This window comes from Seriola lalandi, unplaced genomic scaffold (genome assembly GCF_002814215.2).
Source record: "Seriola lalandi dorsalis isolate HSWRI2012SDOR001 ecotype SW California unplaced genomic scaffold, Sedor1 jcf7180002054664, whole genome shotgun sequence".
Taxonomy (NCBI): domain Eukaryota; kingdom Metazoa; phylum Chordata; class Actinopteri; order Carangiformes; family Carangidae; genus Seriola; species Seriola lalandi.
The window spans coordinates 203,943-275,419 of record NW_019525217.1 but is presented as its reverse complement, the minus strand read 5'-3'; the positions used below and the strand labels follow the sequence as shown (position 1 = coordinate 275,419).

Genomic DNA, 71,477 nt, shown 5'->3' with positions numbered 1-71,477 from the left:
TCATGCAACTAATCTAACTGGTATCACCTTGTCATTTCCCCATCAAAAGAAGCCTGTCGCCATTAGTGTGAACCAGGTATGAAAACTGAAATACCATCAAAACAAGCCCTGCTTGATGGATTCATTTTACAACAAATTAAAGACGAGAGACTAACAATTTCAGAACCTGTCAAGTGCTTTGTTCAATTACAACACAGTATGTACCTTTACAACAGAGCACAGCGAAGCAGCAGTAACATTAGCATGCACTTCTAAACAGATACTTTTGTCACACAAATAGCAGAGAGAGAGCGGCGTGTACGAAGGTTAGCAGGAAAGGCTAATAAGCACTGGCACAACTGATTACGTGCAGAGACCTGGATCTTCTCTGGAGAGCTGTGACACTAAAAGCAATTAGATGGGCCTATCCATGACTCATATGAATTATCCTAACAGCATTTTTATCCCTTCGATTCGGTGTCAAACGACAGAACACAGGGCAAACTGTTGATTCACACAGTAAATGGCATCAAGGACATTTAGAGTCAAACAGCATCGCTATTATAATCATTATCATGTCCATCTGCTCTTATTGTTTCAGGTTCCATTCTCACAGAGTAGATTTGTGTGTGTGTGTGTGTGTGTGTGTGTGTGTGTGTGTAGTCATTTCTCTCTCGGTTTTCTGCTCGTTGTTGGTGTGCATCCATGTGTGTCTCTGGATGTCTGCATGTAGGTGTGTATTTGATTGTGTCTTTGTGACCACAACTCACAGGGTTTCAGGTTCCTCTCCTGCAGCACAGACAGCCACTTGGCCCCGGTACCAAAGATAGTGATTCTGGAAGAAGAAGAAAAAAATAGAGAGTGACGAGAAGAAATAGGCGAGAATTAATCATTTAAGTATAATATAAAGGATCAGTGAAGCATTCGTTTCCAACATTCAAAACAAACATAATTAAATCTCTCAGAAGTGGAAGGTGTCGTCCATTATTTTGGGAAAAAAAATGAATTTGCGTCAGTGTTGCCCACAATGACAGCCATTGGAGAAGTCCTCCTACATACACGTCCTGTATTCTGTACTGTGACAGCACAAACGTTAAACAACAGAACCAAATTAGCAAACATTACTAATCATCCTCTGGGGTGGTATGATTACTGTTGCCAAATTTTCTTGCTCGAGACCAAAGTGTTGGCCAGATGGGTGGACGCACATACAGGCTGACATCATGACCCTTTACCATCATTTGCTCTGGATCTTCTAGATCGCCTCAATTAAAAATCAAACAAGCAGCACAATTCCTCTCCAACATACCGTGTGTTTTACTACCCAAATGGTTTAGACCATCTTCATCAGGATGGTGATGAATATTACTGTATGTTGGAGGGAGGTTGGTTGACTTTGATGACTCACACAAGTCTGCATCTTTCAGTGTGTATGTTTAAAAAAATTTTATTCGGGCTATATCTTGATATCTTTGTTAGCAACATGAGAACAACAAAATGCTTCTTCTGCAAAAAAAACTGAATGTAAATACAGTGGTAGCATTTTTGAAGTCGCAAGAATGCCGCACCTTTGCTACAGTCCACTGCCCACGTGACCGTATAATGTGATATGATATAATGTCATCAGGGGACTCAGTTTACACACAGCTTTGCAGTAAACTGACTTCTACACTGTGCCTTCTTCTTACAATGAGACTGCGCAGTGCAGTACTGCTGCTGATGTAGATGTAGATCAGAGTCATCATGTACTAAGGAGAATTTAGTACCACACTGAGGTGCAGGTGAAGAAATATGGAAGGTGATTGCAAGCAAAATGCCAGCTTCAATTTTATTGTTTACACCCCTGACAAAAAAGCTGATGCGACCTATCAAATGTTCAAATCAAACATGAACAACAAGTTAGAACTGCCTGATTATATTTGGTACAATCACTGCAGTCATCTAGGAGCTTGTCTCTAACTTAAGAGAAACTAAACTTAAGAATTTAAATTTCTTCAACTTGAGTGTTTAAGTCTGCAGGATTTTGACAAATATCTTTTATTCTTAAGTTTGCAACTGGGAGAAAAAGTAAAGAATTTGGCCCTGGAAAACAAACCTCCCTTAATAAACACACATAAGCATTAGATCACAGTTCAGTCAACAATACAAAAAGGTTGTTGACATTTGGAGAAGGTTGTGTGATGGACGGAGATGCAGCAGCAATTGGTCTACATTGGTAGAGTAAGAGTCTGAGAAGTCAGTGTTATGGATATGATTGTTGATGTTTTTATTCAGCCGTAATCAAAGCAGCTGATGAATGAGGCACTGATGGCGAAGCATGAATGGAGGAGCTGATGCAAGTGTGACTTCAGTCTGAACAGCTCCATTTGTTGCTCTGAATCTATTATTTGAATGTCTCTGAGCTCAATGTAAAAATATAAAAGAGGACAACAGTTACTGAACAGCCTTTGCCCTTAATCCCATCTGCTCCAGTGGAGCTGCTCAGTATCCTGCTTGTACGAGGAGGAAGTTCCCAGGAGAGGAGAGTGTATCACTGTGTAAATGTAAAGCAACGTGATGCTGAAACTGAGCCGGTGTGCTCAGTCAACCCTTTATGGACAGATAAGAAAAAATGGAGAAAATATCTGATTGGAAATTGACTTTCAACTGAACAAACAAAACACAATAATTGTGGGTCCAGCTTGAGAGGACAAAATGTCTCCTTTGTAAATCTTCCTCAAGGAAATAGTTCAAAGGAGAATGAAGTGACAACATGCACACAACAACCCTGAGATTAAATGATTTCGGAAGGTGCTTTCTTCTGTGAATGGAAGTATCCTTGACAGGTGACAACAGTTGGACAATATGTGGATGGCAAGAAGTGACAAAACGTCACTTCTGTGTTCCCCTGCAGTTTTAATTTTAAAACAAAGGGCCTTTTTAAGTCTGCCTCTGTGAATGGTTGTTTTTGTCTCAATCTGTTTCTTCCCGTCTTTTCAAGTTATTTTTGCTGACATTAAATCAATCAAATTGCCTCCTATCACTATGGTAACCGTGTCTGTCAATCAAAAATAAAAAAAGAATCTGTCTCTGATACAAAACAACTGTCTGATGCTTGATTGGTCAGTAACCAGGAATTAGCTTGCGGTGAAAGATGTGATTTGCTCTTCGAGGGTCGAATCGATCAGCGGTGATGCAGGTTGTTCATAGGGTGAATGAAGGGGTGAGATTAGGTGAAAGGCCAAAGGTCCCAAGAAGTAATATCTCACATGGAATGGAGCGAATGATGCACGTACCTCTTGTCCGTGCTGCCTCTGCATGCCTCACACCTGCCCTTCCTGCTCGCTAAAGTGTCTTATCTTGAAATCTTATGTCAAAGAATATGTTGTTTTAAAATCTATTGAGAAACTCTTTATGGACACTGTGAATTAAGCAGACTTGAATGTCTGTTTTAATGTTAATCCAGCAAGAAGATATGTGATAAATCAAGGTATTTTATCAAATTGACGCAAAAAAAATCCTTAAAATACAATTTGTATCATTAAACTGTCCTGCTCATTGATGTGCAACATTGCCCACAATGGCCTTATACACATTTATACACACCACTATGAACCGTATGGCAGAATCTTTGGTTGACATATTGCGAGACTAAAAAACAAGCAGACAGGTCGTTTGTGCAGCAGCTTATTATGACAAATAATTACGTTTTGTTGTTAGGCGGCATCTAGCGGTCGTAGTAATTATGACAGAAGCGAAGGGAAAAGTGCGGTGACATAGTGTAAAGAGGAAGATGTTGGGGTGGATGGATGGTTCAACAAAACACAGGAATACAACACAAGAGATTGGAGTTCGATTCCAATGTGAAACCAGTAGTTTATATTGTTCCTATTATCCATCGCTGTTTGTTGTTATTATTGTAACCATGACAACAAAGATCGTCTGATGTTGAGGAAGTACTTATTTTAACCCAAACCATGATCTTTTCCTAACCAAGTAGTTTTTGTGCCTTCCATTTCTAAAACTGTATTTACTGCTAGCTTCCAATTTTGAAAATGATCCAATTTCTTTATTTTTAACAAACGAAATATCACAAATAATAACTGTAAAAAGATAAATCAGGTTGTATTTAATTTATGTAATTAGGGGTTGTATATACGTAGATGCTGTGTGTATTATGTATGGATGGGCAGGGATGGTCGATATCTGTTCTCCACATTCAGTTACAGCCACCTGGTACTGCAGATGACACACACAAACTCAAACACAAAGACCCCATTTGTCATCTGCACACTCACACAGTGAGTCTCCATCCTATCCATCATTTCTGACCCCCCATCCATATCTGGATTTGTTCGCTGCTGGCTACCATGGAAACGGTCACTCTACTCTGATTGGAGGCAAATGGCCAGGTGTGGCTGCTAATTGGGTGTTTAGGATGGAGGGTGGAGGCGAAGCTGTGAGTCTGTTTGTGAGACCGAGCGCCCGCGTGGTTCATGAGCGCCCGCGTATCTGTTTCAGGGGAGGCATGTAACTGGGGGCTACTAAGTCGATACGAGACACTCGAACCCAATCAGATGCGAGAGCGCCTCCGAGCAGTTATTACGTTAATGTGTCTCTATGCATGTTGTGATGCTTTCTCAACTGCTCCTCGCACTTGTCCTCCACCCCGGGAAGAATAGTAATTGCTCTCTTCTCAGGTGTCGCAGGCTACAAGGAACAGTTTGAAACTACTGTTTGATGGCGTAATTGTTTACAGATTTGCAACTATTAAAAGTATGAAGCACGACATCATTTTCGGAAATCGATGGATGCGAAATGTATCAGGGTAGCTGCCGTGCTCAGTGTGATAGACTGCCTCCATCTCACTCAAGCTTTATTTTTAGCATTATTGCTTCTAAAATTAAACTCATTTTCCATGAACCCTGTTGCTTCCTCTCACAAACACCTCTCCGACATGCATTTATTATCTCCACTGTGCTTCTCAAATGACAGACATGTTAGAAATGATTTTCTTTCGTTCTGTCTGTCACATTTTATTGTGAAGCTCCTGTTTTTTTTAATCTTCCTTTTGTGCGAGAATCGAACCCGTTGGCAGACAATTAAAAAGACAACAGGGGCCAATGTCTCAAAATGAATGTGGTAATGTTCTTTTTTATAATACAATAAATTGATATGCTGCGTTCAGCACTTTAAATAAGTGTGGATGTTGTTTAGTTTGTGAACAAAGGATTTGATGAAGACACGAGTCTCCAGCTTGAAAACGAGGATGTTTTAAATTGTTATGCCCATGTGTCTCAAACTGTAACTGAGCTGGCAAGATGCAATCTACTAAACTGTATCTGTACTTATCTCCTCCAAAGAGGATAACTGAGAATTTCGCTTGCTTGGCATTAGCAAAAGACGAGATTTCCAAACAGTAGATGGTACAAGAGTATAGGAGGAATCTTTTCTGTCATATCAGCCCAGCACATAATGGACAAAAAGATGGAGAAGAAGACAAGAGGATCCTCCGAGAAAACAGAGGAGCCTCTAAAGTCCCATACATACATGGAACCTGTCACAAGTATAAATGCGGTAACCTTTTTCTTGCTTCACCCGGGGATACTGCGGATTTTGTTTCCACTACGGGCCTGGTAGAGAGTCTCAGTAAATCTCCTTTTCCTACATGGCACAGGTAGGGAAAGTTGTCAGAGCATTTAGAGGTTAGAGTGCATGGAATAGTAGAGGACAATACAGTATATGAAGATTGCAGTCTCTATAATATTTTTACTGATATTGGCACACCTTACTGTAATACAGTTTGTGACTGATTTTCTTCTTAGATGGGTATCAGCTCTGTTTTATTCACTTAAAGACAAAAGATGTGGGGCGACCCAATAGCTGAGTGGTGAGGGCACATACCACGTGGAGGAAATTAATCCCTGGTTCAACTTCCAGCTGGCCAGACTTTTTGCTGCATGTCATTCCCCTTCTCTCTGTCCCTGCATTTCCTGTCTCTCTACACAGTCCTATCAAATAAAGGCCTAAAATGCCCCAAAAATTAAGACAAAAGGTACTTTCTATTCAAATATGTTTGGTTGGTACAAGACACAAGACTCTGTGTCAGCTCTTGAATTTTAAATACACACATCTACTGTGCATTATTTCATCTACTAACTGCCGCATTTTAGTTGCATGTGAAGAACCTCAACCGTGGCTCACATTTGTTAGATTGTCTCACTCAGGCAGATTCTCCATATGTCGTGCAGCACAGAGAACTACTGGATAATTACACATAAACACAATCCTCAGAGACTATACCCATGCTTCAGACCCCCTCCCCTTTACCGTTTTCCTCTTATCAAAGCTGAAAATCTGCAATAATCCATTACAGTAAATATGTTTTCTAAATGGCCAGTCCTTTCCCATTATTGAAAATGCCATCTTTCAAAAAAAAAAAAAAAAATCTATAAAGAGATTCAAAACTGTAAATGTCAATTGTTCAGTGCGATGATGCAGTCAAACTCTACAGCAAAGTACTATTACAATCCCACGACCAACACAGTTCAAGGCAACAGGGGAAGCCTCAATTTAAGTTTAAGGCTCTCCACAGCTCTGGCAGATTTAGTGCCATTTAAAATGTCTAACCTTAATTCAGAAGATGAGAGCGTAAAAAAAAAAAAAAAAAAAAGAAATTCATGTCAGCCTCTCCCACAGGGGGTTTTCCACATAGTGCTGGGATCTGGGAAAGAGACTGAGGTGGCAACATCAGCTTTTAATTGGTTCAAAAGTCTTCTCAACATTTAAAAGGTTCCATCCGTCTTTCTGTCAAGTTGGCAGCCCTTTACTACATTCATTTTGCTAACAGTATTCTAGCCTTGGTCATGCCATTTCTCTCTTCTTTGATGGGGGGGGTGAAAAACGAGAACATTTATCTCATCAAACAGCTACTACAAACCTAAAGCTTCAGAAGCTGCTATAATCCCTATTCTACCAGTTATTTTTACCAAGGGTCCAATCATCACTTCAAGATCCTAATATAGTTGATAATTCAAATGTCTAGTAAAATTGTGGAAGAAGGTCATTAGGTTTGGGATCTGCTCAGAGTTTCTGCTGTAGAGGTACTTTTTCTTGGCACTTATGTTCCATGGTTTTCCACTGTTCCCCATCTGTGTCAGATTTTTCTCCCCATTACTCAGTTCCTTGCTGAAGGCGATATGCCATTTCTACCGCAGTGAATATGCATCTGTGGTATAACTGTCTTAAAAGGGTCTTACTTTTGCTGACCACACTGCATCTTTTTCCCATAATTTAACCAAAAATTGACTGAATGTACTCAATAATGCTCATTCACAGCACGGAGATGCTATTCAAAGAGTACTATTCAAACTGCTGGCATATTATATTTTGGAGGTAAAAATCCACCATACTTTACAGTCCAACACAACCAACTAGCCTGCAGCCAAAACTGAATACCTGAATACCCTTTGAGAAATGTAAATACAAGTACTCAATGAGGAAAATAATATCTGCTCACCGTGTTTCCTATTAAATTGAACCAATTACCTGCCACCGCCACACAGTTGTGTCCTTGACCGTTTCAGCTTTTCTCTTGCCGTCTTCAAAAGACAACAGGGGATCAATGCTGGGTTTAACATCTACTCTACTACTGATGATGGTGACGGTGGGAGGAGATGGGGTATCAGGACCAAACTCTCCTCAAAATCTTCTGTCGACATTCATCAAACTCGAGCAATAACAGCACCTATTGTGACTGGATTTAAAGTGAGCCGCTGTGGGCAAATGGGAAAATGTTTTTCAAATATGAAATCAGATGACACATGATCCCTCATCTTCACATGTGATGTCCACACTGAGCCGTGATACAGCGTGAACAAACCTTAGGGTTCAGCAGTCCTGGCTGTCTTGTGGTTTGACCTGGGTTTTTGGATCCATCCAAATTTACAGCGTCCCCATCAATCTCAATAACAGCAGGCTTTAAGGGATGGCTTGCCCTGCTGACTTAAAAACACCCTGTTCAGCTGAGTAGAATACATGACCGCACTCTCGAAATGATAGCGAGGCAGCTCGTTTGTGGTAATCAGTAAGTCAGTTTGGGATGCCTCTTGTCCATCTGACTTATGAGACTGATTTCTTTTAAAACTTAAATGTTTTCTCCAAATCCAAAGGCATTCACTACACACAGTAAAACTCATACAGCCGCTGCCTGGTGGCTTGACATGACACATTTTGGCACTGTTTTTTTAAACTATACACCAATAGTCTAACTAATCTATGGCATATAAAATGAGGCAAAATTATTATCTCCATTACCCATTTTATACCCCATTACCCCGTCTTTCTTTTAAATTTTTCCTTTCCTTTCTTTCGAATCAATCCATCTTTATCAACTCTTCTCTGATTTTTAATCAGCGTTAATAAATTAGCGAGCAAGCAAAAAATGTTTATTGTATGATCAGTTGCCGAGGGTCTCTGTTGTTAATGCATGTTCTAACTAGCAGAAATCTTTATTCATGCATCTGCTCTTGTGTGCATGTGTGTGTAAGTTGTCAATTAGGTAAACACATTATCAATTCTGTGGTTAAAAAACAACATCTCCCAGGAATACCCTTCTACCCTCCTACCAAGCCTTTGCTCCTGCTCTCTTTTTGACTCCGTCTGTATGCATCTCTCTCCTTTTCCTTTCATGGTCGGATTTTTCATCTATATTTTCTGTTTGTCTGTTTCTAAAACACCACATATTAAAGAAAAAAAAAAAACACACTTCTTCTTATAGCCATCCAATACGAGCTGAATCTCTTATTGAAAATGCAGCACGTCTTGGGCTTCACTGAACTCTATTAAAGCTGCAACAGATATTGAGAGTATAGTATAGAGACTTTCTGAAGAGAAATTGGATGGTTTTGTTTTGTTTTGAAATTTGTTTTGAACATCAGGGGGGGAAAAAAATTATTTTTGTTTGTCTTTGCATAAACACCAAACACCAAAAGTTGATGATTACTGTTAATGATTCTTAGAGCTCAACCTTCTTCCGTCAGGAAAGCTAATTGTAGCTTCGCAGGAGATATGCTGATGTCAAGTCTCACTTTAATAGCACATCTTTGTTGATAAAAATAAGTCACGATTCCATGAACCACCTTGCAATTTTGTGGAAGATCCAGAACCGTAAGACTGAGAGTGAATGTATTGGCAACGAAGTACTGAAGATTGTTTGTGTTTTTTGTCAGACATTGTACAGACAATCATTAATACCTCAATATTAACATAAATGGTGACAAAAAAACCCCTTCATAAGAAGAGTATGTTTTCAAAGGTTCTTTTTAGGATTTAAAATAAAATCGTCTTTCAACAGAAAGCATTAAACAGCAGAGCAATTCAGATATTGTCAGCCGCTTTGTGCAGCTTTTCTCCTTTGTTTGTTTGTGTGTGTGTGTGTGTGTGTGTGTGTGTGTGTGTGTGTGTGTGTATGTGTGTGAGTGTGTGGTGTGTGAGTGTGTGTGTGTGTGTGTAGGTGTGTGTGTGTGTGTGAGTGTGAGTGTGTGAGTGTGTTTGTGCGTGTGTGTGTGTGAGTGTGTGCTCATTTGTGCATGTGTGTGTGGCTAACTCACCCCAGCTGGTCTGTCAGGTTCCACAGTACATCGGGTGTGGGCATTAGTGGTGAACCGTCATATAAAACCACTGAGGCTCCCACTGCCAAAGCAGACACCAGCCAGTTCCACATCATCCAGCCAGTCTATGAACAGCACAGATAAACAGAGTGGTCAGTTTATCTGCTGTAAACAATCGTGTCTCATCAACATGGATAAAATGGGTAAAAAAACGGACGACCCCTGCAGACTGTGAATTATGTGTCTGCGGTTCACGTGATTGTTTGTTGCTCCATGCTGAGCTACGGCTTTGGCACCATCCCCCAGAAATAATGATGGTATTGTTTCTACTGCATGAAAATTGTCCACAGTGCTGAGCTTTTATCTAATTTTAAGCCACATTTTTTAAGATACGCTTTTTATGCCTTGGTCATTTTCAACTATGTATTTTAACCTGATGAAGATTTTCATCGTCATCAGACGTCTGGATCTTAAGTTATCAGAGAAAAAAGCCTAGTAAATGTCAGGCAGCTCGGCTCCCAACCCCTCCCTGACTGACCCGTCTTCGCTGAACTGCTTCAGTCAATCACTGATTTTTAAAGTGAAACTGCTTTCTTCGGGGTGTCTCCCGGTTTTAATCCCCTGGTCCGTTAGTTCTGGACAAAAAGACAATTCTGTGGATAATCCGGCTGCCGTTAAAAACCTCCTGAACGTCTGGATCAAAGCTATCAGAGAAACAATCATAAAAAATAGAAATTATACACAGCTCTGACCTTCAGCACTAAATGCTGCTCCTTAGACAAGACCTGCTTGTGTGTGTGTGTTTGTGTCCAGCCTCTTGATTTATAACACCCCACAATATTAAATATTATACCGCTGCAGATAGCTAAGGTGAGGCAGTAGGTGGGCAGTGGAAAGAGCATCAGGATTCAGAACTTTTCAGTACGATGAGTGTTTCCTTCTTTCTTTATTTCTTTCTTTCCTTCTTTCTTTTGTGAAAAGCTTGTGGACCTACCGTAGTGTAATAAATGATGACATCACTGCTGGTCATATTGCTATGGAGAATGTGCTCCTTCAAGTGTTGGATAAGTGTGCCCTAAAGAGACAGAGGGAGGGAGGGAGAGAGAGAGAGAGAGAGAGACTGTTAATTTTTGGTTTTTTATTTCATATTTCTGACCGTGACATTTACATTTATTGATTTTAGTCTACTATAGTTCTTTTATTCTGACAGGGAATGAGACAGACAGACGGATACACTTGTAACTCATCCTGACAAATACAGAATCTTTATTTAATAAAGTTTTTTCAAAAATATTTTTATACTCCTTCGTTAAGCTGCACAGAACACAAGGCTTCTACACACAGAAGCACTCCTCTTAACAAAAAGGGCAATTGGGGTTAAGTGTGAATTCTCCCACAGTCACCGACCCATCACAGTTGGATTGGTAATTATTGCTGGTGCAGAGTACGAACTGCGTGACTGCGTGTGCTTTTGATTTGAGCCTATGTGTACTTTTGCTGTTCACACAAACAGGTGGTCCATATATGTGTGTGTGTGTGTGTGTGTGTGTGTGTGTGTATATGTGTGTGTGTGCATATAATCTTTGGCAGGACTCAGCTGCCGTGCCCATCCCTCGGTTCATGCCATCTTGCTGCTGACAGCATGTTAACAGAGCCGTAACAAAGCATAAAGCATAACAGTGCCGGGGCTAATTGGTAGAGGCCAGTGAGGACTGCCAGCGTCACAATACAAAATGTTTTCACCAACGCATTACTGTCCAATTATCGGCGGCATGGGGAGAAGGATGGGGCACAAAAGAACGAGATTGGGGACAGAAAGGAAGACAACAAGGGGAAGAAATAAAAGGGTGCTAGAGGAGAGAGGAAATAAAGTAGAGGAATAAACCTAATGAGAGTCCGAAAAGGAGAACTAAGTGGGAGAAAAGGGAGAATATTCATGCAGGTTAAGGACAGAAAAACCAATTTGAAAGAATGATGGGAGGGTAAAAGACTGAAAAAGAGAAGAAAGAATAAAAATAGGTGTCGGAGAGGGAGAACGACTTGTTACGTGAAGCTGCGTGAATACATTTGTGTGTGTTAATCCATTTTGAATGTGGAGTGTTTCAGTCTTCAAAGTGCACTGGCACTCTTGAAATCACACATTCGTCTACCGCTGTCCCTCGCTCTGATGTGGTATGTAGCAGGGAAAAAAAATGTCATTCATTCTCCCCTTTCGAGAACAAATAATCTTTTAGCTGATGGAGGTCTGCTGCCATCGTGTGGTGAAAAGTGTAACAGAAACCCAACTGACGAGTGGATGGCTGACCACTGCTGCTGTGATGGGAACAGCTTGGTATAATCTCATCTATTCACCTTCAGCAGTGGCTTTGCTCTTAATGTGTCAGATGTGTGTACCATGTCTAGATTTCTCTCTGACAGCTGTGATATTGAGGAAGTGGGAGCTTTTATTTAGGTGGCTCAGGGGGTGAAGCAGGTCGTCCACCAATCAGAAGGTCAGTGGTTCGATCCCTAGCTCCTCCACTTCGTGTGTCCTTGGGCAAGATGCTGAACCCCAAATTGCCCCTGGGAGCTGTTCCATCAGCGTGTGCGCGGTACGATGGGTATTGTAACGTGCTTCAAGCGGTAATAAAGACTAGAAAAAGCACTATATAAGTACAGTCCATTTACCGGAATCTGGATCATATTGTGAATGATATCACATGTCTCCACAACAGCTACTAAATGGACCATGTGGAGAGACTGCTTTCTCATCTGCTGGGTCCAAGGTCAATAAGTGACTTCAGCCCTCGAACCAGCACGAATGGGAAATTCTTAAAGTGTAAAGAATAATGGAAATTTCGCCATCGACAACTTAGCAAACTCTATCTGCTGATGAAGACCATGTGATATGTCTGAAAGCTCCAGAACAGCTTCAGAATGGACCACGTGGTGAGATTATTTTCTCCATTTTAGAATTTACACTCAAAATCATTTCTTCTTCTCATGAAAACATGACTCTGGCCTTTATGAGAGCATCAACATCTTTACACATTGTTCATGTGTGTATTGATATAAATGCTGTGCACTGAAAATCAAACCGTAGTTCAACCCAGGAGAGTTCTGCAAATATATGTGACCAGCATGTGTTTACAGCTGTGGTCTGTTGAGCAGTAAGAAACACAATAGCTAAAAAAAAAAAAAAGAAAAAAGGGCCAGCTAGTGTTTGTTTTTACGGATGCAAGCAGCACTATTCCTACATTTATTCTATAAAATGACCCACAGTTTGTGTGAGATATTGTGCTTGTACAAGCTCAACAAACTAACCGAAGCAGAGCCATCCATAGTTTGTAATTGCGGGCTAATAGAAGCCAGCGTGTTTCTTACCCCGGCAGAGTGGACCATGCATTTAGGAGCTCCTGTGGTTCCCGAGGAGTACATGATGAACAGAGGATGACTGAACGGAAGCTGCTCAAACTCCAGCTGAGGAAACTGGTCAGCCTCCCCGCGCCCGGACGCCAAGAAATCGTCTATAAATGTACTGGGAAGATGGAGAAGACAATATATCGCTGACCTGCTCTGTGTCGTATATAAAAATATCTATTAACATTTCTTAGTTTTATCATTTCAGTGCGGTTGAAGCCACAGACACACACCTGTTGGGGATCTTGGAGAGGTCAGTCTCGTGTTTGGAGCGAGCGTAGGGAATCACAACTACTTTCTTTAGGTCAGGCAGACCTAGATTTCAGAGAGAGAAAGAGAAGCTGATGCCTTTGTGTTCTCTTCACTCTAAAGCCTTATGGAAAGACAAGAGGGTTCCCAGAGGAATCCCAGTGTTATTTTCATAAAAATGTAACACATTTTGCTTCTTAGTTGAAGTCACTAGAAATGAATTTTAGTAAGGAGCGATGATGCTGAGTAATTCCCTGGGCGCTCCTGTGCTAACACATTAAGATCCGTCTTCATACTGTACATCTATCCTGCACCTGTTCTGCATTATTTCTTCAATTTTGAACACTTGTAAAAACCCAGTAGACCTACTTTATTTTAATCTACTGATCTTGCTCTATACTGTCTCATTCCACTGGTTGGCAGAAATTCTTTCTAGGTTTTACTGGCTATATAAGAGACCAAAAACATCTTGAACAATATCAGACGAAGGCCTCGAATGATAATCTTAGAAGAAAGAAAAATGTAGAAATACGAATGGTCAGACACGTCAGTCCATAAGTAAATGTGATTGCCAACCTTTGACAACACTGGTCAGCTTTTCCATGTGGTCATGTGTTTTGCCGTTATAAACCACAGCGGCAACAGAGAAGATCAGTTTGGGCTGGATTTGAGAAAATCTGTCAAGGACACCCTGCAATGAAAAGAGAGAGAGAGAGAGAGGAAGGTAAAACTGATGAAAAGCAAATAATCACAACAGCAGAAAACCTTCAGTTCTACAAATACCTTCCAGGAAATGAGAGATAAAATGAATTTAACTAGCATGCAAAAACCTGGAGTGGTCATGGTTGAAAGATTTACATCAGGGCAGTAAGAGTAGTTCTCTAATCTGCCAGAAGGGGCAGTAGCACGTCAGAAAAAACAAAAAGCAGAGACCAAGATGACAGAAGGAGCATTGATGAAGAAGCTGCTGCAGGATGAAGTTAATTACACTCACGCTCATTCACTCACACACGACATCTTGCTTCACGGACTTCATTCCCTTTCTACTCAATGTATATTGTTATGTGTATGTGTGTCGTGAATCCCCTATAAGAACTGATACAAGACAGCTCAGTAGAAGGAGAAGGGCTGTGCGAAAATTAGAGATAAAAATTGCCACTGTGACAGTAGTACTCAAATACGCACTCTACTGGTGCTGATAGGTGCTTTGTCTAAACCAGCACATTAATTACTGAGAAAATTAAATAGAGAAATAATAAACAAATACAAGCCACAAACAGTTTAAAACAGAATCCTTACGTTGACCCCAAAGTCGACAGACGTGGAGCTCCAAATGGCCCCGATGCTGGCGGCTGCTAACATGGCCTCCACTGCATGGATACCATTAGGTAGGTAGCCTGGAGGGGGAGAGAGGGGAGGAGGAAGAGGAAGAAAAACATTAGGTTTAAGTGCAAATCCATTAGAGTCTTTCTTATAAAAGAAAAAAATATACTATAAACATATGTGCACAGACGTAGGGTGTATTTCAAAATAAAATATTGTGAGATGGCATACTCTGGTTAAAAAGGAGAGAGAGTGAAAAATGAGAGTGTAAAAGAGGAGGAGGAGTGAGGGAGGGAGAAGCTTCCATTATTAACAATATGGGAAATGGTGCCCAAGGACAGAATGGGTTTTACACAGACGGTCAGTGAGGGAGAGAGAAAATCAGAGACATTTACTGATAAATGCACTAAAGAAAATGAAAAATACCAAACAGGGATGAACAATATTGAAATTCTTACCATTACTCATAGTCATTCACTCCCATGTAAACTTTGGCCAATACCAATAAAGACAATCTGCATGTCAGTGCTGCAGGAGTAATGACTCCAGTTTCCACTAGTGGTGGATTTACTATATTCTATACACTTTATCTGTGATGCTTGGTGTCTATACATCCCTTCAGTCATGACTAATGAGAAATGAACAGAATGTCAGATACTAATTTTATTCAGTCAAAAGTTATATTCAAAAAAGAAAAGAAAAATCGTTTATTAGGACTAAAATAAATGAAAAATCAGACTAATGGTTAATTAGTTGATCATAAGATCAACTAATTAATCATTATTATATTACATACATCAGACGTACATCAGCCTTAATACAGATAATATATTTTTAAGTACGAAGGAGTACACGAATGGCCACTGCCCAAAGGACTCCACACAGGAGCTCCCATGCTACCTTTAAACACAGGGCTGTTTTGTTGATAACATGAATCTAATCTTAACGTGATAAAACTATAATACAGCCGGTAGTTCCCAGCAAGCAGTCCGACTGGTCAAAGGCAAAAGGCAACCATACTGTCACCTCCTGTGAATCATGTCTAATCAGGCTTTAAAATTTGGTTGCTATGCTGACTCCTGCTGTAACCAGGAAGCTGATCCGGGCCAGATGACACCTCGGGCTGACAGATCACCATCCTGCTACACCGACTCCTGCAGACACTCATAAATTATTATCTTCCAACACTGGATCAGGACAAATAGCGTCATGGATCATAATCTCACCACAACACCCATGCCTGATTGCTTTCGTGGCTACTGTTATATCTGGCTATGCTGTGACAACCCATTGCCCGTACTATCTCTTTACTCATGCATGCTACTATAAAACTTTACAGGTCCACATTCTTGTTGATAACCACTGACTTAAAGCCAAACTTTAATAGGTACTGACATCACTGCTTTACTACTTCTACATAAATGCACCATCCTTGTGCTATTGTTCTAACATTCGGCTACTATGTTTCGTTTTGTTTTTTGTTTCTTTCTTTATTATTGTGCCAATTTATGACACAGATTAATCCCAAGGACTAAAGCAGTGCCGAAAGATTCAGAAAAAAAAATGACTTTGTTGGATTCTTCCCATTAGAATTCAGGTTTTAGTCATGTGAACTGAACAGTAATTAGATCGATACAGAAACAAGCCTGTGACATATGGTCAGCTGTTTTGAAACCAGCTCAGAAATTGTGCATGTTTACATGCCCTGGAGGAAAACACGTAATCCCTGTGACGAGATTCTGTGGTCAATTTAAGAAAACTTTGATTATGCCTGCCAGTTAAAAAATGATTAGGAAATGAATAAAAGTTTGTTTGCTCTGTGGAATTTTCATGTAAACAAACAAATTTGTGTTTACATAAAGCATTACTCACCATTGTGTCTCTTCTTCCTTATAAAACTAATGCAATGCTATTTTTTTTTTTTTTTTTTATTTCATCATGCATTGTTTTCATCCATGTTTACTTGCTAGCAGTTTGCTTCTTCACTGACATCGTGTTTGTTGACACATTATCGACACCAGTGTTGATGAAATAACAATAGATGAAATAGGATGAAACCAACAGCAGGTTGTGAAATGCAGGTGCATCTTTGTGTGTGTGCAGAAACAAGTGTACACAAACAAGACACTGCTCCATAGTGCTACTAGAGGCCAAACAGGATAGAAGAGAAGAGAAGAGAAGAGAAGAGAAGAGAAGAGAAGAGAAGAGAAGAGAAGAGAAGAGAAGAGAAGAGAAGAGAAGAGAAGAGAAGAGAAGAGAAGAGAAGAGTCTCTTAACCAGAGCTATGTCACATCGACCTCATGGCTGCAGTGTTGTGGTGCTAATATGGCCACAAAGAGCAAGTCCAAGTTCAGAACTTAGATGTTACAGGATCACTGTTGGAACAGATTTCTTAAGTCATCTGGAAATCTCTGGGTGGAGTCAGTTGAGATTTTGTCTTTTAAATAACACTTTTTTTTATAAGTTTGTAAAAGCATCTTTGATTAATACTAAATAAGAAAATAATATCTGAATGAAAGTAAATTTCTTGTTCTTACCAGCACACTGTTCTTTCTGCTACTATCGCCTCATTTAGAATAACACACAGCCATACTAAACAGGACACATGTCACATGTAGTGTGTTTTGAGTCATCTCCCATGCCACACCCGCTCAGAGCAAGGGTGTGTGCCACAGCAGAATGTGTGTGTGTGCGTGTGTGTGTGTGTGTGTGTGTGTGTGTTTGTGTGTGTGTGTGTGTGTGTGCTGCTGGTTACTCAAATGTAGCAGCTGCATCGTGAGTTGAAGTTTCAGACATGTCATTTCTATAATTCAAACAGTTTTCATGTGTTTGTTACATATTATTTTACGTTATGATGCTGCTACAGTTTTCTTTCATATGACCGACTACACATTCATATTAGTCAACATTAAGACTCTGGTTGCACAGCGTGTATTTTTGATGACACATAATTAAAAGAATATGCTTTCCCTGGTGGATGAAGAGTGGGTGTGAAGGTCATAAGCTTTGTAACAGGGTGGGGGTGACGTTGAGGATGACGGAACCAAGGCGAAGAGCAATGGAACAAAAACGTGCACGAAAGAGAGAATACATGTGTGTGTGCGTGCGTGAGTGAGTGTGTGTGTGTGTGCTGGGCTGGCTCATGTCCTGCTATAAACCTTGGCTGGCTTCATCAGCTAAGTGCTTATATATCTCCTGGATTACAGACACTGACACGACATTTTTAGTTACAACCTGGGGACACACAACACACACAAGTGAGGACACACACACACACACACACACACACACACACACACACACACACACACACACAGATTTGTCTTTAGATTGGTAAGAGAAAAAAAGCTGATGTCTCTCTCTCTCTGTTGTTTCTCTAGCTTGCTCTCCCTTCCTGTCCCTCGCTCCATCCCTCCCCACTTTCAAATGAGATTCCCACAGAGCTTAAGTTATTTAGCTAATGGATTTCCCTACTGCAAGATCCATTTTTCTTCTGAACGCACACAAACTTTCATACATGTCCTGGTCATTCCTGGACAGAGTAGCTCAATATGAGCTCATGAACAGCAAACATAGATGTTAGTCACATTGCTGCTTCTAAATAAAGGCAGGGAACCTTTTCAACATATAGATGCCCAGCACAGCTTCAGGGTCTCCTCAGTTTTGTGACAGAGGTCAGAATGTTTCCTACACACTTGTGATTGTGCTGATTTTCATCCTTTCATTTTTTGCCAAATTTCTGGGTCATTGTAGCTCAGATGTCAGATGTTTTCCCTTGCGCAGCTTTTGAACAATGATAAAAAAATAAAAAATCCAAAAAGCATTTTCTTTAACCTCTGAACTACTGTGTTTGTTATCTGTCATCTCATCAAAGGTATTAAACCGAAAGACTTTGTTTAAGAAAAGATGTTAAATCTAACTTTGCTTCGTTGCTTCCGACAGTGAAAAGCTCAGAAATGTGAGATGCTAATGTTTGACAACCCGGTGTAACCGAAGCCCCTGATACTAACACAGCACAAACAGCTCAATATGCATTTCTGTGTCATGACGGGAAAAGTGGCAGAGAGCAGAGATTGAAACAGAGACACGGGCAGATAAAGACTCAGGCTCAGGCTGACATTCACATACCTCAGAGCTGTTCTTACAGTAAGCAATGAGGAACTGCTCGTTTGAGAAATCATCTCTCCCCTCCCCCCATTTTCTTTTTTTTTAAAAGATGAAAAAATTTGTTAAGTCACTGTGTTACATAATAGTAATTTGGTTCTTGTATGTGACCAATAATGAAGGAAGAGTCGTCTGCAATACTAAACAGATGCACCAGATGAAGTTCAACAATACAGAATTGAGCTGGATTTAAGCTGATGCTAAATTTCATGCAAAAATCAGCAGAGAAAGCCATGATTTTGACCAAAGTCTTCATAATAGCCGAATAAACAAATTCGAATTTTGTATAGTCCGCAATTTTTAGTATGAATGTGTATTTTGAGATCATTTTGATGCCACCAAACATAATTTTTTTCTGCTGTGGCAACAAGTTAAGAAAGTGACAGAAATAAGCTCTTAAAAGCATTTGACACTTCAACTGTTTTCAGAAAATGTACCGGCCGCATATTGGAGTGTGGAAATGTGCATGACATGTATTAAAGCTCCTGTTACTGCACTGGCAGCACTGCTCAGTGGGAGAACGCGTGGCTCTGTATGACTAGCCTGTTACAGTGGTGCCTTGCAGAAAAACAAATATTTGCTTTGAAAAAAATAAATGCTGACATTCAGAAAGAGCTGCGATTTGTGCCAAGACGGCCAGCCCTCCTTGACAGTGCACACCGACACACACAAGTAATGGTAAAATGTCCAACTTGTTCTGCAACAGGCTGCAAGTAATCATCGAACTTACTTACATAAAAAAATAGGACTGGAGAGGATGAAGAAGACAGAGGGGTAAAAAGAAATAAGTGGCCACTAATCAGCAATCACTTGGCTGAAGAAAGTTATATATATATATATATATATATATATATAGACAGAGAACAATAAATCTGAGACTCACCTACAACCCTGTCTCCAGTCTGGACTCCCATCTTCCTCATGGCTGCGGCAAACAACGCCACATCACGCCTGAGCTCCCCAAACGTCACCTTCACAATCTCCTCATTTGCCTCCGCTGGTAGACAGGAAGAGAGAGTTAGACACAGAAACAGAGATTAATATTATGCAAATTTCAAATGATTCAGAAAACTGTAGGCATCTACATATATTTTTGATTGATTTGGACATTTTAGATTTCGTGTACCACTTTGTAAAATTATGTTCTTATTAATGATTACATACAAATCCAAAGCAAAGAAAAAGAAAACCAGGGAGGCAGAGATGGAGACATAAATAGAGGCAGAGAGTCTGGCAGGACAGAGGCACAGACAGCAACAGTCCTATTATGTCTGTAAGTAATAGTTTCCTGACATTCACAGAGGCTCCACAGCATTGTGACTGATGGGCCCTCTCATAATTAGATTCCACCTTCTGAGGTAGTTTGTGTGCATGTGTATGTGTCTGTGCAGGAGCCCACTCTCCCACATACACACATGCAGCAATAAAGAATGGCCTATCCATTAGTATGTGACAGTCCTAAGAGAAGGAGCAGGGAGTAGCAGCTATTATAACACAGTGACGTATGCAGCCTGACGCTCCCCCGCTGAATCGCTGCTGTGCTCAAATGCACCCTCAACACCGCTCTTTCATGTCCTCCAAAAATCTCCTTCTCCTAACAAATACAAATTCTGAAGATGAAATAAAAAGGCAAGGAAACACAATCTGTGCGAGTCAGCAAAGAAAAACCCACACACCCAATTGACGAACACACACAGGAGGGAGAAACCAAACTTGTAAAAAACATCAGAACGTGCAAACACTAAGTAAGGCAAACATGAACGGGCGCTGCACGATATATGTAAAGGTGTGTTTAGGTGGGAAAACACCGCTGTGTTGTGTGACTTTAAGAATGAATGTGTGTGCTAACATGTGCGCTTTTTGCTCTGTGCATCGAGTCAACGTTGCCAAGATTAGGGATTTGATTCCTAGCGGAGATTACTGAAGGCACCACTTAAGGTGCAGCACTGTTGCATACTGTATATTGCTGTATATTACATACTACAGTTATTAAAATCAGCATCACATACTCCATATACTCACTTGCAGCGTATAGAGCCACTTTGTCCTGGTCTGCGTGTTTGAGCAGGTTCTCGGCGTAGTTAAGCCGAGCCCCTTTAAACCACTCGGGAACATCTGAGATCCGCTTGCATACATCCACCACCTGGTACACAACATTAAAAACACACAACAAGGACACACAGGGGAGAGGCACAACACTGTCACTGACCCAGGCTGTGAAATTTACAGCTTTGGTGATCTTGCTGGCAAATACTCACACCACAACCTTTCCTTGCCAATAATGTTTGTTATTTTTCACACTTATCAGACACATATCTCTTCTACAGTCTCCTCTTTACTTGCTTACTCTGTACTTGCAACAAAACTTCAGCAAGACATCCAATTTGTCAGAAAAATTCATTGCAACATTGGGAATTCGCAGCCTAGCCCACTGTGCATCACTGTTACACATTGATTGACTGAATAATTGTCTCCCTGTCTTCTATCCAATATTTGCTGGGCCTGCAGACATAAGATAGGATTATGTGGCTAAGAAAATGTATGATAAAAGAAGAACTTCTGGCCAGCATGTGACGTGGAGTGTGTTATCCATGTGTACAGAAGGGGTGTGTTTGACAATATGGCTCAATGTCATAAGCTCAGACATAATTTATTACCTCACACACCCACCGAGTGGCTATATCCTGGAACTAAGCAACATTAAGAGGTTGGACAGTAAATTAAATAATGGGGACACAAATGAAGATACTTTAAGTTTCCTTTTTCCAACTGGCTTTTTAATGTAACCTAAAATAGAAGATTACTTCCGTTCCACTGAAAATAAACGACTGTTCACCAACTCATAGCACAACAATGACGTAATTTAGTCATTTTTATATTTAAATCATTTGGGAAACAAATTTTTGTTTTTTGTTTTTTTCTTTCATTTCTGCATACGTATGGAAGAGAAAAGAGAGGCAGTTTGATTTAAAGTTAGAAACCAAAAACAAAATCAAACCATCAAATATCAATCAAATCAACATGGTCTTACTTCGAGCCACAATCCATAATAAGATCATGTTTGCATTAGTACACTCATGGGCTAAAGTTTACTCTTACTAAAAGAAAGCGAAAGGCTGACTCTGGCTTCCCTCATACACTTGGGTTCCAGAAAAATCACTCCATCACTGAAGTGAAAGGTCAAATCATGAATAGTCCAGGTGGCAAAAACTTGATTGCCAATCAAATGGCTTGACAGCGTTTACAGACAAACAACTTAAAAGTTTAAATTCACATTATTGTATGTGTATGTGTGGGTGGTCTCTGAAAAAGGTAAGAAAATCAAAAAAAAACAATTAAACCCAGTAACCTGAAGGCTTAAATAACAAGTGGGCTGCCTGGATACCAGGACTCATCTAGAAAAACAGACAGAAATGATTAATATTGATATACAGGCCTATTGACGGCTCGTACCCACAAAGAAACAATGCAACATTCTTTCAAATGAAACATCATGGAAAATGGCATGTCAAAGGTAGGAACACTACAGCACAGGCTCTGCACCTGTGTTAACACCAGCTGCTCTTAATTAGGCTCAATCAGCATAACCAGGAGAAGCAGACATGAAAATAGAGCAAGAATTATCTTAAAATGGAATGAATGTCAATGAAACTCTATCAATATGGGACTTATAGTACTTACAGATCAATGGATGTACACAACAGTCAAAACAAATGCAGTACGCCTGTTTTGGAACTTAATTTGCTTGTAGAGGAACCCAGAGAAACCTGCCTCAACATGGAACATACCACTCTAAGAGGTGGGGGGCATAGACCAAGTGGTACTGGCCTGTTTTTATTTTTTTATTTTACAATTTTGAATTATTGATGAATCCTGAAGTTCATACACTTAAATTTAATTTGAAATTGTTCTGCTTCATGAATGTGGCCCAATAATTGCAGGTTATGGCCACATGTCTGTTTAAAAATAATGTTTGAGATGTGCCATTAAAGCGAGTTAATATCCTACCTGTCAGTAATAAGAATGTAACAGACTGACAAAGTTGAAAAATACATAAAAAGAGAAAACTCCCACAGGTGAATCACTGGTCATTCATAGAATCTTTATGAGTCATTTGTGGGTATTATTATATTCTAATAATTAGATTTTATTTCTATTTTCATTGCCAGACTTCTGATTTTACTTCTTTTTATAATGATGAATATGGCTGGTGAATTTTGGGTTGACATCAAAACCATTCTACTTATAGTTATGATGGACATGATGTGACAGCAGAGGTTGGACTCACCTCCTCATATGGTTTGGAGCCGACTACTCCACAGAAGCGCCACACTTCTGCCCAGAACTCTGGGTAGCTGTCCACCGACCACTGGTACAGGTCATTGTAGTTAACTAGAGGAATGAAAACCAGTGATTACAACAGATTTATAATAAAATATTAATTTGTAAGAAAAGATCAGACATCGCTTCATTTAGCAAAGGGAGGGAAAGTTGTTTCATACAACATCATTGGTTGAAATCAGCCTCTGTGTACCTGCCCTGTTCCACTAATCACCATCAACTAAACCCTAAACCAAAGTACATTTCTACAAATTATGGCCTTTTGCTCTGCAAATCTGAGATTAACACTAATAATCTCCACACATGATTTAAAGATTAATGCCAAAATGTCAAAAGTCATAAGTGATCTCAGTTAAACTAAATCAGCGAGTGCCTGTATTCTCTCTACACTTTGTATTTACATCTACATTTCAAGACAATCCCCTTATTCAAGGCGTTTTCAAAGATGTGGCTTCTTCATTGACATCCAGTGACCAAGAGAGAGAAAAGCAGAGGTCAGGGTGAGTAAAATAAATGCTGGCAGATCTGCAAATATAATTTAAAGCAGTTGTTTCCAGTCTTTTTGGCTCATGACCCTTTAATGCTTACTGGTAAATCACTAACAAGCTTGAAGGTGTCTTTGAGCTACAAGCAGCTCGACCAAAAACTGGTGTTGTCTTCTCAGGTTGATTGATTTTGAATGTTCTTTTATGTGCATGGATGCATTTGGAAAAAGAAATTCGACTGACCAGGTTTTTCATCATTCCTTCAAAACCCTGTTGGTTTGCCTTGACACGTTATCAGAGAGACAATTAAACTAGGGCATCGCCTGGCTGCTCTGTTAGCACAGTCCAAATCCACGCATTAAGGCAAAGCAGAGCTGCAATGTTGTTTATTATTACAAAGGGAGTGGTGAGTAGGTTTGATGCCAGACTCATTGATATTTTTAATGGCTGCAGAACAGCTAGCTTGAAATGTTGCATTGGAAAGCAGCTTTAAACGGAGGCAAATTTTGAGGTAATAAACTGTCTGTTAGAAAATACATGTAAATACATTGCAGAGGGAGAGACACCGTCTATTTTTGTGTTTCTATCCAGCTGCGTGGGCTCAATAAAATCCGACTTGTTTCCATTCCAGCACACCTACTCTCCCTCTCTCTCTCTCTCCCTCTCTCTCCCTCTCTCTCCCCTTCTCTCTCCCTCTCTCTGTCTGTCTGGCTCCTTGTCTGTGTCCCTCCCTCTTCTCTACTCACCCAGATTAAGTCCGTAGTCCCCGCTGACCTGTATCCTAAACTTGTCCATCTGTGTGTTCCTCTTGGAGTCCGGGTACCACAGCACCTTGCTCTCCATATCCATAATTTTCTCGCTTTTCCCTTCAGTGTCTTTAGACATCTTTGTTGCGTCCCTTCGTCGGCTGCCAAACACCGGTTAGCGCGAGTCCTGAGCGCCCTGCTGAAGCTAACTGTCCCTGAGGTGGGGGCTTGTGTTAAATTAGATCACCAGGTACTAGCCTCTTAGTCAGAATGGCTCGGGTATTACAGTGCGCGACAGCTAGCAAGGCTTACTGTCAAAGACAAGCGTGGGGATACCACGGAAAACTGACAGGCCACGCCCCATGCGCCATGACGTAAAGAGCGAGCTGGGTTCAAGAGCGTGGATTGTTCAACGCTGTTATACAGAATATACATTACATAACAGCACCCGAGCTGAGAACCAAAGTCATCTTTAAAACGGGCCCCATGAGGGATTTTTGAATTGAAATTTAATTATAGTTTCTGAAAAGTCTCTCAGTCTTCAGTATAGATTGTTAAGGTGTTAACATCAATATGTTAACACCTAATTATGATATATGTGGGATTAAGTGAACATTTCAGGCCACCAAATGAAGTTGAATGAATCAGACCACTAAAAAGTTACCAAAGTATTAGCATAACTTGATGAGTTGCATGATTTTACATTTTCTCTGTCTAACTTAAAATATGATATAACCAACATACGAAAACACATCCAGATCATTGAAAATCCTAAAAAAAAAACCTTTAATCTCACCAAATCATAATTTGTTTAATTTCATTCTTTCATGTTTCTTACTGTTTAATTCAAAATATTCCTAAAATCTAGAAATTATATTAGATATTTTTTTAACAAAAAGTGCTATTTGAATGCAGTGGCGCAATATGTAACTAAGAATATTTATTCAGTTACAGTAACATTCTTTAATATACTTGAGTTATTTACATTCTTATGCTACTTTATAACTGTACTTCACTACATTTCGAAGGCAAATGAAGTGCTTTTTGGTCAGCCTTGACAAACTGATCAGTTGTATTAATATATATATATATATATTTGATACACGCCTTTTAGTTTAGTAGCTCAGTAGGCTGGCCACACTAATGTTCTCTTGGAACATGTGTTAGTTTGAATGTCAGTGTTAAAAATGTTGTGGTTGCATGTCTCACATATATTGTCTGTTACCTGTTGGACCTGTGTCTCTTGTTTTTGTCACATGGGTGACCAAACTAGTTTCCCCTTTTGGGGTTTAAAAAGATATCTAATCTAATGTACAGTTGATCACAGTTACTAAGGTATTTGAAAGATTGAGATTTTCAATTAAGAAACTATGATCGGTTTATAGAATATGATAGAGTGTTCCTACAATAAATTTATATAATGCCATCAAAATGCTACTGACATGTTAATGCATCAGTGATAATAACCTATGAATATAATATAAGATTGACAGGGGTCACTCTGCTCCATGAGTGAAACTTATATTTAATTTAAGTGTATTTTGCTGATAATACATGTATTTTCCCTTAAAGAGAAAAAAATATATACATTTTGTCAATTTTAGAATTAACCCCGTAGAAGTCTTGAACGTCTCCCACACGTGAACGCGCGATAGAATTGTATAGTCGTGTTTCACGTGCACGGGAGAATCTTGCCTGTCAAAATGAAGGAATTTGATTGGTCCGCAGCGAACTGGTTCCACATCAGCCGACATATCGGTCTATGTGGGAGGCGTATCGTCCCCGTTTGACTGGCGTCTCGTTGGATCAACAGGAAACTGGCTTTTGGTGTTGCAAAGGAGACATATTGGCCAATCAGAGAGCGAGGACGTAGGAGCGTTTTAGGGGTGTGCCCAATCAGTGAGGGGGAAGAATGACCCTCCTCACTTTGCGGTGGTGTCATCTCAACTTGCTGGAAAATTTCTTCTGTAGTTTTGTCATGCCATGTCCTGTCTAGTCTAATCCAGTTTGCATTGCTGTATGTCCACAATTTGTCTGCCCTATTAATGACAGTTTCATTCACCTTTGGACACTTACTTTTGTACTTGCAGTTTGTTAAAATTAGTTCGACATGTGATTTAAAGGCCTGCTTATTGATAGACTCTCATTTGCTTTTTTTTTCCCTCAGGCACCATGAAAACGCCAGTGCCCTTCACTGTTCATTGTTCCTTCACATTCAGTTTCCAGGTGCAAACGGAAATAGGCCTATAATCTGTCTACATTAAACATTAGCCTAAAAGCCACTCATGCATGTGTGGGGTAAAAAACACACACAGAGACACAAACCAAAGGAGAAAATAAACCACACTGAATTAGCCATCTGTGGCCACATTATTTTCCTCAAATGCAACAGTGAGTGAGGATCTCCATGTGACACGACGCTGACATTTTACACTGCTGCATGTTCTGGCACAGCTGGTACCATAAAGCAGAAAGACAGACGGAGCAAACTGGGCTAACAAAAATGTTGTAATCTGTCTGATAGTATTTTGAAATATAGGTATCAATGACCTTAAAAGCTGCAGGCACCCAGAGTTCAGATTGCAAAAATGGAGGCCTCATATCACGAACCTGAACTCTTATACTCTGAAACCCAAACAAGTAATTTCTTTGATAAATATATGCTGTGATTGCACATGAGGAGCACTCAGTAACAACACTTGTGTTATATGATTTGCAAAATTATTATATGGTATGTCATTCTGTAAACCACACTGCCTGTAATGTTTTGGCTAATGTCTGTAAAATGGATTGTGGTAAGACCTTGATAAAAGCATTAGACAAAACACAGGAAACAGTGTAGGTTGCCACAAACCTCAGAAAAGGGACCCAAGAGCACGACTCAAGGGGGTAGATGTAAAAGTAAAAAGTCCTTTCTTAGAAAGAACCAAGCAGGCCAACAAATTACAAAGCGTCGGGGTCTAGGCAAATCCAAAACACACAGACAAGGTCAAAAACGCGATCAAGATCAAAACATGTGGGCAAAAAACAGAGTGCTGCAAAGCTAAGATACATGACAATATGGCAAAGAGCAAGTGGACATGGACCAGTATAGGGAGCTACGGAGGGAACGCTGAACAGGTGAGTGTGGGGGAGGAGCCAGGTGGGAGTGGCAGTGTGTGAAATGCAGAATTAGAACATTCAGTCCTAACAACTGGGCTGAATGAAAGAATGAATGAGCAGACTGAAATTCGAAACCATGACATATGGGAAGGATATAATAATATGATATGACGATACGTGGAGATGAATGAAACGTCCTGTTTTCTAAATATGGATCAATTCTGAGAAGTACGTGGGGGTGACTGGAATAATGTGAGTGGCATAATGTGTCTGATTCAAACTCCGTGCATACATTATGTGCCAAAAGTGTCATGACTTTCAAGAATCTCAAGGGCACATAGAAATTTTGGTCCAATACAAAAAAAAAAATTCAAATTAACTATGGCATGAAACACTTGAATTTCTTCCAGGTGCATCAATTAGCCATGAGAAGCCAATGTCCCTTTCTCTGTGTAACATAAATGTCCGTGGTGAAACGAGGTGCACTGTACTAGATCAAAGGCCCTAAACAGTGGATCTGTACTGAACCCACAAGGTATTTAATACACATATGGGTAAACATGCTTTTGTCCCATCAGACCATTTCCGTCTAGCTGCTTTATCATAGAGGTCTGACTGATGGAGTGGTGCTGAGATGGTCATCTTTCCAGCAGGTTCTCCCATCTCTGTAGACGACTCTGTAAAGTGTTGCCCACTGGGTTCTTGGTCACCTCCAACACCAAGACCCTTCCTGCCTGATTACTCAGTTTGGCCAGTCAGGTCAAATGCCTGCTTCCAAATTTCTTCCTTTTATTTATTGAGACAACTGTGCTCCTAGAAACACACTCAGAGCCTTAGAAATTGTTTTATACCCTTGCCCTGATTTATGCCTCCCCATAATTTTATCACAGAGGTCTACAGAGAGTTCTTTGAATTCCATGGATTTGTTTTTGTTTGTTTTGCCACAGGTAGACTCAAGTCAAGTTCTAGACACATCTCAAGGATAATTAAAGCAAACAGGATGCATCTGACCACAGTCGGGAATGCCACAGCAAAGGGTCTGAATAGGAAATAAGAGATTTCAGCATTTGATTTTTAATACATTTGCAGAAAAGAGTGAGGATAAGTCATTATGGGCCATTATGGGCCATTGAGTGTAGTTGGCTGATCAGACATTGAAATTGACCTGAAATGAACCCTAGCTTCACCCCACAGCAAGCATCTCTTTTATCTGTTTATCCTGGCTCTGCTTCCACATCAGCAGTCCAGCATTCTGCAGTCCAGCTAAAATTCACATTTTGTAAGCAGCAGTGTCCACATCTGTCATTTTGTTTCTTCGTGCTATTCTCTACCAATGATTGCCCTTTGGGATGCTGTGATGAAAAATGTGTAATATGCTCAGTGTAATTTCTGCTTAACATTTTGCAATGCATTGCATTTATCTTATAATCTTATCCAGAACAACCTACAATGAACCCAACAGGGCAAAAAGACAAACTGCTGAGTCAACCATGTATGTCTATAACTGCTCAGTTTTGTAGTATGATATTGCAACAGAAATGTATTGGGTGAAGGCTGATGAATTAAAAACTGACTAACAGACAGAAGCTTTTGTGCTTTCTTTGGATCTTAAAGGGACCCAAAGTAAACCTAATGATGTAATCAAAAGCACCTTGTGACAGATGGTAACTACGGGCCTCTCTGATTTGCAACATTACACGTTATCTTAGTATATGGTAATAAAAATATTGAGACCTAAATTTGTTTTTTCCTGAAAATTCCTTCAATCCTTCTCAAGGCATTTTCCACACCCCTGTTTTCCACCATTCACTACATAGTTAATGCACATATTGACCAGTCCACATATATATTGATATATTTTCTCATTCTAAATTTAAAATGTATACATTATCTCTGAGTCCTAGGAGTATTTCAGAAAGGACGCTAAGACCTAAATTAAAGCTAAGAGCATTTGGCTAACTGACACCTGATTATGTCAAAATAAACTGCACGAGAACAGCTTTAAATCACAGACCTGAGAAGCCCAGCACGGTTAAACAGTTATCAAATAAGGTATACAGTATAAGACCAAGCACTGTGGGTTTCATTAAGCAAATAGAGAGACAAATGTTGGTGTCTAAATATGTTTACGGCTGTTTACTTGTGCACTTAACATAATTCTGGTAAAGACATGGGGGTTCATTAATTTAAACATGTCCAGCACATACTTGAAGGTTACTGTGTGTGGAGCAGGAGCCTAGATCAGACACAGTCCAGTAGATGGCGTACTAATACATGACATTGTGAACAATGAGAATCCTTTAAGTGTGAATCTGTAGATAGAACTTTGCATTAATACAAATACTTTTTTCTTTTATTTAAAGAATGTTATATAAAGACCTGGGTCTGCATAAGTGCAACCATTACTCTATTTACCCTCTCTTTGAATGCTTTATTACCAAAGCCTATTGTATTTTATTATATACTTTATTTACTTGATTTTTATTTCGACGACATAGGTTGTTTGTGTGTGTGTTACAATTTATATATGAATGTTATATGTTGTGCAGAGTTGGGTTATGGGAGGATCACATTATGACCAGGGGCAGCTCTCTGCCGCCATCTACTGGTGGATGTCAGCAGGTGTGTTTGTCTGAGGTTTGTTCTGTGGAGTGTGATCCTGCTGAATCAGTGAATTTCTTTTTCCTTATAGGAAATTTTTGATTTACAATGAAGCAATACAATCCGGTGCCCCTGGTCGGCTTGCATAACTTGGATCCCGCTTCTCAAGATCTAACGCAGGTAATGTACCAACTATACATGACTACCTCACACAACCCTTCCTCAAAAACCCAAACTATCCCTTTAATAGTTTACAACTGATCAATAAAGCATTAGTAATTGATTTATTAACCAGTGGCAATCATCAGTTACATCTTATAAACTCTTTTTATAGTCCATTTAAAAATTGTTATAATTCACAATTATGTTTCACTACCGAAAGTACTGCCTGATACATCCTACACACAGTATTGTTAAATGTAATGACATTCTGCACACCTTAAGACATTTGTTAAATGTCATGTAACAAAAACATTGAAATTTTAAGATTATAGAAATAATGGAATATGACAAAAACCCTGCGAGTTTTAACAGTTTATTATGTTGAAAAAGAAGAGAAAAATCATGCAAAGATTAAAATTAAAGGAATTATTTGATAAGACATGATAACTCATTTAAAAATATTTTGCATACAAATAAGAAAAGAAAATTAAATTTCAGCATATATATTCATATTTCTGTAACACAGCAATATAATTCTGTATTGTTTGCACTGATTTTACAAACAAGCTATAACATAAGACTCAATACTGTAGCAGACCTGCTCCAATTTGGTATTTGAAACGGTTTCATTTACTTTCCTCCACTGATTGATTTCTCTAGTGTGGAATAACCAAACCAATAAGACTGCCCCAAAACATCTGTACATGCCACACTCTTTTAAGTAAACACTTGAGGAAGTGAAATAATTTCAGTTACAAACTGACACAGATCTCCACTGTAGCAGCTGAACATCAAGGGCCAACCTCCAGCAAGGCAGAAGGAATGTACCACTCATAAATAAATATTTAATTTTTCCTTCCAACAGAAAAAAAACAAAACATGTAAAACATTCTTTTCTTTAATAGGAAAAACAAAGTGAAACACCAGAACAAGTAGTGTCAAACCACACAGTACCTTCAAGATGTATAGTTTTGATAAAAGTTAGTAATTTGAGGTTTTGGTAAACAGATTGCATCATGGTAAACATTGGCTGACATCTGCAGGCTCAGGATCTCGCTGCCACTATTTGAAGGAGGGTAAATTTGGCACTTTTATGCTGATGTCACCAATGTTGATGTTTCTGGGCATTTCCGGAAGGTTCATGTTCTTTACAGCTGATACGGCACGAGCAGGCGCTCCTGCAATACCGGCCTATACACACACACACACACACACACACACACACACACACACACACGCACACACACACATACATACAAAACACACACAAGGAGGGTTGATAAAATACAAATCAGTAAAGCAAAAAACATGCTGCACGACACATTTAACAGCGAAGACTGGACACGCATATAAACACACACACACACACACACACACAGACATACACATATACACACACACACACAATGCTAAACGAAGTACTAGACAAACAAGTCGACTGCTGACAAAATGCAAAAGCACTGACAGCTACTCGGACAGACATCATGTGCAAATGTACATTCAGATGCCTTCATAGCTTCATACGCACATGCATTATTTGGTTCTATAATGACTTACATCACAACCAGAGCCAATTATGAATCAACTGTGAGGACATACTGTTCTTGACCATTCACTAATTTTGATGTACTGAGCAGTACTCAACATTCATCAAATGGACAAAAGGCAGCATTGCTTGGAAAGTGAACCCACCGGACTCTTGAGGACCGATAAGGGTAAAAATGCAAGGAGAGAATTGGTAAAGCAGAAAAAAATGGATTTGGATATGAAGGCGGGAATGATGTTTGGATAGATAGTTATGTATAGAATGTGTGCGTCAAATAAAAAACATGTCAACATCATATACGCTTTAGCCATAATAATACAGGTGATACTGTACCTCTAGTGGGTTGGATTACTTCTGGAAAGACTATACATGACAGTGGCTGACACTTTTCTGTCTAAATACATATTTATGAATAGAAAAACAAGAATACTGTGCCATTTACGCGTCTACAGTGTTGCCTACAAATGACATGAGGAGGTTGTAAGCCTAGTAGTGCTAAACTACAATGGGAGATCTATTCTCAGGGAAAGAGGAGGCACTTCACTCTAACGCAATGAATCTCAACGTGAAGCTGTAATTTGGTGTTTTTAAAAAGGAAGGCATCAAGGTAGTTCATCCTTTTGGAACAATAAAACAATACACATTTATAGAGAGTGAATGACTTAATGTAATCGTCTCAGGTGTGAGCTGCCATTTGAGAAGCACTGCGGTTAGAGATCCTCCAAATGAATCTTCAGGAGACAGACCCAAAAATGACCAAAAGGCTTCAAATACAGAAACTATAATGTTCACTGCCTCTCTAATGAACACATTCAAATGAAGACCCTCGTGATATGACACACACAAAGTATGTCTGGAACGCAGATTTATTCTTTTATTTTCACAAGGTTATTTCAATGGACCATTTGTCTAACGGGCATTGCTCCCTGTGCCAAGAATGAAGGAGACTTGTGTTAGATGGAAAGATGACCGGGGCGTTAACGGAGAGGACTGCTGATCCAGCACATGGACTCAGTCTACAGGAGTCAGACTAGAAGATATTATTTGCCTCACAGCGAGTCGCCTGGAGACCTACTGTGCAAGTCCATTATAGTGGGGTTATTAATTAAATGCTGGGTGACTAATATGTATAGAAATAGTAACACCAGCTGCATAACACAGTGGTTTAAATTGCTGGCCTGTGTAATGCTGTCAGTCTTTTAAAGCTCGAGCAGTACCCAATCTCTTGTCAGTGCAAAAGAACCACAGGATAAAGGTCTACAAGGTTTTCATCATTGGTTTAAGTCAAACTACATGCGGTTTAGAGGAACAGTTTGACATTTTGTGAAATAAGCTTATTAGCTTTCTTGTGGAGAGTTAGACAGGAAGATCAATACTACTCTCGTGTTTATGGGCCAAATATCATGCAGCAACCAGTTAGCTTAGCTTAGCATAAAGACAAAAGCAGAGAAACTGTAAAGCTAAAGCTAACTGTAAAGCTAACTAATTACTATGTTGTACCCTGTGGTTCAATCACTACAGAACGTGTACAAACAACAATTCACCGTTTTATGGAGGGTTATGTGCCACACGATTTATTAACTGCATGGAGTGTGAACCGGCCGTTGTTGTTACGACTCAGCTTTCGAACGAGTTAAACAAATGAGATAAACCATATTTATTACGAAGCTTTAGAGGTACTGACTGGTGCATTTCGCTAATGTTAAAGGCTAGACATTTCTCCCTGTTTCCAGTCTTCATGCTAAGCTGAGCTATTCAGCTGCTAGCTCCAGCTACATATCTAGCATACAGGCATGAGAGCGGCATCAATTTTCAAATCTAACTCTCAGCACGAAAGTGAAGAAGAGTATTTCCCAAAATGTTGTACTATTACTTCAATACACTGCAACATTTTAGGTCACAGAAATGTTGATAGTCTCACAGTTAGAGACAAGTATCATAAAATAACAGACATGATGGAAAACCAAGAAAACAATAATAATAATAATAATAATAATAATAATAAATTAATAAATAATTATTTTTTTTTAATTTTAAAACAAAAGAGATACAAAAGCACATGTCGCCTGTCGGATTTAGATTTATTTAAACTACACAAGTTGGACAATATAACAGGTCCACCTAACAATACATATAATGCTCGACCACAAACGTGACTGCATTGTATAACTAGTTAAGGAGGGAAATGGCAACATTTTTGGGTCTGCCATGAAAGATTCCTTGAATATGTTAGTGACGTCAGTTAACTATTACATGGAGGGCCATATGAAGAGACTGAGGGGGAGTAAACTTCAGTTAAGGTTACAGTACTTGGTTGTAAATTTAGCAGTACCTGTGTCTACCTGTCCTGCCTGGTAGACTGAAAGATAAACGTCTGTAAAGAGAGAGAAGAATGGAAAGAACTAGACAGGGTCAGGAAAAAGAGGAATGAGGAATGTTAAAGCAGATTAAAGTAATTACAGTTTATCTCCACAGAAAAAAAGTGATAGGACCTATCATAGACCACATCAACACAGACAACTCAAAAGTGATCCTAAGCTTCGCTTACTATTTTTTTTGTTGTTGCAAAAAAATAAAGATATGAATCGAGAAGGATCAGTTTGATGAAAAACACTGATGCCACCTAATTAGTCTTTGCCAGTTTGGATGAAGAACAGCTCGTTGCTTGTTTCCCAGACACTGCCCTATAAATGGACAGTGTCATTTTAAATTAGCATCAGTGTGAGAAACACACACTGTGGTCTAGGGTAGGTCCAAGAGGGAAGAGACAGAGCAGCTCTGATGATTGTAGAACAGTAAAAGAGTCTGCTTACAGAATATCAATTGAATAAGAAGATTCTGTCTGGTTAAAAAGCACACAATGCAGCTTGCAGCTTTAGAAAAACGGTACTTTGTTAACACTAAAACTTTTCAAATTCAAATATTAGGTCACACAATTGATGTCAGATAGTTAAAAAAAAACTTCACTTCGTCGTGTAAGAAACAAAACACAACAGATTTGTACAACCTTGTGACTTTCTGTTAGTGTTTGTCATTGCAAAAGTAAAAAGGACTCCCCAAAAACATTGCCTTAGTGTTTAGACATCATTGCAGTGCATTAGAACTAAAAACAAAACCAAATCATTAGTGCAGTTAAGTTTCAGGACTACAGAGGCTAAAAACCAAAACAGAAGTGATTTCATGAAATTGTCTCTGGCTGTCTGTCTGATTAAAACTTTCCAATGAGTAAATGAAAGTTTATCTGCTAGCAGAAGCTGTATGGAAAGCAAAGCAATGTCCTTGCATAGAACAAATATCAAAGCAAGGACACTGGCTTATTGATGTTACAAAACACACTTGGAAAGCAGTTACTTCAACATGGACAGCAGATAAAATTCACATTGTCCTCTAAAATAATAAGCATGTGAAAACACAGCCTGAAACTGGACTGTTTTCATTACTGTATGTCAAATTTAGTGGATATGAGAGATTCAATGGTCACAGATTCTGGAGATGCATTGGATAATGGTACAGTTAAGTCTGCATAGTAATGGAAAAAGTGATGACTATGATACTGTATTTTACACTGAGGGATACAGGAGAGAGTATGTTGAGTCTTGATCTACGTTGAGAGCAGTGCAGCGGCAAGAGGAGAGGCCGAAAAAAAGAGCACAAACACTCAAGAGTAGGTAGGGAGCATCCACAAGGTCACTGGAGAGTGGCATGCAGGGTGCAGCATACACACATGCCTGCATACTGTATACGATACCTCAGAGAGTATGGAGGTAGAATCAAGTCATACATACACTGGACGGGCCGGGTCAGGCTTACCTCAGACTTCTCCATCTTGTTCTGAGCATCCACCTGCGTGATGATTTCGTTCATGTTGGTCTCCAGGACCATCCCGCCCATCACCATCTCCGCCAGAATGTTGTGGACCTGAGAGAAATGAAATATGAATTATGTTTTAATATTGTTCGCATGTAAACAATATCAGCATACAAGCATTTATAAGCAGGACAAACATTTCATAAATTGTATTTGTCAACAATCATAATTTCCCCTATGAAGACATTCATTATTAACTGTGGTTTACTACATTATCATTCATTATGTGCTTATACACCATCCTCAAGTTATGGGTGCCCACGGGATGAGTTATAAAAGTAGGGCTTCAACAGAATGATTGTTTTTGTTTTGGATTAATCTCCTAATTATTTTCTCAAATAATCCTTGAGATATTCTTTATACTAATCTTTATGACCAAAAAAAAAAAAAAAGCAGAAATTCCTGTCATATATATTGTATATTTGGCAGTTTTGTTTGCAAAATGATAACTAATCAACTATCACAAAAACTTATTTTTCTGCATTTATTTAAGTTGTTTTTAAGAAGTTGCCAAAAAAGGTCATTTCTAACATCAAAAATTCAAGCAGTATTAGAATCACAAAGAGGGAAACAGATTCAAAAGGTATTTCCTACCTTGTCTACATGGAAAATTAGGTCAAGCTCACAGACGTTCTCAAAGCATTTGTCCAGCGTTTCCACAAATACCTGAGAACGGGAGGATTTAGGATTTTGTAAAGCAGAATTCAAATGGACTGTGAAACACTGATAGTCACGTTACTTTGTCAAACGTGGAGACAAGCACACTGATTCCAATAGGCTGTTACCTGGATTAAGTCTAAAATTCCTAGTTCACTCTCTGAGGAGTCCACGCAAAACACAAAGTACAGTGTGGCGTAGTGTCTGTAGATCAGCTTGTAGTCTGATCCTCCGATCAACCTGACACCGAGGGAACAAGGAGATATCGCAGTGAAATCATTCCTGATCGAATACATCACATGCAAAAACCGCCATGGTCAACACATCAATCACCGCCTCTATAACATTTCCATTTGACCAAAAGACCAGTAACATTTTAGAAAAATACACACACACACACGAAAAAAAAAAAAAGGTCTTGAGGTCATCAGGAGTTTAAAAACACACAGAGAACGTTGCCCTCTGCCCCGACCATGAACGGATACAAAATGACCCAAACAAATAAAACACAGAACGACTGGGAGAGACACAATGGGATGTTTATGGTCACAAGTCAACATGTGTTAAGATAGGACATTAGATAAACTAACAGGAGGAGATATGGAAGGTAGACATCTAACCCAGTGACCAAACGGTTAACCAAGTGGGTTAGATAACACCCCAATGAGTGTGTTAACACTGCTCAAGCTACATGTGTGTGTGGAGTACACAAGTAGCTTGAGCCACATCAGATGTCGTACCTTAGTTTTAGTTTTAAATATTTGGTTGTGATACCTCTCAGTTTTATAACCATTTGGCTTCAGTGTTACACAATTAAAAAGATAACAGAGTGCAAACATTTGAGTTCGCCAAAGTAAAAGGACACCTGGTCCCTCATTCATGAATGATAAATGAACTTCAAACAAACATTGACTATCAAATGCCATTCACAAAGACCCATGAGCTTTCCTGTATAGCGTGAAATGAATTCCTGTGATGTTGCGTCAGAGCAAATTCTTTACTTCCAATGAGTAAATAATTCAAACCTGGTTCTTTAAGGATTTTGACAGAGTCACTCGCTAATACACCCACACCTCATCACTTACATTCCACCTTCTAGGAAATTACAGACGTTCTCATCTCTTTTTGAGACCAAGTGGAAGGTTTCTCTGATGATCTGTTGCTCTGTGTCTTCACTCTGCGGGAAGAATGAGGAAACACAGGCTGTTAAATAAACAGGAGATTGTAAATACCACATTGTTTGTGCATTTAATTGCTTTCAGTCAGCCATTTCATTACTACTAGCCAGGAGACTGGCAGGTAATTTAATGGTTCCTCTCTTTTTCTTGAATTCATTTATTGGCTTTGAGTGAAAAAGAAACACACACAAAAAAAAATTTAAACATACACTAGTGCCCACAGGCAACAGAGGCAATGATTTCATTGTACAAGCTGAATCAACGTCGGCTCATCTTACTCTTTGCTAATGGATGAGGTTCTGTTTAAAGCCTTAAATATCCGTAGGTATGTTTGAGAGCATCCACATTTCTTGAACCAATAGCTGACCAAAATCTAATCTATCAATCTAACCTCAACCATCAGAATCATGGGTAATAGCTTCCAGTTTGCAGCTCTAACACTGTGGCTGCCTCACCATAGAGCGCTAATGTCCTCTCAGGGTCCATAACAGGTTAGCGAGCACAAGGAGAGAAGAAGGTGTCCAGTATGCAGCTGGCTGGAAGGCTAAATCGGTCATGTGACTTGTAGCATGAGACCAGCAGGGTTACGGTACTCACAGTTTCATGGTACAGTTGCGAATAAGCACAGCAGACTGTGAAGAGCAGCAGCTTCTTTTAAACCTCGCATTAAGATGAATGCCCACCTCTGGGCCAAAGTTGGCCCTCTAAACTTCCCCTGTTTGATTTTGACCAGGGACCTTTGTTACATGTCAATCTCCCTCTCACTGTTAACTGCCCAAGAAAGGTAAAATGCCAGAAAAATAATCATATAGATGGTTTATTACACACTGTAATGTAATTGTAAAGAAATATAAGGACAGTTTTAAGTGTTTATTAATTTACAGTATTTAGAGGGGTTTAAGTGAAGCATTACCAGACATTCAAAGCCGCTTTGCAGTTCTGTGATTACACAGCACAGAGATTTGCAGCTTTAACACTGTCACTTACTGCTCATGCAGGATCTTTTTATACAAAGAACCATTGTTGCTGTAAAGCTGCAGAACCAGAAACTCACACAAAAATACAGGCCTTGCTGTAAGAGCACGAACACACAGCTGTTCTCCTTCCAAGGCTTCTCACTGATGCTGGCAGAGAGCCAATTGATGGTACACGAATTTATGTGGTGCGAGTGTGTGAGTGTGTGAGTGTGTGTGTGTGTATGTGTGTGTGTGTGTGTGTGTGTGGGTGTGTGTGTGTGTGGTGTGTGTGTGTGTGTGTGTGTGCGTCTGCGTGACCATATTTCACTCCCCTCTCCCCGACACGTCACACCTAGATTGGACAGATGCTTTGGCTTTATATCTCAGCTCTGCCACTCTTCCTCTCAACACAACAGACTGCACAAGACTCACAAACACACATCATGTTAGCAGCGAACCGAGGTCCAGACTTCACAGTGAACTGACTTAAATAAACTGAATGCTTAAGACTGTTTTCACAGCGAGGAATATGTGTGAAATGTTTAATCTAGCCAGCCAGTAAGCCAACGCCTCAGACTTGAATATAACAGATGGTGCCTCCATAGCCTTCTTATAATCCAATCAATTTCAATCTATCCTCCTGAACTACAAATACATCTATGTTTATCTCATCTCAAGATTAGGCAACATGGACAATGAAGCTGTAGTGTTCACTGGGGCTGCAAGTACGGTTTATTTTCATTATTGATAAATCTGCTGATTTCTGTCTTGGATATTGGCTATCAGACTGTAAACTGTCAGAAAATGGTGAAAAAGAAAAAGCCCAACAAATGACTTGTTGTGTCCGACCAACAGACCAAACCAAATAACGGACCAAAGAAAATGATCTTATCAACAGACTGAAGAAGCTGCAGCAGTGTAATCAAAAACAAATCAATTCATTCACCAGTCGTTTCAGCTCTACTGCTTATGCTTGTATTTTTAAGTTCAGAGAATACAACTAACAATTATTTCTTTCATTATCACTTAAACTTCCAAGTGTTTTCTTGATTGGTCTTTTCTGTAAAATGGTTGAAAATAGTAAAAATATGGATTTTATACAGCTCAAGATGACATGTTCAAAAGTCTTGGCTTTTACCAAAAGTCATAAATCTGGAGCTGAGCAGATTCACTGAGTATTCAGTTAGTTAAATGACAATTTTCTGTCAATAGACTAATTGAATACTAATTGAATATGTTGATAATTGATTAATTTTCTGAGTGATTTACTAAACAGAAGTACCACAGGTCTGCTGCTTTTCCTTGTCTTGTATGACAGTAATATAGCTGCCACAATTAGTCAATTAATCGATTAGCAAAACGGCAAAAAAAAAAAAAAGAAGAAGAAGAAGGCTGGCATCAAAAAATGAGTCATACATCAACTGATTATCTAAACAGTTGCCAATCAATTTCCTGTCAATCAATTAATCAGATAATCTAATCTAGCTCTGACAGAGAATTAATTTAGCTGCTTGGCTCGGGCTGTTGACGCCACCTTGCTATTGTAGTACCAATGTTAAAGAAGGGGCAGGCAGCCAACCTTGAGATATAAATCCAATTAAGAGAACAAGCCAACACAGATTGCCCAGCACAGGATATTACATAACCTGTCATTTGCTACCTGCAACTTATTCCTCCAGACTTTTTGTCAGAGGAGATGGAACAGGTAATGTCACTCTGAGGCAAAGACAGTAAAGCTAATAAAACCAGTGGCGGTGAAAGGTTTGACTGAGCACGAGTCAATCACAAGGGCGTTACTGAAGTCATGTGACACAAACAGAGTGAACTCACTTCACCGTCTTCATCACCCACAGCTGGACTCAGCGCGAGGGGCTGAACAAAAAGTGGGCACAGTCCCTGTTCGTTCAGGCTCCGCGGGAAGGTGATCGCCTCGATTCGGCTCGCACACGTTTAATTATTCATATTTTTTTAAAAAAGGACGGCATCGTGCACACTGACATCTTATACACCAGTCTGAAACAACAGCGCATCACTGGGCGGTTGTGAAGTATAGACTACACACACCTTCCCATTCAAAACTGTCTGCAACAACATCACATTAGGTTTTTCTAAATGACTGCATGAGAAAGCATGCAGCAAATTAACTGAACAGCCGTATCATGAGAATTACTTTTCCTCCCACATCTTGGCCTATCCATCGTACAAACAAACCTGCATTAACGGTAAAACATGGAATAAGGAAGGGAAAAAAAATATCTCATGTTACTCACATAATGCTCGTAGAATTTAGAAAGCCTTGGTTTCCCATGGTTGTTGAATATTAAAATGGCTTTTATCATGATTGTAGCTGAGCGGAGGGAGGTAGGGGGAACAGAAAGGGATCAGTCTGTGAGAGACTGTTGTCTGTCAACTCCCGTGAACCCAGGTCTGAGTGGGATTCAGGGCTAAATCCCGTCTCGATTTAAGGTTAATACGGGATAGCTTCGAGCTACACGCTGCTGCTACTCCTTCATCGTCTCTTTACGGAAATATTCCACGTCAAAGGACCAGTCATGCTCTCCTCCTCCTCCTCCTCCTCCTCCTCCTCCTTCCCCCAGCTACAGCAGCCGCGATGGTTCAAACCTCCGCCGTTCAGGACGACTGCAAACAGCACAGGGAAACAAGTGATTATTTTCTCTATTTCTGGGGGTAATACTCAGATCATCCATGCGGTGGCGTAAATGTATAAATTTCTGGTGTTATTCATATACTTGTGTATTTATTTGTTTTTGGATATGTGGATAATGTACATTACTCCAGGTCTATATTATTTCCTGAAATAATAGTGTGGAATTAATAGGAATAATAGGAATATGGAAAACAACAAGAATCATAAACTCATCATTTAATCTAAGTAACAAGATAACAAGATAACATATAGTGAGCTAGGATACAGGCAGTGGTTGGTACCAGTCACATTCTAGACACATCTCAAGGATAATTAAAGCAGAGAGGATCTGAATGCTTTTGTAAGTGGGAGAGTTCAGTTTTTGATCTTTGATAAATCTGCAAAAATCTCTCTAAAAAAAAAACATGTTTTCACTTTGTTATGATGAGTTATTGAGTGAAGATTGGGCTAAAATAGAAAATGTTTCCATTAACAATAATATCTACAACACAATGTGTGCAAAAACTGAAGAGGGTGAATACTTTCTGAAGCCTGTGTATGTGTAGATGTGAAATGTATATTTCATGTATTGTGTATGTTTCTGTGTGATAACAAATCCCCACAATAAAGACTATCTATCCTGCTTATTTTAGTGAAACTACTTGTTTTTCTTTGTTGTTGTTTTTTAAAGATTGACTCTTTTGAGTTTGTAAATTACATATACAGTCACTTTATTATACATTAAATTGATCCTAAATGGTCCTATTCTGCAGTGTTTATTATCATAGCCTGAGTTGTAAATTTAATATGTGATATTAAGTTTTCCTATTTGCTTTTCTGTCACAAGCACCGGCTGATTAAAATACAAGTTTCGGCCAGAAGGTGGAGCAAAAGTACGTCTAGTATTGATGATGTGGCAGCTCTGAAGAAAACTTGGCATAACCTCAGATGCAAAGAACATTCTCCACTTTTTATCCTGCCAGTAAACACAAAAGCCTGAATATTTTCCTCAGACAGAGAGGATTTTCCCTTGACAGACTGACACATGTTGGAGTTTTCCTGCTGGAATATCAGTTTGAAGCCCAACCTGTTGTAACCAGCAACACTGGTTCAATTCTACCTTACCCATTTCTGGAAGAAATGTGAAAAGTGAGCAGTTTCTACCCAAGCTGATTCCTCAAATACTCCTGGCAAAGTGCCCCTGAGCAAAGTTGCACTCTGACATCTACATTGGTGTTTGATATTTTGTATTTCTGAGCCACCACTGCTCAGCAGCGTGCAAAAACAAACACTTTGTACATGTTATCTGCACCATATGTGACCTGCAATACCCTCAATTTGGCTTCCATTGACGTTGTTTTTCTTCACAGCCTTCTTAAAGGGAAACGGGTGGAACAGTGTGAGTGAATGACTTGTATATATCTGTGAAGGAATGCGTTACATTCATAAGAATTGATTTATGGTTTAAGTTGTGAGAGCTGGGGCTGGATGACAAACATCTGCAAAGAACATCCCGTGAACTGAATGTTGAATGTGATATCAAAATCATGGACAATAGCTGATTTTCTACACACCGCATGACTGTCTCAGAGTTATTTTTTGACTTCAAACATGCTCACACACAGATGCACACGTGGACTGGCAGTTGGAAAGTCAAAGCATTTCCCTAATTTGCCTCCAGTTGTTTACTGATCCGAGATATATATACTTTTTTTTAAAACTCCACATCACACATGGAGAAGGTGCTTTTATTTATTTTTAAGTCTAATCTACCCAGCTGTATACATATGAATTGCTCAATGAGGACTTTTTACTTTTACTTGCTGGCAATGGGCTATTCAAGGCTGCTTTTAGTTGGGCATTTTCAATGTAGGACTCTTTTATTGAATTAAATATGTTCCTATCCTAAGCTAAATTACTCAAGTACTTTTCCACCATTGCTTACTCACGCCCACAAGACCTGCATGTTTTTTATTGCACAATCCAACATTATATTATGGGTAATTAAGTAAACCATTATGTATCTGCAGTATAAAGTTTTTTCCTCTCTTTGTCCCCTTCCCTTACATGTTTAAATAATTGTCGTTTTCATCCCTTTGAATATATTGTTTCATAATCTTCTCGCAGTTTTCATAGAGCATTCCTACTATTAGTAGGCTTACATCTATTCTTTCATGCATTGCAAGTCATAATCTCTTGGTTTGATGCAACCAAAACACAGGTGATTAAAGGCCTGAAGATAAACCATATCGAACCAGGGAAGTCCACATGAAAACAAGATTTTGTGTTTCCAAAAGCATTCTTGATACCATTAAACCCCCCCACCCACCCCACACAGAGGTTTTTCTTTTCCATGCCCACTTGTTTGTGAGCCTCTGGTCTGCACACACCTTGGGGCAGAGTGTTGATGACTGGGTTTCTGAGGAGAGGGCCCACAAAAAGAGGCTGGATGGCTATTGTTGCAGGAATGCCTCAGTGAGAAAGGGAGAGGGAAAAGGGGGAGGTTGTGTTGGTTTGTGGCAACGTGGTGGAATTGGACTCAAAGAGGATTAGTCCAAGTTCTTAATGTGTGAGATGAATGAATAATTTGGATTAAAACATTAAATTAAAAGTATAAAGGACACAAGCTCTATAGAGTGAGTGTGGTGAAATCGCAGCCACATATTGTTTTTGCAGAGTTTCACTATGAGTTCATTTCAAAGCTAATTTAAAATGACTACGTGCTGGGGGCGTTCACCTTCTTTCTATAATGGTACAGTCCATCACCAGCTCGCCCCTAAATTGCGGCGCCAGCCTATAAAAAGTAAACGACTGTGCAAAGTTGGAAAGAGAAACCTGTTGTTTTAACTGAAGCAAATAATCTGAAAACAGCCTCCAGCACAGCTCAGAGAGATGGAGCACACCGAGGTGGTGAAGCCAGAAACTCTGAATGACCTGATAAAAACCCTGCATAACATCTTCGAGAGTGACTCCGTCAATGTTGAGGAGGTCCAGGCTATAATGGAATCATATGAGAGCAAGCCACAGGAATGGATGAAATATGCAAAGTTTGACCAGTACAGGTAAAAAATGGTTTGTTTCATAATCCTGCTGTCAAGTAACTAATCAGATATTAATCAGTTATTATGCTGCTGCACTTTGCACTCCTGCTCTGTAATCTTGTGTGCCACCTCAGCTTAGTGTGTGTTATTAACTTCAGTTTTTTTCTTTTTGTATTTTGTCTGCTGCTTTTATTTTTGATTTAAAAAAAAAAAAAAAAAAAAACACACACACACACACACACACACAGACACACACACACACACAGACACACAGCCACACACACACACACACACACGCATTTGACGGCTGCTTAGGTTATTTATAATGTTGGCAAACCGCTGAATTTATATTAAGTCATACAACCAGTCGCTAAACCGTTTCTCATCGTTCTTATGTTTGAATGAAAACCAGTTGTTGTTTCCAAACAGAATAACTTTTGTTTTGAAGATATAGTCACAAGTTATTTGAATTTAAAAAAAAACCGTCATCTAATTAAAAACAAAATAACATAATTTATGTCAACATCAACGAGCTGATGACGACACACAAAGCAGTTTATTCAAAGAGTTGATCCCAGCTGTAGGGGCTCCTCAATATGTCGCCTCCCCTATTCATAATGCTCGGAAAGCTCCATGTCCCAGTGTTTTGCTTGGTGAGGGGTCAGTGAAGGGGAGGGGGATCGGATCATCCAATCAACACCGAGAAATGGATCCACACCCGCTGATTTTTGCAGAGATGGGTGCGTGTGTGGTGTGGCTGTTTGCTGCAGCTGCCTCGAAAATATTTGGAGACTGACGGAACCTCAGAGAGCAGGAAAACGTGCGTGGGTTCCAGTCGGATTTTAGTGCAGGTGACAGATTATATTTTCTTTGGCATCTGTCCAATAAAATCGTCACCCCCTCCCTTATATGCATCTTTAAAGATAAGCAGAATAGTACAATTATTTGCACAAGCTGAGGCACAGTCATGTAAAAGTTTTAAAAGTTGGTTCATTTTGGCAAGACATTTAAATCTAATAACCCTAATAATGCTAAGATTTAAGTTTGTGAATCTACATTATTGGAATTGATTATGCAAAGCCTGTAAAGAAGCGCATGTCTCTATTGGTTTGCTTCATGTCTGAGCTTTTCCAGTTGCAACATGTTCATGCACATTTTCCAGTTGCAGTTGTTTCGTCTGAAATCGTGAAAACTTTAGCAAAGGTTCATAATGCTCCATACAGTCTGCCTCCCTGCTCATTTAACAAATTTAATTCTTTTGCAGATACACAAGGAACTTGGTCGATGAGGGTAACGGAAAGTTCAACCTCATGATTCTGTGCTGGGGTGAAGGCCATGGCAGGTGAGATGCCTCCACATGCAAAAGAATAATTAACACGACAAAGTTAACTTAATCTGATCTCCTTACTTATTGCAGCACACAATACTATCACATAGTCTTTCAAAAGTTTTCATTTTGAACAACCTACAAACAGAAACCTGTTGCATTCTGTAAATCTACGTAAAACCTATTGCATTTTGGGAATAATAAGATTGTTTTCGGTGGTCAAGGGTTCATCAGCGATGTTAGCAGCCACTCACTTATAGACACTGTAAACCACTGATTTTCTCTGGTAATTATTTTATTAGTTAAAAAAGATAAGAGAGTCCAATGTTCCTCAGACTGACAGAATTTCATGATATCTATCACATGCCCCACTTAATCATTAAGTCATTAAGTGTCATATGAATGCCTGCCATTGGCTGATTTATTCATATCTGATAGAGAATTATGTGGCAAGTCTACATATGATTATAGATTACAGGCATCGGAAAGGAAGAGCTCTTTTACAGAAGAGCAAAGTCATTTGTTTTACCACATCCCTATTGCAGTAGTTGTAATAAGGATGTGGTTTTACAATTTTTAGGTGTTAGTTTCTATTTTTGCAGAATCCCCAAGTAGTGATGCAGTAAAAACAGGCACCTTTCTCTTGTGAAAAAGTGACTTCTGGACATTTCTAGGCATGTTTCTGATGGCTGATCGAGCCCTAGAGCAAATGTGATTGGTGCCAAGACTCTTGTTTTACCACATACCTAGCACAGTAATAGGGATGTGGTATAAGTAATGGTTAACCAACACAGATGTTCAAGGGAGCCATGTTTCGACAGAGGAGCCTAAACTGTGTTGTGGCTTATTACTTATGAAACTGTAATGGCGTTACATTACAGTATGCAAATGTTTTGGTAGCTGTCAGTCTGGGTGAACAGTTTAAATTGAACAGCTCACACAGTATTTTCAACCCTGCTGACCAAAAAGATCAAGAAGTTTCCAAAAACAAACTCCCCCAAACACAGAAATGATTTCACCTTTAGATTGAATGCCATATATATATTTATATATATATATATATATATATATATATATATATATATTTTTTTTTTTTTTTTTAACTTATTAACTTCAACTGTGCTTCTGGCCCAGAAATCGTGAGGAGGCCTTGATGTATTCTGACACTGTGTTCTTCTGTGTTTGTTAATGCTTTTGCAGTAGCATCCACGACCACACAAACTCCCACTGCTTCATGAAGCTGCTGCAAGGTCAGCTGAAGGAGACGCTGTTCGAGTGGCCAGAGGGTAAATCTCACGGAGACATGGTCCAGAAGTCACAGAGAATTCTCCAGGAAAACAAGGTTGCTTACATAAATGGTGAGAAACTAGTCATTCTTTTTCAATTAGAGTTTACACTCCTGCAATATTAATACCAGTTAGATCTATTAATAATCTGTGTATTTGTGCGTGGGGGCAATGTGTGATTTTTTTTTAATACAATGATACACTCACATTGTTATTTTGCTGTAGCTAAAATGCTGTGTTCGGTACAAGAGAATGAACATCTTTTACATGTTCTGTCCCCCACAAGATATGCTGATGTGACGTATCTCTGAACTCTGTGTGCAACAGTGCAATATGTGTGTCATTTTTTTTACAGTGCCCATTAATGCCAAAGTTTCCAGCCCTTGCTGTTATGTAATGTCAAATTGGCCTCACAGGAGTTCCCAGGCAGATGTAACTTTACAGTGAATAGTACTCAGGTCTCTCCTCAAGTCTCTGCTGACTATGTATTTTATCGATGCCAGCAGCACCCTGGTGTGATGTTTGGGCTCAGCTGTAGATTACAGAACCGCTAGTAACCACCTCCGAGCCCCACTTCACAGCATTCCAGTGGCGTACACTGTCTAAATGTATGTTGTTTGTTCCTCTGCCTGTGTGTGTGTGTGTGTGTGTAGACAACATTGGCCTTCATCGTGTGGAAAATGTCAGCCACACAGAGTGTGCAGCCAGTTTGCACCTGTACAGTCCTCCCTTCCAGACCTGCCAGACCTTTGACCAGCGGACAGGGCACAGGAGCACTGTCAAGATGACATTCTGGAGCAAATTTGGAGAGAGGACTCCATTTGTAAGGGACTTTTTATGACTTTAATACATACACATTCAATGAAAATTGAAATTAACCAAAGAAAAAAAACCCTCTGATTTATGCATTAAAAAAAAGTCCAAATTTTACAAAGTCGAATTCTGTAGATAGAAGTTATGAAAATGTAAATGTGGGGAATTCAACCCAGAGATATGTGATATTGTGACATTATGCACAGTACAAAAAACTTCTTTAATCACAGCAATGCACTCGACACACTAAAGCACTACAGTAATGTCGCTCTAGATGTTAGCCACAACTGAACAGAGAAACAGATCCATTTCTTCAACCCTCTCTTGTTGAACATTCAACTCACAAAATTTACTATAGTATCCATGAAGGATATATACAGTAATTCATAACTGTATCTGTATGTATGTATATACATTTAGAAACACCAATTAATGTAGTCATTGTTTTGCATATTACCAAACACAGGATCACTACAAACAGTTAACTGAACACCCACCAAAATTTACTACCTCATGAGCAGGATGTTGGACGTTTTTACACTGTGTTGCTTCTCTCATTAAGCACAGCATATAGGCAATTACAGCAGCACCCCATAAAGATTCAAGAATTTCAAGTTTCCATTCACTGCCGTTTCAACAGAAATGTTGCTGGAGTGAGCAAGAAATGTTACTTAATAAACGTGTTAAGAGCAGTTTTTTTTATGTTCAGGGAGAAAGGAATCAAATTAGGTCCATTTAACCTTTTAAATATAATGTGTCCTCTAAAACTGTAATCCTGCACATAATGAAATAAATGACAGACAAATAAAAATTACACAAAACCTACAGTATAGGACCTCTGCTTGCTTCGACAACCCTGCCAACAACAGTGGCCTTATCTGAAAATTACAAGTTGTATAAGCATACCTTGACCATAACACTGTCAATTTAGTGCATTAGATTGCAACACGAAACGGAGCAGATAAGATAGTAGAGGTACGGGAGTGTGAGTACACAATGAACTTAACTCAACATACGCCCCTAGCTCGCAACAGTTGTTGTGGTCTGAGGTATGTTTTTTTGGACGAATGATCGATTAGCTGCTATGGTATGTTGGAAAATTTAACTTGGTTTCTAGTTTAGCCTTGGGAGAACTTACTTAAGAGACTCTATAGCTATGTGCACTTCAGTGACCTGACCTCATAGTGTTACTCTTTCTGTTTTTTACCCATTTCTTAGGAAACCACAGTCTCCCAAGAGAACAACTAATATTCACCAAAGGAGGCTCCGGATGATGAAGACGGTTGCATTTAAAAATGACAATGATGTGAAATTGATTCAAGGGAAACTGCTGGGGAAGCGAAATGTGGACCTACTATGACTAAGCAAACCATTTAAAAATCAGGACCGGGCCAGTTCAAAAGGACAACCCAGTAATTAGAATGGCTTTATCGCTGCCCAGTGTGAGCTTGGCAAATACTGATGAGCACAGGACGAATGCATGAATAGGCATGGACATGGATTGAATCTGCCTTTTGTTTGCTGGGCCTGAGGAGACCCTTTTCCAATAACAACATTCCTGTCTATCCATGACCTGTGCAACCACATTTTTGTAAAGTTATGGTCCATAGCCGAAGAATAGAGCTTAAGCATTTCAAAAAAAAAGGGGAAGATATCGCTGTTATAGTGTTTCTCTTAAATTTTATATCTCGAGAAAGAAAAACATTTTTGCAACCAACAGAGTCATTCTCAATGGAGCACTTTCATAGCTGTATTTACTGTCAGTTTATACCACTCAAAATAGTCTTAACACCTGTTGGAAATTGTGATGAATTGTAACATTGTTTGTACAGTCTGATTAAAAAAAAAAAAATTTTGTTCTATTTGGAAAAAGAAATGTAAAGCTTTAGAGTTGTGTTGTTTTTAAAAGTGCGATGCTTGTAATTTATTTACAGAGTATTCTGTTCACGGAAGGAGTGTTTAATTCAGCAAGATACCATGTTACTCCTACATGTATTCATACTCAAGTTTTGACCAAGAGAGTTTTAAGGAGGGACGATTTTGTATTATTGGCAGACAATATGTTTAGTTAAAACTCATACTTTTTCTCAGGATTATGGCATATTTTGATTGTAGCTGTATTTATATAGTGTGTAGTTTTACAGCATAGCACCTCTCTTAGCACTGTCAAACACATGCATGCTTTCTGTGATGCAGCAAATGATAAATCTGGCCATAACTGTAGACCAATAAACATGATTACCCTGCCACAGAACTTCATTTTGTGCTGTCTTTGTTTCTCTATTGATCAACATCCATAATTAATTTCATGTCTCATTCTCTATGCAACAAACAGAAAATGCATATAGTTTGATAGACCTGTGCAAAAGCTTCAGTATGAAATACCACAGTAACAGGCGATGTGTGTCTGTGCGTGTGTGTGTGTCCTTCAGTGTGGGATACTGGGTGTGAACACTCAGATTTGTTAACTTCGGTACCTCTTATTGACATGGAGCCAAAGTTGGCTAGTAACCCCTAATGGTTTATTGATAGTCACATAAAAGTACTAAGTACATTAATAAGTGATTACAGAAATACTAACAGATAATCTCTGTCTGACACTGGCCTGGTGAGCAAATTAATGTAGGCATTGTCATCTGTACTTTGATTCAAGGGGAGTGATGATTGATCATTACCTTCACCAATAAAAAATCATATTAATAGTGCACAGATAAGCCTAGAGTAAAAGTACTAACCAGATTTATTAATGTCTATGCAGAATTGCCATCTTCTTCGCAAGAAATAGGTGTGTTAAGTGTGTGTGTATTAGTGAAGGAATTTGCACCGTTGAAGGCCGACTGACGTGAGTACACGTACAAAGCATCATCTCCCTGTACAATTAACAAATAATGGCTACAGCCACAGTGACTTTAAATATTGATACTTCACCTTGTCCTCTGTGTCAGTTGCACCTATCCAGCTAGACTGTTGCAAACTCAGTCAATGACCAGATAAGAGAGTAGGTAACAGTGTACGTGGTAATATGCACATTAACGTTGTATTCCAGGGTGTCCACTGTATATACCAATGGCTGTAGTCTGGTATTTTTTTAAATCAGCTTAGATGTATAAAATGAGTTACCTGGAGAGTCAGTGGTTGCTCATCAGATGTCAGTTTAGTCAGTAAAAAAAGGTCTCTAGTGACAGCAAGGAAGGAGTCAGTTCTAGAGCACTTCTAAAAGTAGACAACAGTAACATCTGCTCATCTAAAATTAATTGTACTCATGCACTCTGCACCAGCCTGGACTTAACTTCCATTTTTTTTCAGCTTCCTGTGACAAACCCTTCAGATCAGAAAGATTCAGACCAAAAAACTGGCAGTGCAGTCGAACAACAAACAAACGTCACATTTTATCATTATTTGCCTTCGCTCAGAGCACAGTGTGTATCAGAGAATTGAGACTGTCAAATAAATATCCTCAGGTTTTCTCTGTACCAGGTCAACCATGGGATGGCCTACAGCCAGTGTTGCATAATAATGAAATGACAGCCTTGATTGCCCCGGTGAAGCACCTGTTTTGTAAGAGGCCATAGTCACCATGTGCCGGGCAGGATGCAGGCTCCTGCAGAGTACTTTTATCTTCATCCGATGATAAATTCTGACATTTAGCAAGTTCATTTATTGAAGCTTTATCCTCCAATAAAACAGGAACAGTGTAGTGTCAGAACATTGCTGGGTCATGATTCATGCACATAAATAAAAAAACAAGACGCCCAGCTTGAAACAAGTTTCAGTTTTCACAGATTTTGTAGATATAGACTTGAACGCAACTTTACCACATTTAATTACTTATTTATTTGTGGGTTTCATTTGGCACAGTTATAAAAGACGACTTTGTTCCTCACATATCCGGAGGTAGCTTCACAGCACTTGCTTTATGCTGCACTTGAATGAAATTACTGGAGGTTTTGGCCAATTAGAAACCTGTCATCTACGTCTGCAATTGACTACTTTCCCTTCAGTTCAGATCTTTAATGTCACATGAGGAAATTCTTTTGGCAGTAAAACAGCATACACACAAGCAAACAAACAAACAAAGTACTACACCTAATATAACAGTTGCCTTTCTGTTCTTGTGGTGGTTCTTTTCATTTCATTTCATCTGCATGTTGGTCGAACAGTTTGAAAACACTTAGTGTAAATCACTTTGGATTGAAAGAATGTAGAATTAATGTAATGAGAGTAGACTGACCTTGGGTGATATCACTTACTGGACTGGACAGAAGGAGGCTTGGAATGTAGTCTCAACAATGGTCTACTTATTTTGTTTTACTGGAATTTTGGTTTCAGTTTTCATGTGGTGTTTTGTTTGTTGTATCAGCTTTGTCACTCTGTCTCCACATGGCTCTACTTCCTCTGTGTTCCCTTTCCTTCACCACTCACATTGTTCTTGGTCAGAGCTGCTGCAGTAGTCCTCCATATCTGTGGAGCAGCTGTAGTTATGGTAGCAATCATAAAACATGACTGATGTTTTTCACACAGTTTTACTATTTTGTTCTGACGGTGCTGATTGAAAGTGCAAAGTGGAGTCTGGCACTGTGTCCTCTGATGATAACAATGAGCCAGTGTTGTAGAATCTTAAGACACCGAAAGACGCGGAGGAGCTTTGATAATTTACTTATCAAAGTGGACTCGGTGCATTGATAGTGAAACACTCATTCATACAGCAAATAGTACATATGCGCTATTATCAACATTGTGTGGCATGACAGCCCATTGTTTTATTACATGACAGTGATAAAGCCCTTGAAAGCTCTTCCCCTTTAGGGCCTCTTATCTTTTCAATTCATATTAACTATGTTTAAATCACTAGCGTATATTTTTTGAATGGATCAAACTTCAAGATTAAAGGGTCAGTTCACTCATAAATAAAACATTGAAAGATTAAATAACTTCTTACTGACCTATAAATGTGTGAGTCATTCATCAGCCACAGGTTGAGAAAGTGAAAGGAGGAACTTCATTTCCTGCATTGTTCTACAAAATTGCGTTGTAGAACATGGGTACCACAACCACCTGGGTCTGCCTTCTTTCCATCAGCTCACAACTTCTGTTTTTGGCACTGGTAATGTGTTTTATGAAGTTACCTCTACTTTCATTCTGACTTCCCATTGTCCTTTGCATCTATAATTAAATTCTTTACTGGTAAATGCTGCAATGTTGTAACAGTAACACAAGTAGATTTGAGCTATATATAATCCATCATACAGCAATATCTATTGAAAACGTCAGCTAGCATTAGCCACTGTTATCTACCACTCATACCAGACCCAGTGAGACTGTAGTGGCAAAACCCCAGTGTAGTGACCTGAGCAAGGTTGTGTGTGTTTATCAATTCCACTTTTCATTTGTAAGAATGCTATTTCTTCTTTAAAGTTTACATTTCGATTTTGTTTTTGTTGAATTATTACAACTGGGATGTTGCAGAAATCCCTCTTTTATATATAAAGATAGACATATCTAAACCGCCACAGCATTAGCATGCATACTGTGAATAAACACCTGCTTCATACTGTGATGCCCTCAGACATCATCAATTGTCACACATTGTCCAGGCACAGTACAGGCCAATTCAGGCTGATGTTTACTCCAGTGCAAATACAGCTGAGAAACTGCTCACACTTGTAAAGTCATTTTTGTTCTTTCCCATTTCATGCACACTTCACCTTTCAAAGCATTTCCTAATATTACTAGCAGTTGTAAAATACTATTCCCATTTCAAACTATCTTTGTACACTAATTAGAAATAAGAAAATCTCAATAAACAATGAGAATGTCATGTAAATCATTGAGTATCAAGCAGTTAAAAGGTAAGATAAAAGCAGTTAAGCTGACCAAAACAATAAGAAGGCAGTATAAATGAAAAACTCTATGTACCCTTTTCACTTTTGCAGAGAACTGTACTTTTGGCTTTTACTGGTGTTTGGTACTCACTCGTAGTGGAAAACAGAACACTATGTCCTATTTTAACCCACAAAGATCATACTTCGGCCCCATGTCCTTGTCTCTCAGAGCACCAAAGGCCATAAACAACATAATGTAGCAAACAGACGCAGGTCCTATGAAGGAGGCTCACATCCTCCAAAAAATGGTATCTACATTTAGAGTAGACACAGATCCAAAAAGTATTCAGACACAATTTGTGAGTTCTATCAACATATGCAGTACTGAAAACAAATATAAGTAAAACCTACATTTTGATTTCAGTAAACAGCCATTCTGAGGGTAGGTGTTATATATTTAGTTAGTATTAGTTCTTACTTCTGCACATGTTAATGGCATGAACTGTGCATATTAAGAGCATATTAAAAACTCATAAAGTATTTCACAAGCATTTTTGACTTTACTGAATTTGGAGTGATAGACAGTTTTTGAATTTAAAAGCTCAGAAACACAATTTAAAACTGCTAACATGTTTACTATAAAATACAAGTTTGAAAAATGTGCAGAATATCCTAATAGGAACAAGTGATAACAGTGATACAATACAACAAATTATACAATTCTACATCATAGAAGATTTTTTTTTTTTTGTTTGTTTTTTTTAAAAAAGACCAAATTAAAATCAAATTGAGGACAAATTCAACATCCATCAAAAGTCTGTCAGCACTTAAATTGTAAAAATAAATATATATTGTGTGAAAGAAGCAGTGCATTTTCACTTAAACCTCCAATGACATGTCTTTGATACTGAAATTTTCCTGAGGGTTGATATGTTCCCACATTAAACTGGATTGCAATGGGAGGAACTTGATTTGTGGTTTTTAATCAAGACTAGATCGAGATCGAATCCCAAATATCTACTGTTACACTTTACTGAATGAAATCTTTATATTGTACATGCCTCCAAGTGCAAAACATGTCAGCAAAAAACTTGAAGACTAACAAAAAAAAAAAAAGGTGTAAAATGTGAATACAAAAATATACATTGCATTTTTGACACATTCCACAATCAGTAACTCCAATATTAATTTCATGGGACCTTTAACTCTTCCCCTACTTTGGCTTAAATGCAACAAGATATTAAATTGAATTGTGGTCATGGGCCTTCTAAAGATTTTAAAGTAAATCTATACTTAAAAAAAGATTTATAAAATCTACATCATAAACATTCTTAAAGTGAACAACAATCTTTAGATGTGACAGAAAGAACTTTAAGGAGAAGTCACTGAGAAGGCTTTTCTAATATTTCTCTGGTCACCTGCTCAGAAGGATTCATTATCTGACTGCCCCCTCAGACCACCCAGCGACATGATCTGCTCCAGAGTCTCCCTCCCAGGATAGACTTTCCCTGCTGACCCTTCTGACCCTGACTGACCTATTGTCATTAGCCTTCCCTTTCCCCTGGTCTTTGACTCTACTGATCCCACAGAATCTGCCTTGTCACCTATAATGTCACTAGCACTCGATCTTACAGAAAATCCACCAAGAGACCCATTGCTATGGGAAGCATGACTTTGACTATAGCTTTTGTTGTATCCATGGGAGCCATTGCTATGATGAGAATTGCTCCGGTGAGAGTTGCTGTTGCTCTTGTGCTTGCTTGGTTCAGTCTGAAAAGTTTTACCAAAGGAAACCTTATCAAAGGATATTTGGCTCCGGAAACTGTGCTCAGAACCTGAGTCACACTGGGTACCGGGCTTGGAATATCGATCTGGTTCCACCTCTCCACCCATACCAGTTTCTACTGCAGGTCCAGAAGCCTTACTGAAGGTCACATCCAGTCTCCTGTCTTCTCGCAAGGACTCCCTGACAAAGGATGAAGTTCTGTGCGGGGTGGTGTCATCTGGGCCACCAGGGAGAGCAGGTAGGCCATTGCCTACCTAAAGACAGAAATTGGATGTTTGATGAGAAAAATTGACAAATAATTAAATTGAAAACTGTTTTAAGTTATCAATATGATACAGCCCATGGATTTCATGATGTTACCAAAAACAGGAAGAGTCATAACAAAGTAACAAAAGACATGATAATAATGTTAATACTCAGAACTTGAAGTTATTTCGTAACTCTGGTTATCTGAATATCATGTGAGAACTCCCATCATGAGAAACACTCCCATGCAGAGACAGTTAGTCAACAGGTCAGGCTATTCCAATTTTCACTTGATGCAGTTCAGCAGTGTTAGAGCTCAGAGGCAGAAGGCAAATTTGTGGTGCTGTTAAACAATTCACCCTTCAACCAAAATGCAATTTTGGTATATTGATTTGTGGTCTCATATGGTCAAGTATACTCACTGCTCCGGTGTTTTAAAACTGCATGCAACCGGAATACTCAACACAGTCACAGCCACCTGCAAGCATTTCCAAAACATTGCATTGTAAGTTCTTACCAAAGAAAAAGCATCAGTCTTATTCCGAACATCCCGATAGTCCCCTCTAGTCAAAGTTGCTGCACCCTCCAGATGTGTTCCTATTGTAGAGGAGAGCTGAGGTCTTCCCAGAGGTTGGAAATCTGACTTGTCAATTCCAGCCATTGCAGATAGCTGACCTAGGCTACAAAAAAGATGCAAAATTATTATTATTATCTATATTATTTCTAGTAGTGCATTTCTTTCATGCACTACTAAGTGCATGCCAAAATAATCCGACATACCACGTGCATTAAGATTCAGTACTGGAATATATAAGTAATTGGTGGTAAAAACAAGCGTCTTCATATGTATGAGTTGTTACAGCTTGTTCATACTGTGATATTTCAGAAATACAAAAACATTCTGTTGCGTGGAACCCTCCATTAACATGTTTTCAAAAAGTAGCAAGAACAAGTTCACAGTGGAGAAAGAAGTAAGAAAGAAGCTGCAGAATAAATGTCAAGACTTCAAGGATGCTGGTTTTCCTCTGCCCACTGGATAAAAGTGTTAATAGTCGAGAACATGAGGACTGAGTGAGTCGGAGTACAAGGTAAAAAAAAAAGGTTAAAAAACTGCCAAAGCCCCAAAGTGAGGACTGACCGCAGGGTGATTCTATCAATGCTGAAAATCCAGCAATGGAGCTATATACTGTTGAAACAAAGTAAATGCAGGTTACTAAGATGGCTGTAAAGTAAGACCAAGCTAAGAGGGTAAGCAGGTGGTTCTGTCAGAATGAAACTCATCCTGTCAGAATGAAAGTCTGGGCTCATTACCAAGATATAGACCACATACTGGAAGCCAACAGATCCAAAACAAACAGGCGTGTTAATGGAGGGCATCTCAGAATGAAACAGAAATCTAAAACCACACCTACAATAAAGTCAAAATAGCCCAGCATTTTGGGAAATGCATGTTTACCATCCTACCATGGTCACATCTGAGGACATCCTTTTCGTCATCATGCCCCCCCCCACACACACACACACTGTGCACTTGACTGTTTCACTTTGATTTCTTTTAATCTGATCTAGTCAGCACCACACCTTATTTTGCTTTTAACACACATTGCATGATGCACTAATATCAGAATACAGTCTACAGTCTAAGTCTACTTGCTTTGCTTTGCCTCTTTTCTGGGCAGATAGCACATAAATCTGCTTTAAACAACTCCCTATAGTTTTAAATTGGGAGTTTAGGGAAAGCTGTTGGGAGTCAACCATACCATCTTTGTAACATTTGTAAAAATCAAACATTGCACAACAATGCAAAAAATTAACTATTTTTAGGCACCACTTTGGGCTCTAGTACCAAAAAATAACACATAGATTGATTAATGATGAATAGCAATTATTATAGTGGTCCCAAAAGAAATATATTGAAAACAAAATTAGACAAAAGGGACAGATGACGAGGGAAAACATTAATAGTTCAATTCAATCAAAAATAACAGTCTGTGGAGATTCTGCCAGGGTGGAACAATACTTTGACCTGAGGCGTGTACCACATTTCCAGGAGGGGAAAGCTAATATGACTGGACAGACTGTAATTCATGATAGAAAAATAGCTCTGAATGACCAGAAAGACATAATGAAACTGAAAGCTCTATTGTTGAATAAAGACTCTTTGACTTGACTTTCCAGAACCGCATTGGCACAATCCAAGACAAATGTACTACCCAGTTTTCCTAATACCCACCCAGCATCCCTGAGGAGATCAAGGAAAGCATGGAATTTCGTAAATGAACTTTCAATGCTCTCAAGTACGGCCTCATCTTCAAGAGCACTGACAGCAGGTTGTGCTGATCCAGAGCCAGTGGCTGCAAGTGCCTCAGACAGGGAGTGGTTGGCATCACGAAGACGGGCGTTCTCCAACTCATACTGTATACAAATAAGACACAATAACAACAGGGCATCATCTTTTTTTAATTTGCTTATTCACAAAAACAAATATACAAACATAAAACATAAGGGTAAGGATGAATTGATGGCCAATGATGGTTAATCGGCTGAACACCGAAGATGGAGAATTGAACTATCTTATGAAATATCTTTAAACAATATCAAAACATACTGTGATCATTTAAAACTCAAACTGAATTTTGGTACCATAAAAGACACAAAAACTCTCAATTCCAAGTGGTAATAATTTAAGCCATACAAGCATGGACTATTGATCCTACTGTGTCATAATATAAAGTTTGGCACTAAAACGATCTCTAAAACTGGGGTATTAAAGTCAGCAAAGCTTCATATCCAAAGCAATAGGTTGTGATAGCTTAAAACAGCATAAAAAAATTCCAGTAGACCAGTACAGAGGAGAAATAAAACATTATACTTTTAGGATTATTCTTACCTCCATGAGCCTTGACTCAGCTTTCAGTCTGGCTCTGCGCTCCTCTGCCAGCCTCAGACGACACTCTTTTAGCTCCATCTGCAGGACGTGTGTAAGAACACACACACAAATATACAGGATGCTTCTAATGCGTCAAAGTCATACGTTTAAGATCCAGAACTTTATATTCTACAGCTACAAAACATAACAGTTCCACAAAGGTCCAGTTAGGGATCTAGTGTGTTGTGACTGACCTGCATACGCTCAAACTGCCGTCCAGTGATCCTGTCCTGGAGATTGAAAGAAGATGGTCTCTGCTCCACTTCCACCACCACTTCTGCCTCTTCGTCTTCCTCGTCGTACTCCCCCTCTGAATTTGAATCTACAGTAACCTTCACAGTAGCTGCACCCTAATTAAAACAAGGTATTTCGAAAGAGGAAGATGAAAATAAATTTTGAATATAAATCAATTTTTGCACAATTGAACTGTTTTTGACAGGTTTCTGAGCCATTTTACCTGAAAGCTTTGGTCCATCACGGTTAATCCGGGAGGCAGACCTCTGCAACAAAATCACCCAACATAAAATTAGTCTTTGATTCACCAAGTGATATTACAGTGACACCTGGAGAAAGCTTTTCCTAAATATAGGAGATGTAATTGTTTTGCATAAAACTTACAGTATTTGCTTAGTTGAAGAGACATGTTTCGCAAATATAGCCTAGATTTTTAACTACGTTTTTTTTATCTGATAATTTTGTTCTATCAAAGTTTTTAAAATTAAATATATGTCTCAAATTTATAGATGGAATACAGTTTCTTATTTGAACTCGAAGAGTCAACATCTTACCTCTGGCGTCCAGCTCGCGCAGCAGCACGCCATGGAATCAAGCAGGAACGGGAATAGGGCTTCTGTGCCTGAGCAACAGCTGAACTCCGCCCTCCATTACATGTTCCTTTACGATGGGCTGCACCAGAAAGAGACCAATGTGAAGAGCTGAATATTAAAGAACACAGACCTTTGCTACATTGCAGATAAAAATGAGTATGAAATAATAAATGCCATCTCAAAGAGATTTAAAGAAAAATCCAACACTGTATGCTGCACTCCCTCCTCTGCAAAGTGGAGACTTTCTGGTGTGCATTTCAACTATGTTTAAATGTCTAATCTGTAGTTTAGGAGCTCACAACAGAGTTGAAGACCGAGAGGTTTGTGGTGCTAAATACATTTGGGGGAAATCTGACACTGACACCTTGAAGAGTTTTGGAAAATGAGAGTGGGGAAATTAACCTTTATAATCAGAATTAACCACATTACTACATCTTTTTATGAGTCTGATAAAGCGCTTAGAAAAACGCATTGCCAAACTTAATGAAAGGTCCTTGCTTTTTTTTTTTTTTTTTTTTTAAAAACTCTGATCGTGATCACTACCACAAATATTTGTGGTTTATTTTGTTTGACTAAAAATGACATACACCTGTTTTACATAGCATTGTGAAAAAAAAATAAAAATAGATATACATACCCATCCTAAATGTAGCTTTTCCTCTGACTGAACTGGGCAGTGATCGCTTCTTTGCAACAGGAGCTCTCTGTGGCTCGGTGGCTGCAGGCTTGATCCAGTGGTACTGCAATACAACATTAGAAAGATACAAGCAATCAAAAAACATGGGCACAGCTTTGTGGCAAATATCAAACACATATGCAAAGACACCACTTCTGCACTTAGAATTTGCATGTTTTTTTCTTAATGATGAATTTAGCTGCAGACACTGACCTCTAGTGATTGTCCATCAGCATTCATCAGCACTTTCTCTATTACAGTTTTAATTAAGACCTTGTCTGTAGAAAAAAAAAAAAACATTCAGCAGGCAAAATGTTTTTCAAGGGATTTGTTTTTAGTTTTCAGAGATGTTCCTGAGCACTTACGCTATTATGGAATTATAGTATTGTAGAGAAATATTATAGAGCATTATAGAATTTTTCCAGTATGAAAACACTAAATACTCAAAACTTGCTATAATTATTATGCAACTGGGACACAGCTAAATAAAAATCTAACAATGCACTACCTGCACCTGGAGGGTGCAATGTTTATTACAGATGCAACTTACTGATAATTTGTCATATTGGCAAAAGTGTGAAAAAATCTAGACTTGTTATGACTTTGGTTGAGGTAGCTTCTTACCAACTAAAGGGTTACTACGAATATCCAGTACACAAAGGGCAGAATTTGTTTTGAAGGCTTCCAGCAAACGACGAGCTCCTTCATTGGACAGACCACATCTCTGTAGGTCCACAGCTGTTCAAAAAAAATCACAAAACAGAAAACCTGAGCAAAGACCCTACAAAAATGTAAAAACACGAACAAAATAAACATTCTCTTCTCTTTGTCTCATTCCCTCAAACTCACATGCGTCTACTTACCTTTAACCCAGAGGTCCTCGGCCAGTTCATGCGCAAGGGCAGCAGCACCCCGGTCCCCAATCAAAGTGTTACAGTTAAGGGTGATACGGCGGAGACCTCCCATTCCCTCAAACTGTGGTTGTCGATACCTCAGAGACTCCGCCCATGCAGTACCATGCCTCTGCATTCCCTGATGCTGAGAAAAGCACTTTGCATTATTATACCAATATTAATTTTAATAGAGGTAGTTGTTGAAATGGGATATTAGAGATTAAACCTTGATGATGTTGGCCATATGCTCTGCCCCTCTCCAAGTCAGATTGCATCCTGAAAAATTTACCGTCCTGATGCTTGAAGAATATTTAACACTTTGACAAATCACTGTAACATATGAAAATGGCAGTTACAAAAAGTTACAAATATGCTGACATACAGTATAATCTTGGGATGGCTTTCAGAACAATGAAAGAAAATAATACTCTGAACATGCATACCCTCTAAGCCCTCATCACTGATTGGACAGTTAGCCAGAGATAGGTTTTCCAAGGTAACAGTTTTTGCTAAACCCTGGAAAAGAATACATATGGCCCATTATCAAATTTCACTCTGAAACAATCTATTTTCACCTACGTTTTATGCCACACACATCCAAAACTTATGTTTCCTACTCCAAGATCTTTGGTTTAGAGTAAACAGTGTTATGTACAAATGATTTGATAATTCTGTGCTAGTCTCTCTAAATACACACAAAAATAATAATAAAATAGTTAAAACTTCACTGTTCACACTGCATAATATTCTCAGTCTATTTTTACCTTTGTCAAGGCGATGAGGTCCCTCTCTCTAAGTGGAAGTCCATTAAGCTGCAGAGTCTTAATGTTGGAAGAGACAGTCAGACACTCCCTCAGGGCCTTGCACAACTTAAATGTCATGTCCTTAGAGCGAATGGCTGGGATCTTCTTCCTGAAGCTAGACTTACAGTACCTTCTGTCTGAAATTGGTGTTGATATGATTAGTGTGCAAACGTGGTAAGTCATTCAAGTTTCTAATTTAACTTTTCCTGTACAGGTTAATACCATAGGCAAATATGCTTTACCTGCCTCTCCAGAACCCAGGCTAGTTTGGTATGTGCTACTTATTGCAATATGCTGCAGGTGTTTGTTGATGGAGATAGAGTTGAGAACGGGTGGCCAGTCTGTCAGTTTGAGCCTGTCTCCATTAAAGTCCAGCATCCCTTTGTCAAGGTTCATCTTGACGGCAGGGAGAGGGACTGATTCCTGTTTGGCACAGGCAAAGTCATAGTATGCCATAAAGTCCTGGGCACCCTGTCGCCGATTCTGCGCACTGTCCTGAACCATCTTTGATCTAGGAACAACCATATTTTTTTAAAAGTCGTTAAACAAACTTTTTACAAGTCAGAATAATTACAAAGGTCAATGGGGACATGAGATTTTCTGTTACTGATGGTAAAGCTGTGAATAAACAAAAATCATATTTTTCCAACATTTTGTTTTTTTTGGAGTATACAGCCACGTCAATATAATTCTTAATTTCTGCAACATTTATTTGCTTGTAAGGTCAGTGTCCTTAGGATAGATTACTTAAGATAACCATTGGAAGAACAAAAAAGTCCTCACACACTGTTATTCACTTGTACTCACTTTAATTACAACATTTCAGTCCATTCTTATTTTTACCTGAAGATCTGAGGATCAAAACATCAAAAATGAAATGATTACAAGTGATCCAAAATTTTTTTGGGTCCATCACAGGAACAGTTTTTGATCCAACGCATCCGTCTATAAGACTTTCTGGTGTGTCAAAACTTTGTTGTAATACCTTAACTACTGAAATGAAAGACATATTTGGACTAAGGTAACAAAACTTACTGGCCAACTACACACAGCATACACACAGGTTGGCCAATTATCTAATCAGAGGACCATAGAGATCAGACCGGTGACTGAAGCACTTTGAAAGGACACACATTATATTCAATGTAAAAAGCATTACACAAAAATAGGCAGGTGGTAAATAGGGTGATAAGGGGTCACAGATTTCAGACTGTCAACATTAAACCTTAAAGTAAGTGAACAGACACACGATTTGACACCTTTTGATATTATTCTTATGCTTAGAACTCAAGGTGGGATGCAAAATATGATGTTTGTTTTGTCATCAGGTATGTTTAATTCACAAACTGGGGTTAGGGTCAGATCAACTAAATTACTAATCATAATTTCTTAATATTTTAATGTACTATCAGACTATGTTGTGAACAAATATAGTTTGTTGCTCAAAAATGGTCTGCACGCAAAGAATAGTTGTTTTCCTCTCTGTTATCATATAGTATGTTCTCACAGAAGGCTGGGTTTTATAGACTTTTTTAAAATTTAGGTCATGTAATAATGGCTCGACTCATAGGCTGGTTAGCATTACAGATAACAGCACATACATTACTTGTCAATATTTAAACAGCTCCACAGCCTTCCCCCCATAGCTGAGCAACCGTTAATGATATCGAGTCACAGATTTCAGAAGACTTGTACGTCAACGCTAAATCTTACAGTATGTTAAAAGCTGGAAGTAAGTTTTTACTATTAATTGAAAACTAAATTGTAACATCTTGTGTGACCGGTCTAATTGCTCTTAAATTGCTAATAAAATGTTAGCAGTCAGTCAGCTAGTGGCGTTAGCGAGCTAAGCACCTAGCGACCGTTGGTAGGGAAGGACAGTAGCTCTCGAGCTACTCGCAAGCCGTCAACAGTTCTGTTTAATTGTACGAAATTTCATGCATCGTAAAATCAGAATTATTCAAACTTAAACAGTATAATTTACCTTCCACATATAACTGAAGCTTCTATACCGTCGTGGCACTGTTCTCTAGCTCTTCCTTGACCACTGTGACAACTTCTGCCGTCTGTTATTGTTGTTGACCACTTGAGCCAGCGAGCGCTTAAAAGTGGCGCTGTTGTAGCAGAAGAGCCTCTTCCTCACTCCTCGCTCTGCGTCGCCATTCAGAGCCCTGCTGCCATCTGCCGACGCGGAGATACCATAACAGTGAAGCATAGGCAGAGCGAGGGGGTGGTTTATGGGGCTCCATGTTTTCTCAAAAGCCTCGAATCTTATATGAAGTTTATTATAACATTACTTATATTTATAACTTCAACTTGGTGTCATTTCCTCTCAGTCTTTCTGATTGGACCGGCAAATCAGGACAGGACAACGAACAGGACAACATGTGGACCAGGAGAGGAAGCAGGAATAGAAAAGGAGTGAAAAGCCGAAGGGAAAAAGAGAGGAGAAAAATATGTGATCAAGACCCAGGAGGAGAGGGGTGGAGAACGGGTAAGAAGAAGACAGAAGAGTAGACAGGGAGGAGTGAGAGAGAAAGGAGGGAAAGAATGAGGGTGAGAAGCTGGGCTGGATTATCCAATAGGCAAGTGGCAACCTGCTGCACACATTTGGCAAATATCATATGTGAGTAGTAACTTGTAATGTTATTGTAGTTTAAGTTAGCATGTGCGCTAACGTTAAACTGTAAAACCATACTGTAAAACGTATACTAACCTTGTGTTTTAAATTGGTTCTGCAGAACATGAACAGACTTCAGAACAGCTTCTCCCTCAGACTGTCAGTCTGCTACATGTAAACTGTGTCTCACACGAAGACTGATGATGAATAAAGGCTCCTGGACTTTTTGCACCTTACCCCATCACCTATGGACGGCTGCAATAGCTTACAGTCAACCTGTTAGACCAGGGGTGTCAAACTCATTTTCGCCCTCAAAGGGCCAGATGTAACTTTGAGGCAGTATAAATGTAGCTAAATGTAACTAAATGTAATGTAAAATAAATGCAACTACTCCTTAATGTTAAATAACCCTGGATTTGTATTATTCAACTTACAAATATTACATATATATTTCCATAAATGTAAAAAGAAATGTTTGCTTGTTGCTCTGTTATAACATAAATCCTTTTAATTTGTAATTTGTCAGCTTATGAAACCCACATTACTCCATCAATCAACGATCAAACTATCCAAGTGAATGAGGATAAATAACAAGTTATGACATTAACTTTGTTCAAAACTTTTTTGTCATAGTTGAGAGGGGCAGAATAATGGTCCAACCAACAATTTTGAGCTGCTAAGAACATGTGTGACAGGTGTAGCATTTTACACAAACAAATGGCAGCACACAGCCTTGCAAGGGGATACATCCAACTACTGAGAGATGGTTTGATTACAGTGAACATTTGTCTGCATAAACACATAAACCTGCAAACACTAAATACATTGCTACACATATAACGTAGTATATGTAATAAACTCAAAAGGTGAAGTTGATGAGGAGATGCTGCCTGTCCTTTATCACACCACATGGATCCCCTCTCCACCATCCTCATCCATTGATCATGTTCTGAAAATAACAAACACAAAGCAAAATGTAAGCACAAATATTAAATTGCACACAGTTTAATTCTTGTTCTCGGTTGAAATACATTTTCTTATAATTTAATTAGGTTTTTAAAAATGCTTACCTATGTCTTTTCTGACCAGATATCTGACACCTTTTTTCCATGGCAAGTGTATCAATGTCTGGTTTTAGGTCTTGTGCAGAGGCAATCCGTAGAACAGCATGGAGGTTGTCATCAGTGATGTGTGATCTGTGCTTGGTCTTGTTTAGATTCATGATTGAAAACATCTGCTCGCACAGATAGGTGCTTCCATCTTGGTGTTGAAGAGTTTTTAAGAGCTTTTCAAGGCCATGGTGAACGCAATTTAAGAATATAATTGAAAAGAAAAAAGAACTGTGCAGTAAAATAATGATTCAGTTACCGTCTTTGTCATCTTTGAATATATGTACTTTTTCAGCAGTAGCCACTGTCCACGACCTCCTCAGCACCAACAGCACTGGATGAGGGGCCATGCTGTTCATCGTCTGGAGGAGGAGGAGGAGGAGGAGGAGGAGGAGGAGGCAGACCCCTGCTGGAGGGCCCAGGCTGCTCCTCCGGGACTTTGAAGTTAAAGGGCTGTCCTTGTCCCACCTGGACCAAGGACAGGACTTTTGCTGAAGGGAGAGTCTGGCCAGCACCTGGAACACAAACAAACACAGACTGTTTTAGGATTTTCAGCTTTCATTAAAAGATAAATCACAGAACAGATTACAGCACACCAACACAACTTTATGACAAACTCTTACCACTGAGTCCTCAATTCAATTCAAAGAGCCGGATGTTGGTCTGAGCCATCAACCTCGGGTCGGCCAGCACTGCCTTTCTGATGGCCACATAATCCTTGAGAACGAATGACCACCGAGTCCTCACGGTCCCTCTGGACCACTTGGCCACCGGGTGAAGACAGCAGAGCCGGTTGCAAACGGCCTCCACCAGGCGGCTAACACTGGCCTAGTTTGCAGGGCCCGAGTTTAGTCCAAGAAGACAGCTGAAAGATAATCAGAGAGCAGTGTGTGTTAATATAGATCTGATATGCATTAGAGGAAACAGTGATATCTGAAGTGAATCTCACCTCTGGAGACTCTCCTTCCCAGGACAGGAGGTGTTCTTCCCCGTTGCTGCCTTGAACTGTCACCTGGGCTGCCTCTCCTGGTATCTGGGAGGGAAGACAACTCGCTATTCCTCCTGCTTTGTCTGGCAGGTGTTGCCAGGAGCTTGGAAGTACTTGGCACTGGCTTGAGGAAAAAGGTTTTGGATCAAAAATGAATTTTATGTTTGCATGAAAGAGACACACGCATGTACCTGGGATGAACTGGTTAAGGTGGAAGTCGGAAGGCTGACCCCGCCCTTTGTCAGTCTACCAGTCTCTAGGTACAGCTGCACACCTGGTGGGCCCTGAATGCAGCTGAGGTGGCTTCTCTGTGTCTCCATATGTCCTGGATGCAGAGAGAATCCAGCAAAGAGACGTCCAGGGTGACGTGGAGATCCTGGATGAGGAGGACCGTCTCCTCTGCCCCATGTGTCCTCCTCCAACAGCGGAGCCTCCGCTCCTCCCAGGAGATCCTCTGGATCACCTTGGCACCAGTCAGGCCGAGCATCCCGCGCTTCCCCTCTAGCTGGGAATGCTATGCCTCAATGTGACAAGATGTGGCGTTATCAATCCAACACACCAACATCGGTAACCCAGGCAACTGTTTCAGAAGCAGCACCAGCGAGCTTCTTTGTCACCTGGAGGGAGAGAGGGAGAGAGAGAGAGAGAGAGAGAGAGAGAAAGGTTTCAAATGTTAATGTTAATATTTGTGTGTGATTTTAGTACAGACACAGCAGTGGTGTGAAAGCAGCTGTAAGAACATAAACTCTGCCTGAATTACACTTCATCCTAGAGAAACTCCCTGGTGGGAAGCACCTGTTGGGAAAGAATACTAGAGATGGCTGTTGGACAGATCAATCAGTTACACATACAGTGCATTTAGAAAGTTCTCACTTTTTTACATTTTATTATCATCATTCATCAGTGAACAATGCCAACAAGCTAGTTGCTAATGCTAGAGCTAATGAAATGGGGGGGGGGTTATGTTTTGCTCTAGGCGATGTTGTCTGCATATCTTTCAAGATATCATGGTCTATGTGTGTGACTTTTACTGTGTTTACAGCAAACGCATCTACATGGGTTCGCACTGCTTTTTTAGCTTCCTCATCTGCTTTTTGGTGCTTGTAAAATAGCTGTTTTTCTCTCTTCATCTAAGTGTCGCCCCTCTGCTGATAGACAATAACCTAAATATTTTACTGTCTCTTTACAAAGCTGTAGTTTCTTTTTACTTACTTTATGTCCTTGTTCAGCTAGAAACTTTAGCAAAGCTAATGAGTCCTCTTGACTTGTGGGTGAGGCCAAAAGAATATCAACAACATATAACAAAATCTGGCTTCCTTTTGGAGGTTGAAATTTGGCTAAATTTGCAGACATAATCTGAGAGAATATTGTTGGACTTTCACAATATCCCTGGGGAATGTGGGTATAAGTGTATCTTTTCATTTTGTAGGTAAATGCAAACCAAAACTGTCTTTATGAACTGGAATAGAGAAAAATGCATTACTGATGTCACTGAAATATTTATTTTCTGGTTTCAACTCATTTAATAGTGTATGTGGATCTGGCACTGTTGGTGCCCCTAGGTACCACAGCTTTATTCACTGCCTGTAGATCTTGTACCATCCTCCATCCAGCAGAGGGTGCTGATTTCTTAACAGGGAATAGTGGTGTGTTACATGGAGAGTCAGGACATTCAATTATGACTCCTGCCTTGATTAGGTCATTAATGATAGCTTCTATCCCTGCTTCAGCTTCAGGTTTTAATGGATATTGCCTTTGATGCGGTCTAAATGATGATTTTGATGTTATGGAGACTGGTGCTACCCCTTTAATTAATCCCACATCTGCTGTCCCTTGTGACCATAATTTGGATGGAACTTCTTTTAACAGCTGTTCTTCTTCTTCTAATAACACATATATTTCTCATGTTCTTGATTTTGATTCATTTAAATGTGTGTTAGGTCTGGCATTGGTCACCCAGTTCAGTTTTTGGCTGTATGCTCTCAGACTGGGGGAGTATGGGATATTTTTACTTACATCTTCCAAATCTGAGGTTTCTTCACACTCTGTTACAAATGTCCCCACATCTTGCCAACGTGTTCTTTTTGGCTTCGATACAGACAAATGTGGGGCTGAGAGGGATCTATACAGTTTTCTCATTTGTGGAGTTAGATTACATGCTACTCCGCAAAATCCTGTTTCGTCCCAATAAAGGTTTGTCAGGGTCAGTTTTGTTTGAGACATTTTGTAAAACTGTTTCTCAGTCAGGATTGGGTCCTGTGGTGGGTTTATAATACATGGTGCAATGTAACTCAGCTGGTTTTACAAAGTCTGCTGTTGGAGGAGCACATGATTTTCCTTTTTCTGTTAGAGGAGATGTAACTGAGTTTGGGCCTGTACCTGCTAGATCTAGGCTATACCAGTACTGTGGTGGTTTTTCACTATGTAAAACTAATGTCTCTGCATGTTTAACCGTGCGCTGTGCAACTAACCCACCATCACAGGGTACTACTGCTATGTCTAATTCTGCCAGTAAATCTCTTCCCAATAGGTTCACTGGACAGATGTGAGACAGGACTAATTTAATCTGTGTTTGCTTATTTGTTTCCTGGTCTGTCACCGGTGTTGTTTGTGATAAAACTTCTTTATGAACTTTTCCATTTGCTGATTTTACATAGATGACATCGGAGGATCTCATTATGTCTGGTACATTGTCAGGATGTACTACAGATCGTGAAGCTCCGGTGTCACAAAGGAAAGTTACTTCACTTTCTCCAATTATTAGAGTAACTTCTGGTTTTATTTCCTGATTTAACATTAAATCAATATGTTGTAAGTTCAGTATTTCACTGTCTTCTCCTGCACTCTCTGTTTCTGTGTGTGTTGCAAGTTTTGTCTGACCTTCCTCTAGTCATGCTGTCCAGTCGTCTCTTTAGGATAGTTATGTTTATCTAATCATAAAGTATCACAGTCTTTCCAACAGAGATCTGCTGGTCAACTAGATTTTCAGTGATGCCAGGGACACCTTCCTGTTGCAGCTGCTCCCACTTGGCTTGCCGCAGCAAGGCAACATCTCCTCTGTCCCACTCATAAATACAGCTGGACAGTTTGGCCATAAAGACAGGGTACAGAGGATGTGCATCCTTTGTACATCCAGATGCCAGTCGCCGTATGAAGTGGTAGATGTCAAGCTTGACAACCAGGTCTGGCCACCCACCAAATCTTTCTTTCAATTTGGTCTGTCCTCTGCCCTCCCGACAACAGTCACAGTCTACATAAAGTAGCCGAGGAGGAGCCACACCAGCATTGCTGTATCTGCGGACGAGGTCAGTTGCCATGATGTCCAAAGCAGGACCCTCCTAAGCAGTCAGGACACTAATAAGGATTTGGCCTTTCTCGTTGCTCACAGATGTAAGCCACAAGGCCGTCCCCTCGGCAATGCCTGATAGCTTCTTGGTGATCTGCAATGGCACAGAAAAGACAGTGAATGATTAAACAATTTATTTAATTTATATGTGAGCGCTCGTATAATAGTACTATGTTTCATTTCTAAATTTCATATTTTACATGCATATATTGCTAATGCTGTATTTTAGACTACTTTTGTTTATAATGTAGTAATTTACGGCGTTAATGGTTAAAAATATTTACCTTCTTTGTAGAGTCCATTTTTAGGATACTGCCGAAGGTGGACGTTATGCCGGCTTTGATGTGGTCCAGCCCGCTGAGAATGTCTCGTCCATAAACAGCCAGCATCCACCTGTGTCTAGGAATATCTACTGGCTCAGGTGGTTCATGGAACTTGACAGGGAGCAGGCTCGGCCGGGCAGCAAAGTCCGAGCGTGACCCTAGGTATCGGCAGAGGCACTTAAGCCACTCCTCCCTGTGGTTTTCCCTCAGTTGTCTGACCAAGCGAGTGGGACTGTTACCGAGGGCCCTCTCCCTCAGAAAGCCAATCACCCGCGTATCACAAGCGCATCTGTATTAAGCAAAGGGAAAGAGAGAAAGAAGGGGACAAATATTAAAACCAGCTCATCTGTAGTGTGTTCAATGACAAACATCTGTGACCTAGGCTAAATTATCTCAGTATACTCACTTTCGAGTCAGGATCAGTCTGAACTCCGGCCTGTGCGCCAAATCCAGCTGGTCCAAGACAGTCTTGCTGCTGGAAAGGTACGTTGTTTTGCAACCAACTGCACTGCACCAGAGAGTCTCTGTTATCATCAGGTAATACCTGTCGACATCCAGAACGTGGCGGGCTATCTTGTGGGCTCCGTAGCTTGCGAGCTGTTTTCCACCCACAGGACAGGTCAGCCTGACCTTCCATAGGTGGTATGGCATCCACAAGAGAAGGCGGTGTGCGATAAAGCGCTCTGGATTGGGGGCCTGGTGATAAATGAGGGCTGGCTCTGGTGGATCATACCACAGTTTTAGGTCAGTGCGCAGCCGCTGGTGCTTCCAGAGAGCTGCTGAGATCCATTTCTGATCTTGAGCTGGTATGGTCTTGATCAGCTTTGTGGGCAGCCAGCAAGGCTCTGACCCAGGAGCAGTCTCCACATCTTCAGCCAGTGAATATGCTCTAACATTATACTGATGTTATACTGTACTGTTAGCAGAACGTTATGATTATATATTGTGGTTGGGAAGAAAAAACAAATATGCCAACTCATCTTAATTCTGAGCTTTAAAACCGGCGCACAAAAAGGAGTACCGCTACTCGACGCCTCATTTACAACATTTTTAGCAGGGAAACAGTCAATGTCCAGTCTTTACACTAAGCAATCGTGAATGCAATTTAAGAATATAATTAAAACAAAAGAAAAAAAGAACTGTGTAGTAAATTAACAATGATTCAGTTACCGCCTTTGTCATCTTTAAATATATATATTAGGGCTGGGACGATTATCCGACGTAATCGACGTTGTCGATTATAAAAATTATTCGACGTGGAATTTTAGTGTCGACGCGTTGTGTAAAACCACACAGGGTAAATGTTCATAGAACAAAACCGGAACTTTCTAATGGGACCGTTTATATCCATCGTCTTTGGTTTACCCGGATACAAGCGCAGCGCAAGGGCTGGGACAATGACGTAATTGAAGTCATTGACTACGTGAATGATTTGCGTCTGTGTAATCTATTTGAACAACATGGCGGCGTCTACCGGCAGTACGAATGAGCGTGTAGAGCAACACGCGGCAAAAAAGGCTCGCACACGGTCCTCCAAAGTTTGGGAATACTTTAATCTTGACACCAACAGTGCGGTAGTCTGCAGACTCTGTGTGTGTTGGACGAATTAAATGACTAACTGGAAAATAATTGCAATAAAATTACTGTTAG

The 71,477-nt window shown here is 39.5% G+C and overlaps 4 protein-coding genes and 2 long non-coding RNA genes across 7 annotated transcripts in view; 2 read left to right on the top strand and 4 right to left on the bottom strand.

The window, feature by feature from the left end:
• aacs (acetoacetyl-CoA synthetase) overlaps positions 1-24,599 on the bottom strand; it is a 37,198-nt gene extending 12,599 nt beyond the window's left edge. Inside the window, exons 1-11 of the mRNA XM_023421150.2 lie at positions 24,277-24,599; positions 22,993-23,096; positions 20,727-20,847; positions 19,588-19,701; positions 14,517-14,614; positions 13,794-13,908; positions 13,202-13,283; positions 12,933-13,086; positions 10,564-10,644; positions 9,570-9,694; positions 750-814 (exon numbers count right to left, since the gene is read on the bottom strand). Of these exons, the coding sequence (XP_023276918.1) occupies positions 750-814; positions 9,570-9,694; positions 10,564-10,644; positions 12,933-13,086; positions 13,202-13,283; positions 13,794-13,908; positions 14,517-14,614; positions 19,588-19,701; positions 20,727-20,847; positions 22,993-23,096; positions 24,277-24,415 (1,198 nt within the window). The 5' untranslated portion in view covers positions 24,416-24,599. The remainder of the gene's footprint in view (positions 1-749; positions 815-9,569; positions 9,695-10,563; positions 10,645-12,932; positions 13,087-13,201; positions 13,284-13,793; positions 13,909-14,516; positions 14,615-19,587; positions 19,702-20,726; positions 20,848-22,992; positions 23,097-24,276) is intronic.
• Positions 24,600-30,501: 5,902 nt separating this feature from the next.
• ap3s1 (adaptor related protein complex 3 subunit sigma 1) lies at positions 30,502-40,910 on the bottom strand. Of its 2 annotated transcripts, XM_023421152.2 has the most exons (7): positions 40,616-40,910; positions 37,297-37,388; positions 36,340-36,451; positions 36,149-36,220; positions 35,498-35,605; positions 34,020-34,061; positions 31,243-31,332 (listed from the first exon to the last, which is right to left on the bottom strand). In XM_023421152.2, exons 1-6 carry the CDS (start codon positions 40,682-40,684, stop codon positions 34,026-34,028), a joined length of 489 nt encoding a protein of 162 aa, XP_023276920.1. In that variant the 5' UTR covers positions 40,685-40,910; the 3' UTR covers positions 31,243-31,332; positions 34,020-34,025. The 2 variants fall into 2 exon arrangements, with proteins under 2 accessions (XP_023276919.1, XP_023276920.1); XM_023421151.2 differs by lacking the exon at positions 34,020-34,061 and having other exon boundaries at positions 30,502-31,332; positions 40,616-40,905.
• Positions 40,911-43,807: 2,897 nt separating this feature from the next.
• On the top strand, positions 43,808-49,713 carry cdo1 (cysteine dioxygenase, type I). The gene is made up of 5 exons (XM_023421153.2): positions 43,808-44,054; positions 45,298-45,375; positions 46,561-46,718; positions 47,300-47,469; positions 48,678-49,713. The coding sequence occupies exons 1-5, from the start codon at positions 43,885-43,887 to the stop codon at positions 48,705-48,707; spliced, it is 606 nt and encodes a 201-aa protein (XP_023276921.1). The 5' UTR covers positions 43,808-43,884; the 3' UTR covers positions 48,708-49,713.
• A 1,742-nt stretch (positions 49,714-51,455) lies between these two features.
• cep78 (centrosomal protein 78) lies at positions 51,456-63,579 on the bottom strand. Its single transcript, XM_087177945.1, has 16 exons — positions 63,426-63,579; positions 61,684-61,952; positions 61,403-61,578; positions 61,082-61,154; positions 60,865-60,968; positions 60,609-60,783; positions 60,370-60,483; positions 59,959-60,023; positions 59,707-59,809; positions 59,031-59,148; positions 58,700-58,742; positions 58,437-58,592; positions 58,204-58,281; positions 57,547-57,728; positions 55,831-55,993; positions 51,456-55,321 (listed from the first exon to the last, which is right to left on the bottom strand). Exons 2-16 carry the CDS (start codon positions 61,943-61,945, stop codon positions 54,704-54,706), a joined length of 2,430 nt encoding a protein of 809 aa, XP_087034071.1. The 5' UTR covers positions 61,946-61,952; positions 63,426-63,579; the 3' UTR covers positions 51,456-54,703.
• On the top strand, positions 63,573-64,459 carry LOC147818260 (uncharacterized). The gene is made up of 2 exons (XR_015438144.1): positions 63,573-64,067; positions 64,183-64,459. It is a non-coding gene; the product is annotated as an uncharacterized LOC147818260 (long non-coding RNA).
• Positions 64,460-64,917: 458 nt separating this feature from the next.
• On the bottom strand, positions 64,918-66,315 carry LOC147818259 (uncharacterized). Its single transcript, XR_015438145.1, has 4 exons — positions 66,120-66,315; positions 65,794-66,035; positions 65,132-65,685; positions 64,918-65,010 (listed from the first exon to the last, which is right to left on the bottom strand). It is a non-coding gene; the product is annotated as an uncharacterized LOC147818259 (long non-coding RNA).
• Between the last annotated feature and the right edge of the window lie 5,162 nt (positions 66,316-71,477).

What these genes read in the sequence shown, in the direction of transcription:
- ap3s1 (XM_023421151.2), bottom strand. Translation starts at nt 40,684, where the DNA reads ATGATAAAAGCCATTTTAATATTCAACAACCATGGGAAACCAAGGCTT. An exon ending in AATTTCCTAGAAGGTGGAAT is followed by an intron (nt 36,452 to 37,296) that starts GTAAGTGATGAG and finishes CCTCGGTGTCAG; the next exon opens with GTTGATCGGAGGATCAGACT. An exon ending in GAATTTTAGACTTAATCCAG is followed by an intron (nt 36,221 to 36,339) that starts GTAACAGCCTAT and finishes TCCCGTTCTCAG; the next exon opens with GTATTTGTGGAAACGCTGGA.
- cdo1 (XM_023421153.2), top strand. Translation starts at nt 43,885, where the DNA reads ATGGAGCACACCGAGGTGGTGAAGCCAGAAACTCTGAATGACCTGATA. An exon ending in GCAAAGTTTGACCAGTACAG is followed by an intron (nt 44,055 to 45,297) that starts GTAAAAAATGGT and finishes ATTCTTTTGCAG; the next exon opens with ATACACAAGGAACTTGGTCG. An exon ending in TGGGGTGAAGGCCATGGCAG is followed by an intron (nt 45,376 to 46,560) that starts GTGAGATGCCTC and finishes ATGCTTTTGCAG; the next exon opens with TAGCATCCACGACCACACAA.
- cep78 (XM_087177945.1), bottom strand. Translation starts at nt 61,945, where the DNA reads ATGGTTCAGGACAGTGCGCAGAATCGGCGACAGGGTGCCCAGGACTTT. An exon ending in GCGCGAGCTGGACGCCAGAG is followed by an intron (nt 58,743 to 59,030) that starts GTAAGATGTTGA and finishes ATTTTGTTGCAG; the next exon opens with AGGTCTGCCTCCCGGATTAA. An exon ending in AGACTGATGCTTTTTCTTTG is followed by an intron (nt 55,322 to 55,830) that starts GTAAGAACTTAC and finishes TTCTGTCTTTAG; the next exon opens with GTAGGCAATGGCCTACCTGC.